The sequence below is a fragment of the Podarcis gaigeae genome, assembly GCF_964106915.1.
Source record: "Podarcis gaigeae genome assembly, chromosome: 9".
NCBI classification, from domain to species: Eukaryota; Metazoa; Chordata; class Lepidosauria; order Squamata; family Lacertidae; genus Podarcis; species Podarcis gaigeae.
The window spans coordinates 64,732,646-64,793,593 of record NC_139685.1 but is presented as its reverse complement, the minus strand read 5'-3'; the positions used below and the strand labels follow the sequence as shown (position 1 = coordinate 64,793,593).

Genomic DNA, 60,948 nt, shown 5'->3' with positions numbered 1-60,948 from the left:
ATCATTGGTCCACCTAGTCAATTCTGTCTACACTGACCAGGATTTCTCAATGAACACGTGGAGGTCATTTGTGGGCCCAGTGGACACAGCCTTGTTTCCTCTTCCATGTGTTTACTCTACACACATTTACTGTGTGAATAGGACCGTGAAAATAACACCTGTCATGTATAAATGCCTGGTTTCCCAACCTAGAAGTGTATTTTCTTTTTTTATTTTCAGAAATCAGAAAAAATGAAGGCAGCCCTAATCTTCCTCTGCATTTTGGGAATAGCTTGCGCCTTCTCGGTGAGTAAAATCAGCAATTATTTACGTAGCACGGGATTCATTGTGAACATCTACTTCAATGACATTTATTGCAACTGTTTCTGAAGGGTACTGACCCTTCCATTCTGTGTTTTTGCATCTAGCAATGGAATTCCCTGCCAGCTGGCCCTGCCTGCTGGTGGACCGTTGAAATGCTACAAGAAAACTCTGTGTATATTGGCAATGTGCCTGTCTCTTGCTCAGGTCACACAGCCATATGCAAACAGAACGGGTGTGTATGTGGATAAGTTGGCAGGAGGTCCCCAGTGGGGACTGGTCATGGATTGATGTCCGAGTTGCCTAGCCACAGCCACAACCACAAAAGTCATGGTTGAGGAGAAAGACATACCAATATCATTCATGAGACAAAATCAAAGAGCTGCCGCTTAGCATCCAAGGAAGATGTGTACAAGGAGCCTTCCCATCCTGTTCCAGCTCCATCTCTTCTCCTTGACTTCTGAAATATACTCAGAGTCAAGAGTGGATTTCATGCTCTTTATCCAGCTCATAGTAGTGAGGAAGAATGGAAGTTCCCCCCAAATGTCTGCTTTGTATACATTATTTACACAATGGGCCCCACGTGATTGGCTAATTCTGGGATTCTCCTGTAGGCCAATCAGGTTGTGGATTCACTTCCACCTGGAGTTGGATTGGGTGGCTCCTGCGGACCAATCAGACTGCTGCATTCTGGATCCTATTGTTCTAGGACCAATCAGACTGCTGCATTTTGGATCCTATTGTTCTAGGACCAATCAGACTGCTGCATTCTGAATCCTATTGTTCTAGGACCAATCAGACTGCTGCATTCTGAATCCTATTGTTCTAGGACCAATCAGACTGCTGCATTTTGGATCCTATTCAAATCAGTACATAACTCCCTCTCTCTCTCCCTCTCCCTCTCCCCCTCTCTCTCTCTCTCTCTCTCTCTCTGAGAGAATAAATGGGTGATGGATGAATAGGATGCACTTGTGTTCCAATTTGAATAGATGGATGGGAGCTGCTGTTTGCACCCCTGTGACAAATAACCCCCAAGGGAATGTGGCCCTTGGGTGGGTGGATGAATTTGTATCCCACCTAGAGCTTTGATTATTTGCAGCTAACTCACAGAAATGAAAATACCGCCTCCTTTAGGAATGCAAGATAATTCCATCAGAAATGGAAATGTCACCAGAAATGGCTGCAATTCACATGTTCATCTGAGGTTAGGAACAGAAATCATGAAACAGAATATAAGTGAAATTCGCCCTGTCTTTTTCAGTCTGCAAATGTTTCTGATGTTTCCCTTCCAGTGAAATGCATTGAAATTAATTACATAATTGATTTGATTGCTTTTGGCCACAGCAAATAGCAAGGTGAATAATAATGTAGGTTGTAGAAGAAGCTGAACTGCAGCAAAATGGAAGCAACGCTGGTGGCAACAACAACAACAACAACACAGCATGGGGTGGAAATCTCTGGCTTCTTATATCCCTGCACATAGTACATTGTACAGTTTAGAATGATATATTTCTTTCTCTTATCACACTGCTGCTCTTTTCTATATCCCATCCAACTCCATCCTACAGATATAAAGAGAGGTCCATCACACTACAGATAAAGGAAGGAAGGAAGGAAGGAAGGAAGGAAGGAAGGAAGGAAGGAAGGAAGGAAGGAAGGATAACAGTTTTGGTTCTTTGCTCAGCAGAAATAGCTTTGATCTATGAAGGCCAGTCCTGCATACATCACTAGGTGTCACTCTAGCGTTGTTGTTTGGTGTGTAAGTGGTGGTGGTGGGGGGGTGAAGCTAATGTAGAAGCAAACAGCACTTTAGTGCAACGTATGGACAAAATACAATTACTACAACACAACCCTAGATCAGAAGCCTGAAAATGGGGAAGGAATAAAGAACACTTTCATTTCTCTTGTGGAAATGTGTTTCACCTAGGAAACTCCCAAACCCAGCTAAGCAAGCAGGAAAAAAAGGAAAATCACCACTGACTTAAATAATCTCTTCTTTTCTTGTAGGTAAAAAACTTCAGAAGAAGATTCAAAGCAGAGGATTCTGAAGAAAATGCAGTATGTTGTCAACTAAATCAAATTCTCGGTTCAAAATGAAATGTGTTGATGCTTTCCTTAAATTCGACAGCTGAAATTCTTTTATCTTTTTTTCTGACAGGTATTCAAGAACAGATATAGGTATTTTCTTTATAGGTACCCCTACCTCTACCCACCTGTAAAGAGATATCAGGTAAATGCAATTCCTTTTTAAAATGCCAAACCCGAATCCTTAAAAATGTAAGAACCGTTACTGAGACACAAAATAAAGGCAAATACAGACGCTGAGTTAGAGGCCCTTTTGAGCCTAATTAATTAGTATATGATGGCTCTAGTGTTTTGCCTCTGCGTAGTAGCGACTGGTGTCCATTGGGATTGGTGTGGCAGAATGCTAGGAGGCCATCAGTAGGAGAAGTCAGAGCCAATAAGAAGGACAGACAAGAAATTATCATTTTGCTGTCGTTCTCCTCCCTTCTGAGTTCTATAACGGCAATCCTGAAATTAAGGAGGCGGAAGCCACAGCTACTGCCACCTTCTGGTAGGTAAGCAGGCAGACAAGTAGGCAGAATGAGGTTGCTTCAACAGTGCACCATTCCATACCATTCAACATTTGTAATAATAATAATAATAATAATAATAATAATAATAATAATAATAATAATAATAATAATAATTTTATTATACATACCCCACCCATCTGATTGGATTGCCCCAATGATTCTGGGCTGCTTCCAACACATATGAAAACATAATAAAACATTAAATGTTAAAATCTTCCCTATAAAGGGCTAACTTCAGATGTCTTCTAAAGGTTGTATAGTTGCTTATCTCATTGGTTCAGGGGTCACATAACTCCAATGCTTTTTTTTCTAAAAAAATTTTTAGGGGTACAGTCATAACTCGGGTTACGAACGCTGCGGATTGTGCTTTTTCGGGTTGTGGACCGCACTGAACCCGGAAGTACCAGAATGGGTTACTTCCGGGTTTTGGCGCTCATGCAGAAACACAAAATGACATCACACGCATGCGCAGAAGCGCCAAATCGCATCATGCGCGTGTGCAGATGTGGCGCTTCAGGCTGTGAACACTGCGGGTTGCGAACGTGCCTCCCGCACGGATCACGTTTGCAACCAGAGGTATGACTGTACTCTCATTTTGACTCAAGAAAATCACCATCTTACAGTTCAAATGGGGGGGGGGGGGAATACAGTAAATGGACAAAAGTACAAAGATTCACAAAATGTTTAGGGGTATGCGTACCCCCAGGGAAAAAAAGCACTGCATAGAGTTCTATGCTCTCCAACATTTCTCTGATGAAAATAAGGATGTCCTAAGGAAAAGCAGGACATTCCAGGACCAAATCAGAAACCAGGACTGTCCCTGGAAAATAGGGTCTGCCATTCACCCTAATAGACCATCTCCATCTACAGTGGTACCTCGCAAGACGAATGCCTCGTAAGACGAAAAACTTGCAAGACGAAAGGGTTTTTCGTTTTTTGAGTTGCTTCGCAAGATAAATTTCCCTATGGGCTTGCTTTGCAAGACGAAAACGTCTTGCAAGTTTGTTTCCTTTTTCTTAAAACCGTTAATACCCAGGGAATCCGTGCTTCGCAAGACGAAAAATTCGCAAGATGAAAAAACTCGCAGAACGAATTAATTTCATCTTGTGAGGTACCACTGTATATGTAGCCCTCAGAAATGGCATACAAGTCACAGAACCACGAAACCCACAACCCCTATGTGAAATCCCTTTTGTAATTTCAGGTCCTTGCCACATACACCACAAAAAAAGGTTTGTATGCGTGTGTTTAGAATTTTGGAATTTTAAGCTGGTCCCGGTGAGATCAGTGCTGATGGCCCAGGGAGGCAGTGCATGAGATAACTTGCCTCGTGCCTCTGAATAAAGTCAAAATATTTCTTATAATAACAACTTCCACTGTAAAGATAAGAAAAGGAAACAAAACCTTTGCCTGCAGCTATTCACATGGCAGTTTCATACGGAGGAGTCTTGATCATTGTCTCTTGAATAGGGATGGAAGGATCTGACAATTTTGGTTCTCTTCAGTATCTCATTTCCCCCCAATCTTATTCAGTTCTCCACATTTCTTTAGCATTTTTTTTTGGGGGGGGGAGTTGTGTGTGTAAAAAATCATCAGGAAATTTCCTTAAGAATTTTCCTAATAAACAGATTTTTGTATGTAGTTTTGACCAATGTACACATTTTTTTGCAAGCCATTTCTCGTAAGGTAAAGCATTTTTGCATGTTATTTTCACAACTGGATTTAATTTATGCATGCTTTCACCTAAGTGATATGCATTTTTGTAGACATTAATTTGTTGGAGTAGTGCATTGCAAAATTTGGATTACTGTGAATGTCAAAGGACGGCTGTGTTTCAGGTCTCATATTGTTTAAGTAAGTTCAGGTTCCCTTTGAAACGCAAACAGAATTGACATTGTCCCTCCACCCCTACTCTTGCATGTAAGAGAGAGATTCCAGCTGGGGCAGGGGGATGCTAATTACATGTTTTCAAGGATAGCTCATGCAAGAAGCCTAAAAATGGTCCTGCTTCTGGGAATGTTGTGCCGGCAGAATAGTGGTTTGGCATGTCTCTTGAGTACAGAGATATTTTTGTGCTTCACTGTGTAGAAGATGAATCCTGTTCATATCTTTCTTGTTTGCCTCCTCATAGAAAACAGGCATGGCTTTTAGGTTAAGGCCAATATAGACATACAACCCAAACATCTGTAGACTGGATGTCTAGGTACACTGTTCAGACCCCTAACGATTGTAATGGGATAACATTTCCTAACCTAAAACGCAGGATGCTTCTGCAACATTCCTGATTTTTATATGGGTGATAGGAAGAAACTGGCACCGCCCCTTGAGAGCATTGCCAAGGTGCAGATTGCTATGTGAGCCGAGAAGTGTGGTCTAGCCCATGGCACTAAAAAGGGATCTGAAGGCATAATATGCAGCTCTATGGTTGACGTTCAGTGGGCTTGTCGCCATATAAAAACCCTGCATGGAAGTCTCTCTGGGCATCAGATGTATGATTCTATGATAAGCTCCTCTGAGCTCTTTGGCTGAAGGTCAGATGCTGAGCAGCATCCATTTTTCATAATCCTTGCTTCTTTGTTTAAGTTTAGACGCATAATTTTAGATAGGTAGGTAGGTAGGTAGGTAGATGACAGACAGACAGACAGACATACAGATAGGCGTCAGCCAAAAAATCCCACTTTGGCTGATTAATATTCTACAACCTTTTAAATGTGTCTATGGGTTATTGTTTTACTGTTTTGTTTTTAATAATTACTTGTTTTTATCCTGTGTTTTATTCTGTGAACCGCCCTGAGATCTTATGATGAAGGGCTGTCTATACAGTGGTACCTCTGGTTACAAACTTAATTCATTCCAGAGGTCCGTTCTTAACCTGAAACTGTTCTTAACCTGAAGTACCACTTTAGATATCAGTTGCCGCTGGTGCACAATTTCTTTTCTCATCCTGAGGTAAAGTTCTTAACCCGAGGTACTACTTCTGGGTTAGCGGAGTCTGTAACCCAAAGTGTTTGTAACCCAAGCTGTTTGTAATCCGAGGTACCACTGTAAATCTATTTAAAAAAAAAAAAAAACTTTCACAGTATCAGTAGGACACAGAACAAACCAGAGACCTTCTGGTTTTAAACTTTGAACGTGGAGCCTCATGCATATATGCATAACAAGCATGTGAACTACCAAGCTCCTTCTGCACTATATATGTAATTCCCAGATTGGTTTAACAATCAATCCCTTTCCCCAAGGACATCTGAGAATAGTAGTTCTGTGAGGGGAATGGGGTGCATGTGTGTCTCCCAACAACTCTCATCACCCTTAACAAATTATAGTTTGCAAGATTCTTTGGGTGAAGACGTGACTATTTAAAGTGGGGTGATACTGCTTTAAATGTATAGTGCAGATGGGATTGTTGCTGTGTTTTTCTGAGAACTGAAGTTGACCATTTACATGTGTATAATTCAGCATTCTGTTTTGTGATAGAAATGCGGGAAATGCCTCACAATTGTATCTCTTTTTAGTTTAACAGTGACTCATCCGAAGAAGGCTATGGTGGTGATAGTTCAGAAGAGGAGGAGGAGGAAGAAGAAGAAGGGGTAAGAGACATGTTTGGCATTGGTCACAACAAACCAAGGAGCGTAAGAAAACAACCAGGATTGTTTTTATAGACTGTACTCTGCAAGCGTCCATGGTGACGATTACTAACTGCCCACAAGTTTCCATTCTGGTTCCTCGCAATATTTTTCAAGTCTCAAGTCATCTAAACAAGAAGTAACCCTTAAAGACACAGTGAGAGATTGTGAGAGCCAAAGGTTTAGAGACAGATGTGACTTTTGTCCATTTATACCAATGCAGCTGTTATGGTCCTCAGGTGAACCATTCAGTAATATTTTGTTCTTCAGTACTTAGGCAGATCAGCTTTAATTCACCCTCAGATATTTTTTTATAAGGATAATCACACAACTAAAGAATTATGATTTAAAGAAACACCTTGTAATATATACAATCGAGATATCATCCAAAACCAATTGGGAGTGCATTTTGTGATATCGGTTTCATAATTTTTGACCTGCCAATATATTGCGAATCATGATGTGTGTGAGGACTGGACGATATATCGTCCAAAGCAGGTTTGAAGTCCATATCGTGACATTGGTTTCATAATTTTTGACCTGGCAATGTATCGTGAATCATGGGGTGTGTGTGTGTGTGTGTGTGTGTGATATGCAAAAATCACAATGTGGGGAAAACCATGAAGCCAGCCAATGCCTCTACATAGCTCCATCCTTATTTCAAACATTGTGATATACAGTTGTACCTTGGTTGACGAATGCCTTGTAACTCGAACGTTTTGGCTCCCGAAAGCCGCAAACCCGGAAGTGAGAGTTCCGGTTTGCAAACGTTCTTTGGAACCTGAATGTCTGACACGGCTTCTGATTGACTGCAGGAAGGTCGTGCAGCCAATTGGAAGCCACGCCTTGGTTGCCAAACATTTTGGAAGTTAAATGGACTTCCTGAATGGATTCCATTCGGCTTCTGAGGTACGACTGTATTGGTATATTAGATGTTTAGTTGGTGATGTATTGCAATGTTGAAAACCAGATATCACTTCCTACATAAGAAAATAGTTATGTTAAGGAGGAAGGTTCAGCCTAGCCTTTCCCCTGCTTCTCTGCCTGCTCCCTCAACTGTACAAAGTCCATTCAATCCATAACCTGGTAGAATCCAGGAAGGGCTTTCCCACTACTCCTCAGCCCCACTGTAATCAATAGGCAAACTCGGCCCTCCAGATATTTTGGGACTACAACTCCCATCATCCCTAGCCAACAGGACCAGTGGTCAAGGATGATGGGAGTTGTAGTCCCAAAACATCTGGAAGGCCAAGTTTGCCTATGCCTGCAATAGGACTTGGTCTCCTTAAGCCAGTGGACTTTAGTCTTATTGTCCCCAAAGAGCCATCCACAACAAGACCCACCTCAGTCAAACAGAAAGCAAGCCCATCGACACAAAAAGGGACAATGTGTCCACAAAGAGCAATAGTCCGTGACACAGGTCTGGGCGCTGGCATATTTGCAGTGTTGGCTGTTATGCATCTTCTCCATGTTTGTATTTACCTCAGGACCGTGTTAGCTCCCCGAGAGCCGATATAATCTCCTAAGTAAATATGTATCTTGGTATACATGTTATTTGGGGAACACATATTTTACCTGAACAGCCTGGAATAGCTTCTTCATTTCAGTACCATTATGGTCTCTTGGGTCAATATGTGCTTAGACACAAGAGTATTTATAAAAAATGATTTTTTTGGCCTGACTTGGATGTCAAAAGCTACAAGAGTGCCACTATGTTCTATTGTACTTTGGGGGCAGATGTTTTCTCCCATGTAAATGAAGTTCCTGCATGAGAATCAGAACTCTACACACATTTGTCTCAAGCCCATTCTGTTAGGGTGTTGTTTTTATGAACAGTTATTGGGGTGGGTCTAAGTTAAATGTAGACCTCACCATCTTGCCCAACCATTTATTATTTCTCTGGTTACTAGAGAAAGCCTTGTTGGCTTTCCCCCAAAAGGCTCTTTCATAGGTTCTCTGTGGCTTCAGCAATGGGGATTTACTTCTGGTAGGGTTCTCCTTGTCACCATGACAATTAGCCAGCTCTCCTGAGGTGCAGGCCCTGAGATTTAGGGGCAGAATCTGGAAACTAGAGGATGAGACTCGATGGATCACAGTGGAGCCTGGTAGGATAGGGACAGAGCAGAGCAGTCCCTGGTGACTGAGGGCAAATGATGGCACCTGGTGGATCAGAAGAAGTGCCAGATTGGGCTTCCAAGTGAAGCAACCTGGAAACAATTATTTTGGGGAGACAGACACCTTGTTTTGCATCCTAACTTCTTGCTGTGTGGACGGAAGGAGCTTCTGGTCATAGAAGGAGAGTTGGAGGGGTCCCTAATAAAAAGTTAACCTCCTGTCCTTCATTGGGCAACATCCCTTTCTCTCTCTCTCTCTCTCTCTCTCTCTCTCTCTCTCTCTCTCTGGCTGTATACACGCATACACTTAAAGCACTTGGCTTCCCCCAAAGAATTCTGGGAATTGTAGTTTCCCCCACCAGAGAGCTACAATTCCCAGCACCTTTAACTACAGTTCCCAAGTTTTCTGAGGAAAGGAGTTGTCTCTCTTGGCTGTTGGTGGTGCTAATTCACAAGCAGTCTCTACACACGTACAAGGGTTTGTGTGAAAGAGTGTACACTTGTTGATTTGGACAGGTCAGCTGTTGTGTACACAGGCACACAAACTGTACACCCAGTGAAATTTACATGTGAATGACTCCACAAGCAGGCAGCTCAACTATCTGTGTACACAGGTACAGACTGTACACTTATTGAATATATTGTGTGAACACCATAAAATGTACGTAAGTACCTTTAGAAATATGTATTTTTGGATAAAAATATGTTTATAAATGTGTACAGTGAGATAAAGGATACTGATAAATGCATCTCTTGTGAGAAAATACATTCAGAAATATATATTCAAATACAAATTTGCACACAGATTTTTTTTTTAAATGGCAGATTCATGCAAAAACAGGATGGGATGGAGATTCTGATTCTTCTCTTGAAGAAGGTGGTCAAAACACTAAAACTATATGTGTGTGTGTGTGTGTGTGTGTGTGTGTGTGTGTGTGTGTGTTTAACCCTTGCTGTAAACTGCCTTGAGTATAGTCTTTAAAATGGAAAGGTGGGGACTGTCTTTCCAAAGAAGCAAACAAACAAATAATCCTCACAGTTGGCAAACCCTAATTGCAACAGAATAGGGCTTTAGAGGTAAAGATCTATTTATTACCAGCTCTGCTAGGCTGTTATTTGCACACATGAGAGGCAATTATCCTGTGTCAATGCTTTTTTGGGGGGCGGGAGCAGGATGTCCGAACATCAGGGCCAATGTTTGCAGTGTACCCTCTGTCCATGATCTATTTTGTTGGGAAGCAATTAGTAACTAGAATGGTATGGAGAAAAGTGCTCTAAAACACAATATACTGAATGTATTTGGATTACATATATATATATTTATATATATTCAAAGAGGTGGGGGTGTAAATTGGGGGTTTTAAAAGGAACAAAGTGGGGAGGGGGAATTGAAGACATGTGGGGCTCCAAGTGAGAAATAGTAGGTAGTTAGCACAGTCATAAAATCATAGAATTGTAGAGTTGGAAGGGACAGTGAGGGTCCTCTAGATCTTTTGAATTAGGTTGCAAAATCTTACCAATCCTGGTAAGACTTATATTACAAGCAGCCCTTCAGGGGTGGATGGAAATGCACTAAATGAAAGCATTATATTTCCCAATAATTTTTTATTGCGATCTTAAGAAACTTTAAGTCATTTGAAAATATGTTCAAAAGAACAATGGAAAAATATCACATAGAAGCCTCTAGTTGACTGTAGTAGCTGACAGCTGCTACAGGGATGTGGGGTGCTTCATTACATCCCTTCCTTCAGTGCTGTTGCTCACCTATTTACCTATCCTGGCAGCACTTCCTTGTTCTTCCACTCTTCTGTCAGGTGCTGACAAGGATGTAAGTGGTAGAAATGCAATACTGCAGTTGAAAGAGGGCTCTTGGGATTCCAAGCTGCCATGACAGACAGCTGGAGGCTTCTATTCACAAGCCTCAGTATGCAGAAAAGCAGAATTGTCACTTGCGAACATTCAGAAAGCACCACTGTATTTCTCGGATCCATCTCAATGGTTTTGCTACTGGCTATGTCCAGCCTCGACAAAAGCAGAACCTCAGGAACATTTAAACAAACAAGAACACTATAATTGCTTTTTATAGAGGTTGTGATGCTCTCAGATTGCTATCCAAATAGCCAGCCACACCATGCAATTTTGCAAGTTCTCGCAACAGAGAAGAAAATAACGTAGGTTTTTACTGGCACTGCACGACATCTTATTTTAAGTGTTTTAACCGCCTGATCCTAAGAACTGCTGCCCCGGCACAGAAGTACTTAGCTTGCTCTGACCAACAGCAATGCCAGAGCAATGCTGCAAAACATGACGTTATGACAGTTTGCGGTGAGGTTATGCCAGCATTGGGGGCACTGTTGCCAGTGCAAATGTTTGATCCAGGACCTGAGGTTCACTTTCCCAGTTTGCCCTTCAAATATCAGGTAGTTGCCTTGATGACAGCTGTAGCAGAAAGTGCCCTAATCCCCCATCTCTCAGTCAAACTAATTTAAATCTTCAAATGTGTGTGCATCCGGCCCAATCGCCTTCTAAATGTGGCCCCTCGGATGGTATGGGAATCAGTGTGTTTTTACATGGGTAGAATGTGTGCTTTAATTTAAAATGTATCTCTGGGTTATTTGTGGGGCCTGTCTGGTGTTTTTACGTGAGTAGAATGTGTGCTTTATTTAAAATGCATCTCTGGGTTATTTGTGGGGCATAGGAATTCGTTCATCCCCCCCCAAAAAAATACAGTCCCCCCCACAAGTTCTGAGGGACAGTGGACCGGTCCCCTCCTGAAAAAGTTTGCTGTCCCCTGCTCTAGAATAAATACCAGATGCTAGTTGTGATTCCACAATGCAACATGTGTGCATTTGGATCATCATTCCAATATTAGCCTGGAAACATTTTTTTCAAGCTTCGTCTGTTGTTTTTTTATAAAATATGGTAAGCAGTGTTTCTATTTCAGTTGATCTGGCATGTGGATCTATCTATCAGCCGTCTTGTCGTCTGTCTGGTGGAATCTGTACACATGTTAAAAACATTGTGAAAATGCTTTTTTTAAAAAAAATCGTTTTGAAAAATGTTTTGAATTCGATATAGCTCACAACCGCCATCTTGTGTCAGAATTATATATTGCACTTTACAACACATTCAAAACGTTTTATTTGCAGCTGTATATCTGAGTCCTCTGTCTCAATCTCTCTTACACACACCATGGACTCTGTTGAGCTGGGACGATTTCAAAGTGGGAGGTAGACAGGTGCTATAATTTATTGATGACAATGAAGGCTTTTGAGCATCACAAAGGTCTTCTTCATATAGTGCATAAAGAGCTGTTTAATGTCTTCTCTATGCACCAGTCATAATCTGATGTATAATAATTTATTTATACCCTGCCCATCTGGCTGGGTTTCCCCAGCCACTCTGGGCAGCTTCCAACAAAACACTAAAATACAATAACCTATTAAACATTAAAAGCTTCCTTAAACAGGGAAGCTAAACAGATATATGGTTATTGCAGACATAAGAAATGGAAGGAGAGGGGGAGTTGCCCATTCTATAAACACAGAAGGGCAGTGTTTACTGCATCTACTGAAGTTGAAATTAATTCTGATATTCCTGGTTTTTGATACATCTCCAGGGACAGTCAAATGAAGAAAACAATGAAGGTGGAAAGGAGAATGAAGAGGCGACAGAGGCTCCTACTGCAGCAGTGACTGCAGATAAAAAGGGCACTAGCAAAGCCACACCTCCTAAGCAGGTAAGACTGGTGGACCTTTAATACCCCTGCAATAAATGGAAAGCTGTACAGGTTGCTACTACCAGCCTGTTGCCTCAAATCATCCCATATAATGGGGTGCTTTCTTCTTAATAGCATTAAGGCAAGTTCCCCTCCCATTGCAAATAGTGGGGTGGAGGGGAGATGATTCAGATCAGGACTGCTGTGGGGGGCAAAGGGTTGAGGTTTCCTACCCTCTCCCATGCCATGGTCCTCATCCAACTCAGACAGGGGCATATCTGTCATGGCAGCAGCAAATCTGGTCCTCTATGGGCACAGCCGGACTTTCACCACATTGTATGGCCCTTCAGCAGGTGGAATGTGGACATGGGTTTTCACCCTAAAACGGCTAACATAACATAAATAGATAGTAAGAAATATTGCAAAAAAGAGAGTAAGAGGAAAAGGAGTTGGGAAAGGCAATATCATGTTTAGAAATGCCTCAATAAATAGAAATTTTACGAAAGATTGACAGAGAAACTGAGGGAAGTAAAAAATTGAAGAATGAGTGCAAAATAATTTGTTGATTGTATAAAATACGTTTGGAAAATGAATAAAAATTATTTTAAAACAACAGCAAACATAAATAGAGTGCAGCCCCCTAGAGCCCTCCATCTGGCCTAATGGACTTTTTCCAGGCCACACCTTCTCCTTAGCCACACCCCTCACCCCTCTTGCTTTACCTCTCTTGCTTGGGTGTTTCTTTTTCCAGGACAGGCCCTCTTTTTCAGGGGTAAAATTTCTGTCCTGGTGGGCATTTTTAAATTTTCCAAAATGTGTCTGGGCTATTCTTTCTGGATGAGACATAGATGTAACTGGTGGTTGAAGACTTGCTTCCCTCTTCTCATCTCCTTCCACCCTCAGCAATATATCACAGCTTCTTATAGCCTACATATAGTAGAAGTATTTAAAATGAGAGTCCTCTTTTTTTGCTCTGCAAGATATGGCAACCCTAGTTCTGATTGTCTGGAATGTGTCCCTTGAGCTCTAATAATGGCTCTTGCTCGTTCGCAAGGAGGATAGAGAGAGGTGTGTGTAGAAGCTAACCTCCTGTATAAAAGTAAAATTCATATTCATTTCTCCACCCACTGTAGCTTCTGGCCTCTGGAAGGCTGCCCAGAACATGTGACATTAGCCACAGTCCATATCTATCCTGTAGCTTCTTGAGGAATGCTGCTGCTTTCTGCGTTTTCCTCCAAATCACCTTCCATCCAATATGAAAATGGTAGTTGCACTCACTTGGCAGTGAAGCCAAGAGTACATTTGAGAAGGCTGTGGCACATGCACAGATGACAGTGTATGTGCACATGACAGCTTCATCAATAGATGTCTGGGAGGGGTTGCAGGTACGGGGAAACCAAACAGGTAAAGGGCACCAGGTGAAGGTATCCTCAGCCCCTCTCTAGTGTGTACAGCAATGGGGCAAATGCAACATGAAACACAGTGGTGCAAAAACAACCTTGCTGCATTTTAAGCTGCTAATCCAGGCATAGGCAAACTTGGCCCTCCAGATGTTTTGGGACTACAGGTCCCATCATCCCTAGCTAACAGGACCAGTGGTCAGGGATGAGGGAAATTGTAGTCTCAAAACATCTGGAGGGCCGAGTTTACCTATGCCTGCACTAATCAGAGTTAGAAACTCATATATATATGCTAGGCTCCAAATGGCTCCTTAAACCAGGGTTACAGTCACCAAAACGGAATGGCTAGCTACCATTTTGGGGGCAGATAGTTCGAAAGTCGTATTTTTCAGTACGACTTTTTGGTTCCTGTAATTCATTCCGATTGTACAATACAGATGGAATATAGCAGATAGAATTCTACAGGGTGTGTTGCTAGTGTGTGAAAGCAGTCAAGATGCAAGAATTCCCCAGGCATGCACCTCCATATGGAGGAGACGTTAGGCACCATCCTGGCGCCCAGGCATCTTCACTTGGTTGCAAGTGGCCAATAGTAAAAGGTAAAGGGACCCCTGACCATTAGGTCCAGTCATGACAGACTCTGGGGTTGCAGCGCTCATCTCGCTTTACTGGCTGAGGGAGCCGGCGTACAGCTTCCAGGTCATGTGGCCAACATGACTAAGCCGCTTCTGGCGAACCAGAGCAGCGCATGGAAATGCTGTTTATCTTCCCGCTGGAGTGGTACCTATTTATCTACTTGCACTTTGATGTGCTTTCGAACTGCTAGGTTGGCAGGAGTGGGGACCGTGCAACGGGAGCTCACCCCGTTGCGGGTATTCGAACCACCGACCTTCTGATCAGCAAGCCCTAGGCTCTGTGGTTTAACCCACAGCGCCACCCGCATCAATTAAGTGGCCAATAGCCAGGTGCAAAATGCGCCTGGTGAATTTCGAACGCTGCTGCTAATATATACACAGTCAAAGTTGTATCACGTAGAGGGTTAGACAACTCCTGTTCACTGCTATTTGGGGTCACATGAGGATATGGTATGTTGATTAGTGGGAGAAGTTGTTATACTATGTTCCTAGCTTTCATATTTTGGATTGATTGCCTTGGATCACCCTACCTCCTTTCTAACTCTGGGTTTTCTCCCCCTTCCTGCCTGCCCCAATATTTTTGTGTCCATGCAGGGCCCCATAAAGAAAGAGCCCCTGGAGAAACCTGGAAATGGAGGAGCAGCTAAAAAGGGTGAAAAGGACAAAGCTCCCGAAAAAGGAGGGAAGGGAGAGGAAGACAGTGACGAAGAAGAAGAAAACGAAGAGGAGGAAGAGGAAGAAGCAGAGACGGTGGACGAGAACGGAAGCGGCGTCAACGGCACAAGCACCAACAGCACCGCGGAAGAGAATGGAAACGGTGGCAATAGAGAAGAGGAAGAGGAAGAAGGGGAAGAAAACGAAGCGACCACTGCCATTCCCACCACCCTGCTCCCCACAGTCCTCCCCACCACGGAGTATCAGGACCAATACGAAACCACCACGGAGGACCAGTGGCACTATGACACGCCCTCTGAAGAGCCATGGCCGTACGATACCACCACCACCGGTTATGAGAATGGCTATGAGGTTCAAACAGAATACTACGCGAGTGAGAATGGGCAGCCCCGAGGGGATACTTTCAGAGCCTATGAGGACGAGTATAGCTACTACAAAGGCCATGGGTACGACGTCTATGGCCAAGAATACTACTACAACCAATGAAGAAAAGAAGCCGTCTCTTGGCCTGCTTAATGTTTTGCATGGCAGTTCTTTGCAAATGCCTACTCAGGAAGATGTATCACAATATAACATGGTGCCTTTTAAGTGAGAGTGGAGGTTGCTGTCTGTTTTTACTGCTAACTATGAAAATGTATTCTTTTTGTCTGGTTTTTTTTAAATAACAGTTTTTGTTGCGCTTTTGACCAGTATTCATGTACCCGTTGTGGACTTTTTGTAGGGTTTGCAGTTTTGTTTTTAGAACGGTTCAGAAGTGTGTCAAATGGAGTTATTGTCAAACTGAAGTGTGTCGTATGCTGTACATGCTCTGCCCCTGTGTTTCTGATAAAGTCAAGATGAGTTTTGAAACATTCTGCAGGCTGGATTTGCTCTAAGTAAAGATAAAGAATGATGAAATTGCCAGGCCATTTTCATTTCTTTCCACATTGCCTTTGGGAAGCACAGAGCAGTTTTCATGGGGCACCCGGAGGTCGTCCTATCCAGCCAGGCTGAAATCTGCTTAGCTTGAACAGTGTAAAACCCAGCACTCCAATTATGGGTGAAGACATAGGATGAGAGAAAGGTAACTCTGTTATGAAATATACATATCCCATCTACTGAATCCCCTAACTTTAGCCAGACTATGTCCCCAATAGCCTTCTGAAAATAAGAACTATGGGACTTATCATAAAAGGTAACAAGGCTGAGCCCCCACGACCCCTTATAATTCAAGTACTGGTGTCAACATTATGTGGCATAACCATAAAACATTCACATCCAGATCCTAACTAGGAACGAACGGATCTGTAAGGTTCAGTTCTCCCAGAGTTTCATCTTCCAACCTTAAATATAGTTCTCCACACATCTTGCAGCAATTTGCAATATTTTTGGGGGGGGGGGGATCCTGATGGAAATTAATCAGAATTTCAGTGCAAATTTCTCCTAATAAACACATTTTTATATGCACTTTTGACTAATGTACACATTTTTGCAAGCAGTTTCCCACAGCAATGCATTTTTCTTGTGTCATCTTCACTAATAGCATTGTTTTCATGCACACATTCCCCAGATATATGCATTTTTGTAAACACATTTGGTTGGAGAACAACATTGCAAAATTCAGAGAAGTGTGAATTATGAAGAACTGCTGTGTTTTGGTTCACATACAGTGTTTCAGAAGGTGCAAATTTGATAATCAGACTTTAAATGCACACCTGATTGGATTTCTCCTCCACTCCTAATCCTGACAAATATATGGGACCAGAAACCTCTCTTGACACACTTTTTCATGTTTGGACGCAGATAACACTGCAGATAAGTTTTCAAGTTGCAGCCACCAAAACAATGTAGAACTTCCACATTCTCTTGTGCATTTCTAGTCATGTATGTGTAAAAATGTAAACTAGCTTTGATGACTGCTTCCTCTTCCACATTATAACTTCCCTTCAACCGAGTAAACAGCACACAAGTCTCACCATCATGCATGCAGTGTTTTCTACCTGACTAACATTACATATGAGCTGATGCTCACACACCATAATACTTTAGCAGTAAGCAGACAGAGAAGGAATGGGAAACCGGTTGCCTACTAGATGCTATTGGACTCCCATCAGTCCCAGGCAGCATGTTCAGTGGTCAGGAATGATGGGAATTGTAGTTCAGCATCATCTGGAGGACCACAGGTTCCCCTTCTCTGAAGAGGAAAGGAAACTCTATCAACAACTACACTCTGGTTATTAGCCCATCTAGGAGAAGGAAAACTCTGAACCATGGGATATCTTCAGGAGAAGAAAAGGTTAAGGAGAAAACACCCACAAATCTGGTGTGGAGTCCCTAAGATATAATAATAATAATAATAATAATAATAATAATAATAATAATAATAATAATAATAATTTATACATACATACATACATACATACATACATACCCCGGCCTTCCCAGTTTAAAAACCAGGCTCAGGGAAGCTAATGATTAAAATATGACTTAGAAACAGCATAAAACAGCATAAAATACAACATAAAATGCAGCATCAATATCAATAAAATTCAAAAATTCAGGGGTCATTTTGAGGAAGAAGGAAAAAAACACCAGTCAGTAGACATCAAATGAACACCAGGACTAACTGGCCAAGTTGGTCCTACTAGGGCCAGCAAGGAGACCAGGGAAGAATTTAAATGTGGGGTCCCAGAAAGGGTTTCTTCATAGAAGAGGAAAGGGAAAAGGGAATAGAGGATCAGGCTAAGTCAAATTGAAGGTCAGGTGGAATAGCTCTGTCTTACAGGCCCCACAGAAGGAAATCAAGTCCTGCAGGGCCCTAGTCTCGTGGGACAGAGCATTCCACCAGCTCGGAGCCGTCACTGAAAAAGCCCTGGCCCTGGTGGAAGATAGTCTGGCTTCCTTAGGGCCCGGGACCTTTAAGCTATTATTATTCATGGACCTTAGGGTCCTCTGCAGGACATACCAGGAGAGGCGGTCCCATAAGTACGAGGGTCCTAGGCCGCATAGGGCTTTAAAGATGGTTGGATGGCACCTCCTTCCAGCAACTCCTGCCGCCAAGTTGGTGCCAAACATATCGCTCTGCTTTCCTTTGGACCCACATGAGGGAGGTCCTGTTGTCCAGCCAGCCCAGCTCCATAAACCTGTTGTCCTGTTGTCCAGCCAGCCCAGGACCTCCATACACCTGCTGGGGTTTTCTAACATAGATTAATCCAGAGGAGGTTACTTGAAATTTGCTCATCAATCACAACCACAGTATTTCACTCCATAGCTGTTGCCATAGCAATGATTTACACCAATAAAACAACTGTCCATTATGGTCGTTATTATAATAAAAGCAGCAGACTGGAAAACCAGAACCTATTAATAAATCTAAATGGGGATTATGAGCAATTAGCTCCCTATTTTATCTACCATTTGCCCATGCTCTGCATTTATTTTATTACCACAGCAAATATTTAAGCTTTCACGGGTACTGACTTGGCACGGTAATGGTCTGGCAATCAAGTTGTGTTTGCTATTTTATTCCCTGCCTCCTCTTTCCTCACCCTGTGAGCTGCCTTACCCTTTAACTTACCTCAGCCCACCGGTATATTTCCTTACCATGCTTCAAATTTGTTTGATGCATCTGGCTAAGGAGACTTGCTGCCTACAGATACTCAAGCAAAATAGACCAATTACTCCCTAAACTTTCCACAGCAACTATTTTTTTTTGTATACTTAATAGAAGCTGCAATTACAACCAATTAGGCAAAAATGCATTCCCGGTACTCAAAAAAGCAGAACATAATTGCTCTGACTCACTCGATGTAGCCCTCCTTTTTAACTTTATCACTTTCAGTTCAACACCCATGGTGGTAAATAAGATGGAAAGGAACCTACAAAACCACACTGAGTTTGGAACTGTGCCATACAACAGGGATGTACACATCCCTCCAGATACTGCTGTACTTTTAACTCCCATCAGCCCCAGCCAGCAGTGGATGATGGGAGTTGAGGTCCAGCAACATCATCTACAAGGCTGCAGATCTCCCATTCTGGCGTCACATAGAACAGCTTCCAATAAAAATGGTGGCTCAGTGCCAGGTTCCTCCATCCCCTCTGTAATATCAACTTCTCACATGTGCTGACATTGTGACAATGCGTCTACTCTGCCCCCGGCCAGAGGCAGATGATGTGAAGTAGGAGTGCAGATATGGCAGATTACATCATAAAGATGGAGGGAAAGTTGAACTAGCTGTTATGCAGGGCAGCGGCATAGCTAGCCATCGGATGCCAGGTGTGGCATGCGTGTCCTGCAGCCGGGGGCGGGGCGAGCCACCCATGGGGGCACACTGCATTGTATACCGGCCAGTGCAGTGTAGTGGTTAAGAGTGGTAGACTCGTAATCTGGTGAACCAGGTTCGATTTCCTGCTCCTCCACATGCAGCTGCTGGGTGACCTTGGGCCAGTCACAATTCTCTGAAGTCTCTCAGGCCACTCACCTCACAGAGTGTTTGTTGTGGGGGAGGAAGGGAAAGGAGAATGTTAGCCGCTTTGAGACTCCTTCGGGTAGTGATAAAGTGGGATATCAAATCCAAACTCCTCTTCTTCTTCTCAGCCTCCCCCTCAGCTGTAGGGCGACTGAGGGAGAGGTGGAGTGCAGACACAAGTCCCACGCTGCCGTTTCAGGCAGCACGAAGCCTGCAGTCGCCCAAGCCACCACGCCACTCCCAGGAGAGACACGTGGCTTGGGCATGCTGCAGGCCCCACGGTAAGTGCTGGGCCCCATAGTGTGGCGCCCAGTGCCAGCCGTGTTTCGTTCCATTTGTTGACTGAACTAAAAAGTTTTGTGAGCCCAATTTTATGATTATTATTATTTAAAACTCATATTTTTGTCATTTTGTCATCCTCCTCAGTGATGACACCTGCAACCCCTTCCTCCTCCACTGATACAGGGGAGAGTGGAATTGCCCCACAGGATGTTCTTTTAAAATAGGGTTGGCTTGGGATGGGGGAAGAATTCCATTCAGTTCACACTTTAAGACAAACCTGTTTAATTCATACTTTCTCCAAACCAGAGGGCAGCCATCCTTCGAACTCTGGGTATCTCCAATTTTGAAATGCAGTTCTTCAGCCAAGCAACAAGTACAAGAATGCATATGATAAGGTAAAGTGTGCCTATAAATGCATATATTGGTGTAAATGGCATACCAAAAAAAATTATATATGGGGAAATTGCTTTGAGAAATGTGTATATTCAGAGAAATGGCATTCAAAGGTGTGTATATGAGAACACATTTGCAATAAAATGTTCATGAAAACTCTTTTCTGATGTGAAAATATGGAGAAGTACAGTAAATTTAAGATTGAAGAAAAAAATAAGAAAATGAGAGAAATCAAACCATAATGTTCACCCATAGAAGTGGCTAATCTTTTGGGTCTCAAGGGCCAACCATTGGCCAACCCTCCAGGGGTCTCATGCCAGTAATGGTCTCAAGTGGCTGTGGTCACCCCACACTCACTCATGAGCATGCACACAGAACGCAGGTGGCACTGTGGTCTGAATCTTGGGCTTGCCAGTCAGAGGGTTGGAGGTTTGAATCTCCATGACAGGGTGAGCTCCTGCTGCTCTGTCCCAACTCCTGCCAACCTAGCAGTTCGAAAGCATACCAGTGCAAATAGATAAATAGGCACTGCTGTGACGGGAAGGTAAAAGGCGTTTCTGTGCCCTCTGGTTTCTGTCACAGTGTTCTGTTGCGCCAGAAGTGGTTTAGTCCTGCTGGCCACATGACCCAGAAAGCTGTCTGTGGACAAACGCCGGCTCCCTCGGCCTGAAAGCGAGATGATCGCTGCACCCCATAGTCGCCTTTGACTGGACCTAATCATTGAGGGGTCCTTTACCTTTACCTGCACACAGGATGCTCACATACAAAGGATGCACAGAAGCATATGCACAGGAACATAGGCCTCACCTCCTCAGCTAATCTGTGGAGTGGGGCTATTGCTCCTCTCTGTTCATAAAATGAGCCACCTGTCTCCCTTAAGTTTTAGTTTCTTCTTTTTTGCTGCTGCTGTCAAAATCAGTGGGGTCTCGAAGGGTGGCTGGATCAGGCCTCTTGAGACCACTCCTGTTTCAAAAGTATAGTTCTACCCATATTATTAACTGAAGAAGTTAGAAGCCCCCATCATGGAATGTCAGTCACTATCAGGCACCTTCAGCCGCACAATAGATATTTATAACCTGCATTTTGTTTATCCACCTCAATGGAACATGAGATGGCTGGCTTCCACCACAAAGACTTTTTTAGATTAAAACCGACCCTCCTCCAGTTATCTGTGGGCAAGTGCTAAAAGCAGCCAGAGCTGATTGGCCATTACTATTATAATAAACTTTAAACATCAGCAAGGTGGGCAAAAGGCTGCCAACATCGGCTGAAGGTACCCTGTCTTCTTCAGGAAACGTGAGCTATTTCCTTACTATTCTATAACAATCTCCTGCTTCCTCTTGGATCAGCTAAACCTAACACTCTGCCTTCCATTCTCTAAGGCTGCAAAGCTTGAATGCTGACACATGGAAATTGGACCTCCATCAAAGTCTAATCCCATTTCCTTGAGCCGATATATGTTAGTTAGTTTCAGATGGAAGGTTTCAACCTTTGTATTAAAGAATACTTAGTTTTGTGCATAGTGCATGCCAGGTAAAGATAAGATCTGTACAAATATGGGTAGGGGAGTATTATGTTACTATTTAGATGGCAAGCAAAATTCGCCCCATTTGCTCACATCTGTCAGCCATATATACAATATTTCTTCACAGTGGTCAAATGCTCAATCTAGATTAATATTCAGCTGCTCCTTCCTCTGCTGGGCAATATTTTTCCAGTCTTCGACCTCCAGTTCCTTCGTTTCTTTTGATGCAAGAAACCCAAGGGGGATTCTCCAATTATTGTTGTATATTATAATCAACAATATTTTTCCTCCAGTACAACATTGCAGCATTATCTTCAATATTATGAAGCGTTCAATTCTTATTCTTTATTTCACACCCAAGTCCGTATCCTGTCAACCATGCATGTCAGTTTAAATGATTGCATTTTTTATCACCTCTTTTTCCAATCTTTTCCCAGAAAAGTTACATTTGCTCAGATATTTGGTAGGTAAACTGATTTGATTTTCTGAATGTGGTCTTTTCTTTTTGTCTAGGGCTGGATCTGCTTGCCACAGGTTTTCTAATTGCTTCCCTTGTTGTTGCTGTTGTTTCTGTACAATGGCATGTATTTTTCTGCACTTTTATATTTTTACTATCCTGATACTTCAAGTAGAAGTGGCCAAATGGACAAATAGACAGGGCTCCTGTACTTTTAATAGCAGTGTAGAAATTTCCTCTTCTACGCCACTATTAAAAGTACAGAAGGCCTCTTCCCACTGGCCACCTTACCTTCAAAACCTACAATGACAGAGAGGCTGCAGCAAACACATTTTTAACAAATAAAGCAAAAGTAAATTAATGTGTTATGCATAATGTGGTTTAACATGTGGAGGTTTAAGAAGGTGCATTAAACAGCATTGGGGTCCTCCCTCGTAGCTACACAGTTTTATGGATTTGAATAGTTTGGAGCAATACTTCTACATAATTGAGCTCAGGTATGTTGCATTTCAACATTTGCCAACCTGCTGCCCCTCACAGGTTTTGGACTACAAAACACCAAGTTGGCAAAGGCTGTTGTATATCTTCACTGAAGAATTGGAGGATTGGAGGTGCAATGTGCTCAATTTAAGGCAGATGCTTCTAGGCAAACTCTGCTTGTTTGAGGGTAGGGGGAGAAGAGGCACATCAGCATAGTGATAACCTTTGCCATTGCTGTCAGGTGCAAATAGCTCTTGTTTTATTTAATATACAGTGGTACCTCGGGTTACATACCCTTCAGGGTACATACGCTTCAGGTTACAGACTCCACTAACCCAGAAATAGTACCTCGGGTTAAGAACTTTGCTTCAGGATGAGAACAGAAATCGTTCTCTGCACGTCCCTGCTGCACAGCGGCAGCAGGAGGCCCCGTTAGCTAAAGTGGTGCCTCAGGTTAAGAACAGTTTCAGGTTAAGAACGGACCTCTGGAACGAATTAAGTACGTAACCAGAGGTACCACTGTAATCAGTTATCCACAACTGCCCTAATCCAATGGCTTGGATGTGCATGCAAAGGCTTTGAAATTTACATTAGGTTAGATCCAAACAACCAAGTTTTACTCAGAGTAGACACATTGAAGTTAATGGACCTAACTTAGTCATATTTCAATTAATTTCAGTGGGCTTGAGTAAACCTTAGTTGAGTACCGTCTTCAGTTTAGTTGGATCCCACTGAAATCCATAGGAAAATTTAATTATGACTTAAGACTCACTGAGTAAAATTAACTAAGGGCCTAACTAGATGTCACATTAGTTCTGTATCTGTGCCCTTAAGTGCACAGTTGCTGTTGTTGTTCAACACAAATTGCCAGTGCAGGGTCCCAATTCCCATCAGGACCTTAGCTTGGGGAACGTGGGGGAGGGGGGCTGTAATTTTTTGGGTCTCTGTTAATGGCCCCAATTTGTACCATCATTATCTAGTGCCTGCAATAGACATGGTAAGAGGAGGGGACAGTTCCCATTGAAGCAAACTACAATCAGAACAAGGGATTGGAAGGATCTGTCAGTTTTGCCTGTTTTTCTCATTTTTCCTATATCAAATTCAGTTCTCCACTATTTCTGCTTTTTTAAAAAAAAATCCTCGTGGAAACTCATTAGCATTTTAGTGCAACTTTGCCCTGATAAACACGGTTTTATATGCAGTTTTGCCTAATGCAAACTTTTTTTTTTTTTGCAAAGCAATTCCCCCTAATATAATGTATGTTTGTACATCATTTCCACCAACAACTTCATTCTTATGCACAATTTCCCCCAATATATGCTCTACCGGCTGAGTTGACTATGTATCTAGCTTTAAATCCCTACTCAAGCCTGATAAGCTGCGTGTCCTTGGGCCAGACATCAGCATAGCCTACCTCACAAGACTGTTGTAAGAGTAAAAGCTGGAGGGGGGTCAATGTATACCACACTGAAGGAACAATGGGCTATAAATGTCATGAATGAATAAACAAACAAGGATGGGATTGGCCTCCACATTTTGCAAATCAATGCTCCATTCATTCTGATTCAGAAATATGATCGTACTCTTTAATTGTTGATTCTCAGAACAATTAATGATTTGCTTTCAGGAGCAAGGAGGGGGTATTCTGGATTGTGATCATAGGCATTAAAGGTGAAATAAAAACATTTCTCAGTTATATTGCTCTGTCCTTAGGAAGCTCTGAAGATGAAGGCTGCTCTTTTGTACTTGACTCTCTGTGGCTTAACCTGGGCTCAGTCGGTGAGTATTCCAAACTTCAGGCTGAAATGATATACAGATTCTCCTGAGAGTAACTTTTGGGGGAAGAGCGACATCTGGAGGACAGATGTTTTTAGAAAGTTTCAATAGAGGAACGCATACCTATGAAAAGACACGGCGAAAACATACTGTGCAACTTTCAGAGAAGTGCGACATCTGGTGAAAAACTATGGCTAGGACTCCACATTTTGGAATTCAGTGTTGATTCTAATGTTCGGGCAGATTCACATGACAGGGTGTAGTTCATAATGTTCCTCTTTCCCCATGTGCCTTTGTATGAAATGCCTCTACATGAATTCAAGTCAAGGAGTGACATTTATTTGCATGGAGAGGCACCATTTCTGCTTTGAGTTAGTAGGAATGGAGCAAAGAGAGCAACGAGATAACAGAATTGTATAGAGACAACTGAAACCACGAGGCATTCCTTCCAACTGCTTCCTTCTTGTAATTTCCTGCCCTTTAGCAGGTTTCTGGAGCCCCACCTCGGTTTCCTGTGCATCAATGAAGCTATTATCCCCAGTAGCAAGTGCTCTTCTGTCATCTGTAATGTTGTCTCCCTCCCCCTCAAGTTCTAGTTTAAAGCTCTCCTGATCAGGCTCACGAGATTCTTAGCAAACACATCCTTGCCAACCGCTGTGAGGAGCAGCCTATCTCTCTGCCAGATATCCTTCCTCAAGGAAGCGGAAAATATGATCCAAGAAGCCAAACTCTTCCTGTGCAGCCAGTGGTTTACCTCCAGTATTTTCCTCTCTCCTCCTGGGTCATGACCTTCAACAGGAAGGAGTGATGAAAAGACCACCTGTGTCCCAAGGCTCTTCAGCTTCCTGCCCATAAGTCTCATAGTCCCTTGCTATACAGTACGTTGAAGGCTGTGTGTTCCAGTGCTGTCACACTGAAGGGATTATTCCTTACAAACACAGAACCAACATTATAGATATGCAGGATGAAGTGATAGGATAGAGAGGGATGGGGTAAAATGATCCCTCAAGGAATCATGAATGCTCAGGGTTCCCAGTTGTGTGGAGGGTCCCAACATGCAAAGATGCCTCCTTTACACCTTCCCACACACCTGCTCAAAGACCTGAGGCTGCAGTCAGTGGAGATGGAGAACATGGAGGTGGGGCCAGCTTATGTGGCCTCCCTCACCTTTTCTGAGGTGAGTGTCAGAAAAAGACCAGGAGTTTGCTGCTATAGAGCTAAAACAAAGTTAGATTCTTACCCAGCCTCCCTCTGAAAACCTGTAGACAACCCTTTAGCAGAACACACCAACAATTCAGAAGAGATTTACCTGACATTGTTTATTCCCCCCCCCATCTTTCTCCAGGAGCTTCAACCCCATTACAGGAAAGCGAAGCAGAAGTGCCGAGGAGATCACCAGGTAAATGAAATTAAATTTATTATGGTCCCAGACCAGATTCACATACCATACTAAGTGAACGTAAAACACAATAGAATTAAGTTTGAATTAACAATCAAATATGACAATAAACAGTACAAATATGACAGCCATTAGAAATGTGGTTTAGGTCTTAGTCTCTAAAATATTTTCTACAGTTTGCATCTGAGGCCTTGGCCTTTGTGATAGCACAGCTTGTTGCCTGAATTTCATGGCAGCCGCAAAAAATATGGCCACCCTTAGCATGATATCTGGATCCTTATCCTCTATCAGGGATTTTAAGCATTGAGGTTCAGACCCACTTGGAATTTTCTGTATAACAGGGGTGATAAAGACCGAGCGTATATACACCAGGTAAATGAATCAGGTATTTTGATGACAACGTGGCTTCCTTCAGCTTCTGTTAGCAGAAGAAGACAGGAAAGTGTCGTTTGTTCCACAGAAACATGAGATGAATAGTGTGCTTCAATATACGGATGCTGCACGGAGGCATAATCAATAGGATACTCTTCTGTTTTAATGCACTTTGCTTTCTAATGCTAATTTCCATTGCTGGAACAGGAATGGGAACTTTCTTTTCTCACCCTGAGGCCTTGTGTCTTTAGAACCAGCTCTGTAGCATGGCCAAGGGTGGCACAAAATATTATGCCGCCTGAGGCAAGACAGGCCAACCACTGCCTCCTCCACTGCCACTGCTGCCAACTCTCTTCCCAGAGGTTCCTTAAGGCCCTTCTTAGGATCTACAACTTGCTCTGAGGAACATAGGGGCCTTCCTCAGAGTGAGGCACTGAGTATTACCGGTAATCTCCTCAGAGTATTGTGAAAGAACTGTCAATCAACATTTGATTATCTCCTTCTACCGGTCCACAATAGAAAGTGTCCTTTCATACCGCATCACAGTATGGTACGCTGGTTTGACATCAACTGATAGGAAGTGCCTACAGAGGGTGGTGAAAACAGCACAAGATATTATGGGCTGTCCCGTGAATCCACTGGATGAAATAGCGGAAGAACGTTGCCTCAGGAGAGTGAGGAAAATTCTCAGGGATCATTTACACCCTGGCTGGCACTTTCTTGATCTCCTGCCCTCAGGCAGGAGATATAGAAGCATGATTAGTCACACCAAGAGGGTAAAGAACAGCTTCTATCTTCTGCTGAATGAAAAGATAACAACAGGGCAACTGACTTTTGGGTTTGGTGGGTGTGGGTGTCAGTAAATGAGTGGAATTAAGACTAAGAGAGCTGAGTGGGAGGGGTGCTCGTGTAATCTCACTGTATACAATTTATACAAGTGACAATAAAGTATTTCATTTGAGGATGAGGTGTCCCTGAAGAGTATCTGCATTTTCATATGCAGTGGTCAGAGTGACAGGGCCACTGATTCACCGTGTCTCTACCTCCTAGAGGCAAAGGGCCCATCTTGGTTAAAGGGTGGAACCAACCCTAGGCATGATCCAGATTACCACATCATTGGTAGGAAGCAATGTCAGCTCATCCTTTTCTGCCAAGCCTTTGCTGATGTGGAGAAGGGCTGCTGGGAGGGGTATTACTCAGAAGGGTGGTGGGAATGGGTGATTGGCAGATAGCTGTGATGAGCCTGTTGACGACTCTTAACGACTGCAATAGGTCTTACAGGAAAAAGCAAGGGGTGAGAAGGTTTCTTATCTCATTATACATGACAAAGCCATTTTTCACCTTCTCACCCCTTGCTTTTTCCTGTAAGACCTATTGCAGTCATTAAGAGTCGTCAACAGGCTCATCACAGCTATCTGCCAATCACCCATTCCCACCACCCTTCTGAGTAATACCCCTCCCCACCTTCTCACTATATAGAAGGGTCTGGCAACTTCTGTTTCAGTGTATCTGAAGAAGTGTGCATGCACACGAAAGCTCATACCAAGAACTAACTTAGTTGGTCTTTAAGGTGCTACTGGAAGGAAATTTTTTTGTTTTGACTATGGCAGACTAACACGGCTACCTATCTGTTAATAATTGTTATAAGTGGTTAATAAATGTTGATTATACATCGATATTTCTTGACTTTATTTCATTTATATTCTTAAGAATCTGGGTTGGGGCTAACAACAGCTTTATAAGGGTCTGGTAACTTCTGTTTCAGTGTATCTGAAGAAGTGTGCATGCACACGAAAGCTCATACCAAGAACTAACTTAGTTGGTCTTTAAGGTGCTACTGGAAGGAATTTTTTTTGTTTTAACAATTATTAAGAACCACAACATAAAAAAAAAATAGAAATACTGTTGAAATACGAAATCATCTTATTACATACAGTCTCCTCATTGGCAAGTGCACTAATTATATTTCTTGTGCTATACATCTTAAACTTATTTCGCACCTCTTTGACCTCCTCCCTTTTGATCCCTACGTCTTTACCCACCCCCTGCACAGTCCCTGGGACCCCAAAATCGACTGCTTTGGAAAAGCTTGCTTGCATCTTTCTGGTTTGACTAACAGACTAAAAAGACTGTCCTTCTGGAATATAGAAGGAAGATAAAGCATGCCCTCTGGTGGAGATTGTAATAATTTCCACAGAGGTAGCTGTGTTAATCCTGCGGCTCTTTAAAGTCGAACAGATGTATTATGTGGCATAAGATTTCATGCGGTAGAAATGTGAGCAGAGAGGTCAGAGGGAAATGACTAATAACATTATTATTAATAATAATGCAGACTGTGCTAATTACAATGAAGTTTAAAAGTACTGTAAAAATAATTATACTAACCATTCACAAGGCAGTGTTGCTTATCACACAAACATCCTGGTGTCCATTGGGTGTTGTTGTTGTTGTTGTTGTTGTTGTTGTTGTTTTCCTAGTTCAAGAAGCAGGCATAGCTGAAATGAACAGTGGTGTGGTATTTCCAAGAGTACTTTTAATGCTTTATTTTCTGCCCCCAGATAATGCTCAAAGGTCGTCACTCCAAGCACGGGTTTTACATATTTAATTACGTGTACTCGTCTTCAGTGAGCAACAATCAAACACAGATTCAGGTAGAATAACGTTTTGGCTCATACACCTTTTTAGTTGTCTGCATTTGTTGCAGTATCACCACATGGTATACAAGGAGCACATCATTTCACCCACAAACTCTCTTGCAGTTGCTATTTCATTCTCATTTGCAGCACCAAAAAACAGCATCCCAGCAGCTGTTTCCATTTTAATTTATTTTGAAAAAGGCTCGTGGGGGAAGAGGAGATGCACCTTTCGACCCCTTGCCTTCAGAATGACAAGCATTTGTGCAGCCTGAAGCACAAGTGTTTGGGTTATTAAGCTTGGAAATGTCCCCTGGCCTACAAACATATCGAAATCTGCACACTCATCTTTCCTGATGCAATGCCACCAAAGTGACTTTACTTCTCAGCTTTTGCCGAGTAAGTAAACTGTCCTTGAGCAAGAAAAACATGGTGCGGTGCTCGTGTTAGAGGAGTGTTTTGCTTTTCCATAAGCAGCTGGGATGGGAAGTGGGTGGCACTGTGGGTTAAACCACAAAACCTAGGGCTTGCCAATCAGAAGGTCGGTGGTTTGAATCCCCATGACAGGGTGAGCTCCCGTTGCTTGGTCCCTGCTCCTGTCAACCTAGCAGTTTGAAAGCACGAAGTGCAAGTAGATAAATAGGTACCGCTCCAGCGGGAAGGTAAACGGCATTTCTGTGCGCTGCTCTGGTTCGCCAGAAGCGGCTTAGTCATGCTGGCCACATGACCTGGAAGCTGTACGACAGCTTCCTTGGCCAGTAAAGCGAGATGAGCGCCGCAACCCCAGAGTCGGCCACGACTGGACCTAATGGTCAAAGGTCCCTTTACCTTTAAGCAGCTGGGAGCAGAATTAAATGAAGGTCCAACACAGATAAGCAGGGCCAGCCCAAGACATTTTGGCACTTGAGGCGAACCACAAAATGGCGTCCTCGCAGCAAGGGAAGGAGTGAGTGAAGATTTGTGTCAGGAACAAGTGGGGATAATGATTGTCATAGGGAACAAGGGTGGGAAGAGACCAGCAGCACCTCTCCTGTTTGCCAAGAGGCCACTATAGAGGTGGCTTGTGGGGAGAGCTGTCAAAGAGATGGCAGATCTAGCCTCCAAGGAGTTTGCAGCAGTTTTCGCTGCTGGAGCAACAGCAGTCAATGCATTCCTTGGAGGCTGGATCTGCTGCCTTTGTAGTTCCTGCTGCCTGGGGCAAACTCCTCACTTTGCCTCATAAGTGGGCTGGCTCTGCAGGTCCTGCTGATTTATCCAGCAAATACCCCATCCCAATGGCCAATATTCTTCTGTAAGTAATTCTCATTAAAAAACAAACTACCCCACAAGTTTAATAGCCTTGCCGTTTCTGTAGAAGAAATGAGCTCCCTGCTTTCCCAGGAACAGTAACTGACATTAAAGGGTAATTAACAGGCAATCCAAGAGGCAATTAACAAGCTATTTATCAGCATTCCCACTGCCACATTCAGTAGAAAATGATAAGAAGGGCCAGAGCTACAAACAGGAAGCATTTAAATTACAAAAAACACACACGCAGTGGCCCTGAAATGTTTCATTGGTGTTTTGCCAGTTGACACTGGGCAGGGTGGTTCTAAAACTGTTTAAAATCACAATAATTCCCACAAATCAGGTCTAAGGAAAACATTGAAAAGGACAACATAGAAAACAGAGTGCAACAGTCTGCCAGTGACATGGTCTGGATTCTCTGTAAAAAATATATATATAAGTGAACAAAACATGGAAATTCCAGACTGAATTGTTACTGAAATAGCAAAGGTTGTGGCTCCCGTACTCCATGGATAAACACATTAGCCATAAAAAATTAAATGATGAATAAGTTTTACCTTGCTTGTTAAATTAAATACACTCACCATTTGTTTTCTTTTGGAATTTAGAAAGAAGAAGAAGAAAACAGAAATAACATTTCCATTATCACTCACGGGTCTGACATAAAAAATGTACCAAGGATGGCCACTGACAATTTCACTGATCCAACACAAGAGGCAAGAGAAGAGCATAAGCATTTTGATGCAACTGGAAATGGCAGAAAGACTGAGGGCAGAAGAACTACTGGAAGCAGCCAAAATTTATACAGACATTATGGAAATACCACAAATCAGGATCTCCACCAGCATCACATGGAGATAATTGTAAACAAGGAAGGAAATGAAATTGCTACAGGAGATAACACCATTGAGATAGATGGGAGTGGGGACATAGGCTTTCCAGGCCAAGTTGACACCCATCATGGCGTCATTATTGGCAATGAATATCATGACCGAGTCAAAGACCACCAAGACACAAGAGGCACTGATAAACTTCGGGGGAAAGATAAAGATGGCAAATTTGGGTTATCTAGTAATACCAAGTCATCAAAAGATCCCTACATCAAAATAGAGATGAAGGAGAATGATGCCAGTGTAGTCTGGGAAAACAATCCTTTCCATGATATTCCCAAGAAAATTAAAGACCCACCAAGCAAAGATTATTCAAAAGTCCATTTGAAAGTCATAACTGATGCCACCAATAGGAAGCCAGGAAAAGAAGAAGGTGGTCATGTTCATTTGTTAGACAAAAGCAGAAGGGATAACAGTACCACCAAACTATACACAGGTCTCAAAGTAAAAGCCAACATGTCTCAAGAAAGTCTAGGGGAAATTGAACTCATGAGAACCAGAGGCAACAACACTAACTTTGTAGATACCAGTGAAATTAAAGTGGCTAAGGAAAATGGTACTGGCAATGCTACAGTGCATGCAAAAGTCAAAGATGGGTATACAGTGGCAGTTAGGAAGCTTAATGGACAGAAGGACGGATATGGAGTTACCAAACCACGTAAAAAGGGTGATGTAAAAGATGGTGTCACTAGTGGCAGCCTTGTGGAAATAGTTGGTGTTACCAACCTACAGAAGAAAGATGAAACCAGAAAGGATGTCACTAATGGAAGGTCTAATAGTCATCTGGAAGCAGCTGGTGTTACCAACTTACGAGAAAAAGATGAAACCAGAAAGGATGTCACTAATGGGAGGTCCAATAGCCATCTGGAAGCAGCTGGTGTTACCAACTTACGAGAAAAAGATGAAACCAGAAAGGATGTCACTAATGGGAGGTCCAATAGCCATCTGGAAGCAGCTGGTGTTATCAACCTACGAGAAAAAGATGGAACCAGAGAGGATGTCACTAATGGGAGGTCCAATAGCCATCTGGACGCAGCTGGTATTACCAAACTACAGAAAAAAGATGGTGGTGAAATTGGTACCAAAGAAAGGCTTATCAGTCATGTGAGGGATCTTGGTGATACCAAGGCAGAGAAAACAAAGCAAAGCAAAGTTATATTGAGCAGGAAACTAAATGGTCATCTGGATGGATCTGGTACTACTAAGTCACATTCAAAAGGTGAATTTACTCTCCTTTCCGGTAAACAAACTTCAGATTCCGGTACAACACAGCACAGTCGAAAAAGTCCCAGTGAAGTTGGTATTATTCATAAAAGGCCTAGTATTGGTGAAGGTGGCAATTATGAAAAAAGAAACAAAAATGCTCATGAGAGCACATTGGGTGGCCCAAAGATGACTGAAAGTGGCAAAACAGGATTTGGTGTCACATTTCAAAGAGTCAACAAGGACACTCCAGAAAGAGCTATCAGTTACAAGAAAGCTACTGGAGATTCTGCAGATCTCAAGAGGAGTGATATAGATTCTTCCAACAAAAAGGAGGAGCTCAGTGGTCAAAAATCGATCCAGTTCAAAAGTGCCCTGTCTGAATCTCGTGGGTCTCACGGCAGTATCCGAGACATCCTTAATGTTCCAAAGAATGAGAAGCTTAAAAGTCAGGGGCCCTCGTTGGCCACTGTGAAGAGTAATAAGAAGGTTATGAAGCCAAGCAAAAAGGCATCTAGGGTTAATACTGGAACGTATGGCAGCAGTGCAGCTAAGCACTACCATGGGTATTTGGGTGTCCTGAGGAGAAAGAGCAGTCAACATGGTAAGAAGCGTCCATCTGTCCGTAGAAATGACAGTAGCCAATCATCGGAGAGTGAGGAAAACAGCCGCCAGTCTTATGAAGACTATCAGAATGACAGACCCGACAGTCATGAATCACCTGAGAGTACTGAAGAAGACCGATCTGATGAAAGTCATGACCACAGCCAAAGAACCAACTCACAAGAGGATTCCCAGGAGCGGAAGAGTACTGCTTGATTTGCTTGCATTTGTTCGGAAGGGAAGAAAAGAGAGCCTCAAATGCACTAGGCTAGGTGATACATAGGCCATAATTATGTGGCATTGCTCTGGTGCACAGAATAAAGCTGAAATCCTATACCCACTTACTTGGAAGCAAGATTCATTGACCTCAATGGGATTTACTTTGGAGTAGGCATATATCAGAGCATTGCACTTCAAGAGCCGTTATTAGGGCTGAGTCGAAATAACTCACAAGTGTTTTCAGCTGTACCTCCCTTGCTCAATTATTTTTTTTGGGGGGGGGGGGTAATGGCAAAATGGAGAGTTTATTTGTGTAAATTGGCTTTGCTAACTCTTATTCTTAGTGATGCCATTATATTGCACAATCTGCTTGCCACATGACATCCTGAGGTGATCCCATAACCCATCCTTCCCCCACCTGGCGCCCTCCAGCTAATTTGGACTACAACTCCCATCAGCCTTAGCAATCACAGCTGGAAGTTGCAGCTCAGGGGAGGCTGCTATAACCTGTTCACTGTGCAACGATTGCATAGTGATCATCTGTTAGGTCAATTCAGGAAGGAAGAAGCAGCACCTAGGTAAAGCACTGCAGCAGCTTGTTAGCATCTCTCTGTACAATGGAAGAGAGTGCCTTTGGGAGTAAAGTCAAACTATACTGGAGAGTTACAGTGCCCACTGTGGCTGTAGAGACTGATATGGGAGAGACATGTTTTGTTGCAGCTGGGGCAGCTAAGAAAAAGTATTTCCACAATAATGTCCAAAAATCAGCAATAGATAATGCTTAGCACAGCTCTTGTCATTATGCTTTCTAAAGTCTGAAGGCAGGGAAATCTATGACCCTCCAGATGACGCATAACTACAACTCCATTACCTGTGACCGTTGGCCATGCTGGTTGGGCCGATGGAAATTGGAGTCCATCCAACAACATTTGGAAGGCCACAGGTTCCTTATCCCTGCATTAAAAGCAACTTTGACATTTACGTCTTTCACAGTACCTTTGATGTTGTAATCTGAAATTATTAGCTAGAGGACTGAATAGTTGTTTTACTGTATTGATTTTATTTGGGTAAAAAATGCTGCAAAACAGTAAAAGGATATCTATATAACATGTAGGATTTAATAATTATAGGTGCTATGATTACGCCGCATGCCAATAAAGTATTGGAAAAGTCCAGCTTTTGTCAGCTTTATTTCGAAAAGGGAAATGTAAATTTAACTCTTAGGCAACTGATCACAAGTCTCCCATCAATTTCAATGCAATAATTAAGCATGTGCTCCACCATCCAGTTCAATGGGAATAAAAAGTCTACTGGATTGTGTAATTAGTCTCCTATACTCTGTATTCAGGCTTTTTTTAGAAGGCTGGAAAACTGATCCCATTAGGAAAATCTTAGATTCCTTTTGTGCGTTGCTCATGGGATCATCTTTGGAAAAGTTTGCACAGCAGTCAGACAACATGCAAAAGGGTATGCAGTGCACTCACGAACTTCCTGCAAGCACATTCTTTCAACCCAACTGCTAAATGTAGTTATTGAGAGACAAGTGGCTCTTATGCTCACAACTATCCATGAGTTAGATCTGGACTAAGTTATTGCATCTTCTTCTTCTTTGGCAATCACTCGTAGCCGAGTAAGATTGTCTTTCATAAACACGGTTTTAACAATGAGTCCGTAAGTGACTGTGGAGGCCAATTCTGGATCCACACGTCCTTCCACAGTGGGGACATTGGTTTCTGGGTGGGAGCTGATCATAGTGTGGATTTGCCAAGCGTGCCTTCCTCTTAGCACGTTTCTCCCTTGCGCCTTGAGTTTGAGGGTCTTCAAAGCCCATGACACCTTTTGTAAAGGCTTTTCTCCAATTGGAGCACTTGCTGGCAAGTGTTTCCCAGTTGTCGGTGTTTATACTACATTTTTAAAAATTTGCCTTGAGACAGTCTTTAAACCTCTTTTGCTGACCACCGGCATTGCACTTTCCATTTTTAAGTTCGGAATAGAGTAGTTGCTTTGGAAGACGATCATCAGGCACCCGCACAACATGACCAGTCCAATGAAGTTGATGTTGAAGAATCATTGCTTCAAAAACTGGTGATCTTTGCTTCTTCCAGTACACTGGAATTAGTTCGTCTGTCTTCCCAAGTGATGTGTAAAAAATTTCGGAGACACCGTTGATGGAATCTTCGGAGGAGTTGGAGATTGCATTTATAAGTGGTCCATGTTTCACAAGCGTAGGTCCCACTGAAACCAGCACAAAAAGTAAACTTAAGTCCCACTCATCTCCATGAGAACTGTGTGTGACTAAAGTCCTCTTCAGGTTCTCATAATGAGGCTTACATAAGAACACAAGGTGACAACAGCCTGTGTTGTCTTCTCCTCCAGCACCATGTAGCTCCACCACCCCTTCATCATCACCCTTCTCAAGTTCAAGGGCAACTGCAGCTGCTTGCACCGGGGGAAGCTTCCTGAGCTTCTGGAGGCTCCTACCCAATTTGGAATGATGAGTTTCTAGGGTTCTAGAATGCATGGGAGCCTCCACAATCACAGGAGGCTTCCCCACTGCTGATAATTCTCCCTGAACATGCAGAGGGTAACAATGGGGTTAGAGACCTTTCCCAGCCCCATCTTGAGATGCAAGGCATTGAACCTGGGACCTTCTGAGGGTCAGCCCTTGTGAGACCTTCAGTGGGAAAGACAGCTAAAGGGGACATCAGCAAAGTGAGCCAAAGGGCACAGTCTCAGGAGAACGCAGGCAGGTACCAGTATTCATGAATGCATGCATAAATAACAGTAAAGGGAGTCCGCCGCGATGGAGGAGCTCCTGGGGCAGGTGGCGCTTCGCTTCTCCCGCCTGCCCATGTTCCCTTTCTTCGACCTGGCGCATTACGCGGCCTCCGTCCTGTCGCTGAAGGAGCAGCCGGGAGCAGTTGACGTATCATACCGCAGCCCAATTGCATGCTGGTTTAGCGCAATGCTTTACTGTTTTGGTGGCTCCATTTTATCTTCACTGATGCTTGCAGAACCTCCAGTTGGATTTCTTGCCAACACCACGAATGTCTTACTTGCCTCGTCAGTCTGGTATCTTGTATTTTATTGTCCGCGTGATCTAGCCTACCGCTGTTTCTGTTTTCTACCTATACGACTGCTGCTTGCAGGGATGAAGGAAGTGACTAGAACGTGGAAAATAACTGGCGGGATTGCACATGCACATCAGCACTACAAAAATGTCTGGTTAATCATGATAGTAGTTGGCTGGGCCAGAGGAGCTGGGGGCGGCCTAATATCTAACTTTGAGCAGTTAGTGAGAGGTGTGTGGAAGCCAGAAACTAATGAACTGCTGAAGATGTCCTACCCTGTGAAAATAAGCTTGATAGGGGCCGTACTCTTCACAATGCAGCACATCTCTTTTCTTCCAGTAGCAAAGCCCAATCTCATGCTGTATTACACCTCCTTCTTGGTAATCACAAAGGTAATCATGATGCTGACGGATAATGCTTTCACTCCCTTGGCCCCGTTTGAGAAGGTGCTGGTTGGCCTCCTCTTTGGTCTTCACCCGCCTTGCCCTGAAGCTTGTAACAGCGAGGCCAAAGTCCCTTACAATGGCGCCTCCTCAGACTACGACCGCACGACAGCTGGAGAGACGAGCGACAGTGTCAAGAGAAGACATGCCAAGAAAACAGAATAAAAAGCTTAGAATGTGATGCGGGGTGGCCAAACGTTGCTTCTTTGTACATGCCCATAAAAACACGCCATGTTTTTCTTTTTCCTAATAATGTGAAAGGACAATTGTGTATAAGGAAATTCACGTAGCAAATGGCTTCCCAGAAGCATAGTGCAAAGTTTCCTGTGCAAACCCCCATTTCAGTGAACCTCGCTCAGGCTACATTGCCCACGAACTTTCTGCACTATTGACAACTACTGTTGCAACTGCCACATGGCTCTATGTAGCCTCTAAAAATGTATTTTTTTGTAAGCTAGAATTCATACTTGGACAAGATGCATCATGTTGGGTTTCTTTCTATCTAATGTGACTTGATAAAAGAAGAGATTATATTGTGATTTTACTTGTATGAAGAATTTTTATTGTGGTCTTAAAATAGTTTTTCTACTTCAGGAAACAAAATACTAACTTTTGAAAAGCTTGATGAAATATTTTCTGGCACCAGTGAAATGTGATTGTCAGAACTGACTATTTATGTTGATTGTAACTTATTCGGGAGATGATCCAGCAGACCTGAGCACCTTGAAAGCTGATGGGTGAGCTTTAAGCATGAGCATTTAGGACTTGAAAGTTTTTAATTTTTTGGCTGAATTGTGTCCTGGTGTTTTCATTCTTTAATACCTGGGGTTACTCTCCCAATATTTTAATACATGATTTTAATCTAGTTGAGAAATGTGAACATATTTGTGAAAATGTAATATATTCAGTGACTGAAAGAAGCAGTAATTTCAGTGATCAAATTTAAACCAGTTTAATATTCTACCAATTTTATATATATAACAGTGCTTGAGGGCCAATTTTGTAAGTTTTCACACTTGGCTTGAGTCACAAGCAATCTTGTAGCTTTTTTCACAAAATATCCATACAGGGTTTTCAAATCTTTGTACGTTTACTCACTGGAACCACTTAGATATTAAATTATTTGTAAGCATGAACTTCCTTCTTCCTTGATGGGTTTATGAGACAAAGAAACTCAAGTGCTGTGGATTTTCGTTTTGGATTTTTCAAACAATTCCACTTAATCAGTCAGAGACTCAATGTGGTGAGAACAGACCCCCCTTCAATACACACACTCTTTTATTTATTGAAACAGATACTGCATACTAGAAAGGTTTTCCCTATATAATTTGGTATATCAGCCTACCTAATGGTAGCTGTAGACACAAACTTGCACACTGAACCATGTTTCAGATGTTTGCCTGGTACCAAAACACCTGTGTGGTGTTGCCAATCACCTGGCAGGAAATAAAAATAGAAAGGGGCCAACTTCCGGGAGGTCTCCATCCTTTTCCCCAATCACCTGCCCGGCCAGAATACATGGTTTATGGTCTGTATTTGCCTTCATAGGTCAGAAGCTGTATCACCCTGTTGTAGGATTTAACCTCTACTGGATGATAGCCAACTAGGGGCAAATCCACAATATACCTTTAAAGCATACTCAGCGCACATTTAAAGCACTTTCCCCAAAGGCTCATGGGAACTGTAGTTCCCCCCCAATAGAGCTACCATTTCCAGCATCCTTAACAAACTGCGGTTCCCAGGATTCTTTGGGGGAAGCCATGTGCTTTAAATGTGTATTGGATGTGCTATGAAGTTATCCTGTGGATCTGCCTCAGGTCATAGAGTAGGCCTAAATAAATCAATGGACTTCAGTAACTTTAGGGAAATATTTCATGACATAAACATACGATTTTACAAGTAACTTTACATTGAAAAATAAATTCAGGAAGGCTTTTTTAAAGGTTTAATTTCCCCGCCCTTTAAAAATGTAAAGCTAAATTTCTCTCTTAAAGTGGTTTTGTTCTGGGAGAGTGTAATTCATTGGCATATAGAGAACGGGTACTGTTGTCTCAAGTACCCATCTACCATTATACTGAAATTCATTAGGGGGTAGGGCAGCTGAAAAGTACTTGAGACAAACACCAGCAGGCAAGTGCGCTTCCAACCTTTTTGTGCCAGTAAAATCTCTGAAATGTTTTGTATTACTGGGCTGAGCAAGCCTCTCTTTGCTACTAGATTTTTGTGGTGGTGCTGTTGACGACGACAATGACCTCACCCTAGTAATTTCACTGTAGTTCTTTTACACAAACAAATGTGAAAATGTATTTGAAATTACTGTTAAGATATTTACAGTTGTTAGCCAGAAAATGGTCTGCTTTGTATTTGGGTGCAGTGTGCATTTTAAATCCTTGCTATTAAATAACAGTAAAGCTTTTAGTGGGAGAAACGAACACACGGCTGCAACTCAGATTCCCACTAGAGGGCAAACCTGTCCTGATTTCAAAATCTATCGGAAGTGGATACTAGTAAACATTTTAAATCTTCCAGGGGGCAGGGGGAGAAGTCAGCTGTAGTAAATAGATCCTGGTATCACCCCCCCTTTTTTTACATTTATTGATGTATTATATCTTTCTGTAACTTAAAACCCCATTTTTCAATCCAACAGGATTCTTAAAGTAGCTTATAATAAAATAAAACCATAAAAACAAAACCTGATTACTAGATTGTAGGTGGAGTGCACACCCAGTGTGTGTATCAGGCATGGCAACTCTATGATCTGACATGTCTTCACCCCCCTCAATATCTGTTGGGAGGGGGCTGGGCCCCCACAATGTTGGGGGTGGAAGAGGCCTAGCATGGAACTGAGCACTGTGTGGCTTCAATGGCCAGCTCCTCCGGAATGCGAGAGAGGAGGAGCCACTGGTTATTGAAGCTGCGCCATGCTGGGCTCCACAATTGGCTTCCTTCCAATGCTGCGCCATCATGCTCATGACACGTGTCATGTGCATGACGTTACACATGCATGTTGGGTGCATGACGTGTGCACACGATGTGCGATGTGCGCATGATGACACACACACACACACACACACACACAGCATGCTGGGGCCCCTCAATCTTGGGCACAAGTCGGCACCTCTGGTGTATATGCACATGTAGGCACCAAGCATCAAGGGCAAATTGCATGCACTCTGCCTTAATTTGAGCACTTTTCAAAGGCAGGAAGCTGGAAACAGAGATACAGAGTGATGATTGAGTTCTGTTTGAATCCACAGCTGCAGCCATGGGAGAAGCGAGACCCTCTTGGGGTGAACCACCGTTGTTGTATATGTGTGTAAATAAAGGCACCACAGCACCTGGAACCCCTGGAATCTCACACTGCTCAGAAATTGGGGTGGCACAAAACAATATTTTACAAACACAAATGAATTCAGCAAAGGAAATTTGAAGATTGAAGGCTAATGCATGTGCAACATAAAATTTACTTCACAGCACTCATCCTTCCCATTAAACTGCCTAGATCCGGCTCCCTCAACCTCAGCCCTCCAGATGTTTTGAGACTACAATTCCCATCATCCCTGACCACTGGTCCTGCTAGCTAGGGGTCATGGGAGTTGTAGGCCAAACACATCTGGAGGGCCAAGGTTGAAGAAGCCTGGCCTAGATGCATCTTTTGGTGTGGATGGGGGCTTTGTTTACACTACCTGCCTCTGCAAATGCTTTGCTTCAGACAGACAGACAGACAGACCTGAAATAACCAACGATAACCTTGTTACAAAAACCAAACTGTCTGTGACAGGTTTTGTAGACTTGGCTGTTTCCTAGAACTTAACTGAAAACAACCTCTTGAAGACCACCTGTTGTTAAAATAACCACTTCTTCAGGTCCTTGGAATTGATTATATTTTTGTAGACTTGTAAAAACTAAATATACATACTGTATATCCTCAGGTTGAATAATGACATCCGGTCTGAATTGCTTTTGGGGGAAGTTTATTAGGTTAAGGAAGGGCTGATGGCGCTGAAGAATTTTTGTCTGCAGAAGAACACTGACAGACCTTCTGTGGGTGAGGTGGGAGTTAGCATTTGTCAGTTTGACAGCAGGGCGTAGAGTTCAAGATTGAGCCCAATTAAAAGGACAAGAACTACAACAACAACACGGTGACTAATATGTCTAAACAAATATTGCCAGCATGGACTTGGCCAGGGTCCCACCCAAACAAGCCTAGTGTGCTTGTGATTATCTCACTTTCATTTTTTATTGATTGGTTTACTGACATGCCACTTTTCCACAATGAGCTGTGCCCAAAATGTTGGACAGCAAACATTCAAAACACCAAAATAAAAATATACAATTCAGAGCATGTCAGTAAATTCAAAGATGGCAAAAACCTAACAATTTAACAAACCGAGTGAATGCAATTGTCATAGCTGGAAGGGACCACAAGGGCCATCGAGTCCAGGCCCTTGCAATGCATGAATTGTGGCTAAATCAGAGTTTTGGGTGCTGCTATCTGGAAAAATGAATGAGGTACAGTAAATAGAATGGCTTTCCTAGTGGAACAAGCAAGACAGGAATCCTGTGATTATGTAAGCCCACACTGAATCCTCAGGACAGAATTAGGTGGAAGTTCTTCAATCAGATCAACAAGCTAGTACCAGTTATTTTACTGGGGCTGGAGAGACCTGGCTGGACCCAACGCCAGGCCTGAAGTTGGGCAGCAGAAACAGACCCCAACCCCAGAGCACTTCCAACTCAATATTACAAAAACAAAACAAAATGCCAATCTAGGTTTAAGTACATAAATGCAAAGCAAAACAAGAGTTAACTGATGATAAAGTTTCTGGTACAGTGGTACCTCGGGTTAAGAACTTAATTGATTCTGGAGGTCCGTTCTTAAACTGAAACTGTTCTTAACCTGAGGTACCACTTTAGCTAATGGGGCTTCCCACTGCCGCCCCATCCTTAACAAACTACACTTCCCAGCATCCTTTGGGGGGTGCTTTAAATACAGTGGTACCTCGGGTTAAGTACTTAATTTGTTCCGGAGGTCTGTTCTTAACCTGAAACTGTTCTTAACCTGAAGCACCACTTTAGCTAATGGGGCCTCCTGCTGCTGCCACGCTGCTGGAGCACGATTTCTGTACTGATCCTGAAGCAAAGTTCTTAATCCGAGGTACTATTTCTGGGTTAGCGGAGTCTGTAACCTGAAGCGTCTGTAACCTGAAGCATATTTAACCCGAGGTTTCACTGTATTAGTCTTCATGCATTCCAAGGAGCCTGGTTTAAATACAGTTCAGAGGTGAGGAGTCCTCTCACCAGTGTCCCGAGAATGGTATAGAAGCAAGTCATGCACAACCTGCCAGATAAACTTCTAGGACAGGAGATTCCCAATTTCAGATACAATGTACGGGGTCTGCCAAAAGCACAAACAACCTTTATGAGCCTCCCTGACTATGGTTAAGAAAGTGAAAGCAATTTGGAGGCCAACATCCTGTCTTTGTTTGAATTCATGGGAAAGAATGTGAAAAATAAAGGAGCATGTTTGTTTCCATAAACAGCCGGCAAGCAGGATTTAAATAAACCTGGCTGTGAAACCTATTTGCAATGCCAGGACTCAGGCCTGGAACCAGATAAAGACAAAAGTACCTTGAATACGAACACACTGTGGTCCATTGTGCTCTGAGGAACCACATCTACCCACCCACCCCTCACATTTAGGGTTGCCAGACCCCAGGGGCTGAATTGAAGTCTCCAGGTTTGCCTGCCCTCTCCCCCAGATGGCAGGTGAATCTCCAGGTGAGAGACAGCGCCTTCACTACAAAAGCTCCCTAAGCAGGGAGAAGGAATGATCCACTCATTTCAGCAAGACCTGGGAACACCTTATTTAGCAAAGGTTTCTATCTCAGTGTCAAACCAGTGTTATATTTGCTTGTTTGTTAGACTTTGTGAGTGGGGGGGTTATCTGAATGACATACTTTCAGCAACTAAGTTTAATGTTTTAATGTGTCATGCAAAATGACATCTCTGGGGCTTGCCCCTTTGACATCCCCAGAGGTCACCCCTAGGCCTCAGGTATGGGTCCTGATGGTCTGATAAATCTCCTGACCTGACAATTTAAGGGCAAATTCATAAGTGACAGGGGGGAAACCCCCAAATCTCTGTCTTTTTGCTGTCTGGAAATCACAGCTATACTGAAAGGAGAGGTGCAGTTTTCAAACATGCAAAAAATGCACTGTGACTAATTAAGGCTCCTGGGTGCAGAATTATTGCATGTTCGCACACAAGAAGAGCCATACCTCAGTTGAGCATCTACTTTACGTGAAGAAAGTACAATTCCTGGAATCTCCTGGTGGGATTGGGAGAATCCTGGAAAGCAGTTGGCCATCAGTGTAAATAATGCTGAATTAGATGGGCCAATGGATTGATTTAGTTTAGGACAGTTTTCTAGCTTCCACCTCTCACTTTCAACTGTTGCATAAGTGTGGTACTTACTGTGGAAATGCTAACACCGTGCCTTTTTCTGCAGCTTTCTGCAGCCTTCGAGTTAGGAGGGACTCTTACCCCAAACAAAACAAAAACAAAACAGATACATGGTTTTCACACAAGCAAGGCTTTCTGAATTCTGAGTTTGCCTGCTATTTTGGAAGATGGCTAATGCACAATCAGCTGACAGGCTTCACTTAGGGTAAGGTCAGTGGTTCCCAACCTTTTTTTGGTCATGCCCCACCTAGGTAAAGGTAAAGGGACCCCTGACCATTAGGTCCAGTCATGACCGACTCTGGGGTTGCGGCGCTCATTTCGCTTTATTGGCTGAGGGAGCTGGCGTACAGCTTCTGGGCCATGTGGTCAGCATGACTAACCAGAGCAGCGCACGGAAACGCTATTTACCTTCCCGCCGGAGCGGTACCTATTTATCTACTTGCACTTTGACGTGCTTTTGAACTGCTGGGTTGGCAGGAGCAGGGACCGAACAACGGGAGCCAATGGAGGTCTTTCAGGACCAGTGTTATGTGGTCTTGGCAGCCATTCCCAGTCACCATTCTAGCATGACTAAGCCACTTCTGGCAAACCAGAGCAGCGCACAGAAACGCCGTTTACCTTCTTGCCAGAGCAATACCTATTTATCTACTTGCACTCTGACGTGCTTTCGAACTGCTAGGTGGCAGGAGCAGGGACCAAGCAATGGGAGCTCACCCCGTCGCGGGGATTCAAACCGCTGACCTTCTGATTGGCAAGTCCTAGGCTCTGTGGTTTAACCCACAGTGCCACCTGTGTCCCTCTGCGTCCCCATGTCCCACCTAAGCATCTCTAAATCTTGATTATCCCTCCCCCCCCCGGTGACATATAATTCTTATTATTCAAAAAGTGAACTCCTATTCATGTGGAGGAAGCCCCAAAGGCCATTCACTGTTAATAACTCATTCTCAAATTGCCCCCCTTAAAAATCAAATTGCCTCCCTGTGGGACATGTGCCCCATATTAGGAACCACTGCCCATTCAAATAGCTGGTCATCTATGTTTTCCAACAAAATAATTGACTGGCTTCTCAATGTTTAGTGGGTTAGTTCCCTTTAGTTGCCCATGAAACCAATGGAACTTAAGCTAAATCATGACTGCCTTTGGACCTGGGGGCAAATGGATCCAACCCAAATGGATCCAACCCAGTTATTTCTCAGCACAGTCCCCCATTCACAGCTCTGATTCGTCTTGCAATGGTGCTTGTCATGATACTATTGGAGAGACTTTATCCATCTCCCCTAAATAAATATATTGCATAAGAAGTATTCCACCACCACCTTGGGACTGGTGATAACTTTTAAGAAACCTGTTACTTTGTTCATTTATTTATTTCATAAAATCTATGTGCCACTTGATTAATTAAAAATAACAACCTCAAAGTGTTTTACAAAAAGATAAGACAATAAAATCAAGAAAAGTTTAAGACATACAAAAAGTTAAAATACTAAAAGAGATTAAAATTCACACATGACATGACATATTTAGGACACACAGCCCACAGTTTCAACTATGTAACTTTTATTCACCATAAAAGGGATGGAAAAGAAATTCATTATAGTTTGCATTTAAAGATGAACCTCCTAATTTGCAATTTCTGGAAAAATGTGTGAAGCAAAATAACCATCCTTCAAAATTCATACTTCTCTGAATTTTGCAATGCAGTTCTCCAGTCAAGCAATGTGTACGTAAAGGCATATGCACTAAGCAAAATATGCGCAAAATGCATATTTTAGTGAAACAGCATAAAACTGCATTATATTGAGGGAAAGTGCTTTGCAAAATGGGAATATTCAACAAAACTGCAAACAATTTTTTAGGAGAAACTCATACTAAAATGCTGGTGATTTTTTAAAATAAAGCATTACAAACTGACCTGGAAATGTGGAAAACTAAACTTGAGGTTGCACCCAAACAAGTTCTGTTCAAAGTAGACCATTTGAAATTATAAGCCTAAATTAGTCATGTCCATTAATGTCAATGGGTCTACACTGAATAGCACTAGCATTGGATACAACCCTTAAGATTGGGGAAATTGCCAATTCCCAAGCTACAACAAAAACAATGGATATTTATGGATTGTTTAATTAGCCCAACCATGACCCCTCTCTTTATAAACCAGGAAATTCCCTCTGGGTTCTTGAACGACATCCTGTCTCCTCTTAGCTAGATTACTCAGAAACCCAATGAGAGCCACCTTGACAGCCAAACACCTACTCACATCATGGTCAGTAATTATAACTAAGGAATATTATAACTGGATGCCATGAAAATCTTGCTGACATGATTATCTTAAGAAGGACAAATAGGCTCTCACCTAATGTTCTAAAAATAAGACACCATTGTAATTATTTTTCACCATTCAACATTGCCTTGAGGTCTTCCTAAGGTGCAGCTTGTTTAACGAAAAACACACAGATCAAGTAGGATGGCAACACCTTTTGTCTGACCATAAAGTCTTGGTTTCAAAAATGCTAGAAAGGCAATGCTAGAAGCCAAAGGTCCGCGTTATAAAGAATTCTTCTTCAGGTTCAAAACGTGCTCAAAGCAGCTTTCAATATGTGTTTCTTTATGCAATACCCAAATCACTTCCAGCGTTCACAATCACCAGTTATAGTAAGGCATGCAAGCTTAGATAGCATTTAAAAAGGGACTGGACAAAATTTTTGGAGTACACGTGCTACCAATTACTTTCTGGGCTCAATTCAAAGTGCTGGTTTTAACCTACAAAGCCATATGTGGTTCAGGATAAGCAATGCCTCAAGGACCATGTCTCCCCACATGAACCATCCCTGAGCCTGTGGCCTTCACCAGAAGCCCCTTCCTGTGAAGAGGGACTGGTTGTTAAACCACTCTGTAAACTGTAGATCTATGAGGTGAATAAGGGCCTCCTAACTACTTTCAGAGGAGTACGACAAGGCTGTATATTGTCTCCCTGCTTATTTAACTTATATGCAGAATTCATTATGCGAAAGGCTGGACTCGATGAATCCCAAGCTGGAATTAAGATTGCCGGAAGAAATATCAACGACCTCAGATATGCAGATGACACAACTTTGATGGCAGAAAGTGAGGAGGAATTAAAGAACCTTTTAATGAGGGTGAAAGAGGAGAGCGCAAAATATGGTCTGAAGCTCAACATCCAAAAAACGAAGGTCATGGCCACTGGTCCCATCACCTCCTGGCAAATAGAAGTGGAAGAAATGGAGGCAGTGAGAGATTTTACTTTCTTGGGCTCCATGATCACTGCAGATGGTGACAGCAGTCACGAAATTAAAAGATGCCTGCTTCTTGGGAGAAAAGCAATGACAAACCTAGACAGCATCTTAAAAAGCAGAGACATCACCTTGCTAACAAAGGTCCATATAGTAAAAGCTATGCTTTTCCCAGTAGTGATGTATGGAAGTGAGAGCTGGACCATAAAGAAGGCTGACCGCTGAAGAATTGATGTTTTTGAATTATGGTGCTGGAGGAGATTCTTGAGAGTCCCATGGACTGCAAGAAGATCAAACCTCTCCATTCTTCAGGAAATCTGCCCTGAGTGCTCACTAGAAGGACAGATCCTGAAGTTGAGGCTCCAATACTTTGGCCACCTCATGAGAAGAGAAGACTCCCTGGAAAAGACCCTGATGTTGGGAAAGATGGAGGGCACAAGGAGAAGGGGACAACAGAGGACGAGATGGTTGGACAGTGTTCTCGAAGCTACCAGCATGAGTTTGACCAAACTACGGGAGGCAGTGGAAGACAGGAGTGCCTGGCGTGCTCTGGTCCATGGGGTCACGAAGAGTTGGACATGACTAAATGACTAAACAACAACTACTACTACTTTCAGAACCCTTAACAGCTCTCAGATTCCACAGGGGAGAGCCATGACTGTTTAAATTGGCGTTGTGGTGCTTGGGTACAGTGAATGTCCCTCGAAACAGCCAAGCAGGGTTGACAGTCAGCTTGGTCCACCATTTGTTTCTAATTCCTTCTTTTTTCTTCAGAAATCCTGGCCCGCATCCTCCCCCTATCCGCTGACCCTCTCCACAGGCTTCTTGTCTTAAGGGGCCAGTCCCAGGATGAAGTCTAAAGACTGGAGTGACCAAGGCCCCACGTCACAGGCTTATTCCGGTCCTGGTCCCATTCCAAGCCATCTTGCCCATGTTACTCCCCACATGTTGTTGTTACTTGTGGGCATTTCAAACCAGAAGTCTGTAGGCTTGTTTTCATACCAGAGGCTCAGCTTTGCTATACCGTCCAGCCTTGTGTATGTCCAGTGTTTAGGCAAGGCCCACGACGAGCCAGACTGTATGAAAACACAAGTTTACAGACTTGTTTGAAAAAACCCAACTGTAGGCAGTAATTTACTGGAAGAGAAGGCTCTCTTTAAACTTACTGAAAAGAGACACTATATAAAAGCCCCAGCAAAAGCCTGTAATGAGCTTTGGCAAAGACAAGGGGATGCTGCCCAGGACAGTGGCTGTGTGGCAATGACCGGATCAAATTTCTCTCAGAGTTTGTCTTGGGTCAGATCTCCAGACCACATCCTCCCTAGGGGGTTTCGCTTCCTCTTTCTTTCTTCTCCATCCCAAATTGTTGGCAAATAAAAGAGTTCCATGACGCTGCTGCTGTACATTTCTGTTTCCCTCCCCTTTCCATTTTTTTTAATCATTAAAAGGACTTGAGTGGGGGGGAGGCAGGGTCCCAATAATGGTAATCATTTTGAGGGGAAACAAAACAGTATTTAAGAACCTGCTAGATTCGGCCAAAAAAGGGACGCGGGTGGCGCTTTGGGTTAAACCACAGAGCCTAGGACTTGCCGATCAGAAGGTTGGCGGTTCAAATCCCCGCAACGGGGTGAGCTCCCGTTGCTCGGTCCCTGCTCCTGCCAAGCTAGCAGTTCAAAAGCATGTCAAAGTGCAAGTAGATAAATAGGTACCACTCCGGCAGGAAGGTAAACGGCGTTTCCGTGTGCTGCTCTGGTTCACCAGAAGCAGCTCAGTCATGCTGGCCACATGACCCAGAAGCTGTAGGCTGGCTCCCTTGGCCAATAAAGCGAGATGAGTGCCGCAACCCCAGAGTCGGCCACGACTGGACCTAATGGTCAGGGGTCCCTTGACCTTGACCTTAGATTAGGCCAATGGCCCATCTAGTCTAGCATCCTGTTCTCATAGTGGCCAGCCTTTGGGAAACCCGCAAGCAAGACCTGAGCTCAACAGCACTCTCTCCTTCTGTGCTATCCAACAACTGGTATCCAGAAGCATTAGAACCTCAGGTAAAGCATAGGTTTCACGGCTAGTACCCACTGATAGCCTCCATGAATTCAACCAATCCTCTTTTAAAGCTGCCCAAGTTTGATATTCAGGCCCCTCCCTTCCCCCAATCAAAAGGAAGGAAGTTGTGTATAATTAGAAAAAATAAGAATTAAAGGGTGGGAGCATACTCCTAATGAGGCATACCATCAAATAGCCTAATCGCCTAGGTCAGGGGTTGTGAATTTTTGGCCCTCCAGATGTTGCTGAACTCTGAGTCTCATCACCACCAGCCAGCTTGGCCATTGGTCAGGAATAACAGGAGGCAGGCACTGTAACCTTCCAACCGTTTGACTTCACTCCCAAAGGTACACTCCTCCATTGTCTCTCAAGACAGGTGGATGCCAAGCAAGCAAGTCCAGAAATACATACAGATGGTCAGGTTCCCTATGGGTTTCAAAGGATGCTCTGTGTTTCAGTTTGTGAAGTGTTAAGGAAAGTGAATTAAATGCAAACTGAATCAGGTATCTTGCCCATTCCTACCTTTGTCTGGGCTGAACCACTTCATATTGCATGTGGACGCACACTTGATTGGCCTAGAAAAGTGCCTTCTTCTACATCAAACTATTTGTCTGTCTTGCTGAGGAATGTCTACTCCAATGTTTTTCAACCTTGGGTCCTTAGAGATTGTGGACTGCAACTTGCAACATCCTTAGCCTGCTTAGCCAACCATTGGGAACGGTCGGAGTCAAAGTCAAACATCTGGAGGGGGGGACCCAAGTTTGAGGAACATTGGCCTGTCTGTTCTAGGCAGCAGGCACTCTCTAGCATTTCAGACAAGTATTTCCTAGCCATACCTGGAGATGCCACTTGGAACTGGAATAATGGAAAGCGGAGAGACCAACAGTAAGTGGAGTCAGAGCCAATGACAGGCAAAGCCAGGACATTCTAGGGGTTCCCCTCCCAATTATTTATTAAAAAACTAAATAAACCAAAGAAATAGAAGTATCCCTCCACTGATGCAGGGGTTGACATGCCATGCTGGACTGGATTTAAGTAAATAAGAAGGCAGGCAGGTGAGAGCTGACTTAGTGCCAACTGAGGTTGGTGGGACCATTTTCTGGGCCATGCCAAGGACTGAACATTGGCTGTTCTGCATGCAAATAGCAGAGCTGGTTCATGGGCAGCTGTCTGAGGCGATCGAGAGCCGGCAACCATGAGCCATTCTTCTTTTTTCCAAGGTTGGGCAAATGTCAGCAATGTCCCCTGCTCTAAATTTAGGGCAAAGAAAACAACGGGTTTTCCATTTAAGTCATGGTCCCTACTGTTCCAATTCTGGCCCTGAGTAAGAGATGCCCATGTGCTCAGTTCTGAGGCAGACTTGTGCTATTCTGACAGTTTCCATAGAAAAGGCTTAGCGAACCCAATTTATGATGTATTGTCTATTTTTTAAAAAGAAGAAGTTAAAAGTAGTTTCTTAAGACTCGGCTGAACTATTTTTGCTTCGTCTAAACAAAAATAGAACGGGAGGCGAGCGCATTAATAAGGTTAGTGTGAGTGAGAGTTTTGGTGATGCGCTGTGCCATGGTGCATGGCATCGCAGGAAACAGCATATAATAAAGTGGGCACACCTGGAAATGTTGTCTCATTTGTGGTGTCGCAACAGTCATGCCACTCTTAGTTCTTGGGAGGAAGCAGGATTGTGCCAGGTAGGTACACAGATGTGAGACAACGTGGAAAGCAAACACGGAAGGTTGCTCAGGAAGTGGTACTGGGAATTCTGGAGGTGTTAACTTCCCCCGAGACAGAAAGTCAATCCAGCTCAGCTCATCACAGCTCAGATCTGTTGCGCAGGCGGAAAACAACTTAGAGCCCGCAGCCCAAAAATGGTGGAGAGAGCTCTCTTCCCTTGTGAGTTGGCTGAGAATGTAACCTGGAATTGTGAGTGGACCTAGGAGGACAGCTTATCCCAACCTAGGCTGGATCTCTAGACCAGTGTTTCCCAACCTTGTGCCTCCAGATGTTTTTGGCCTACAACTCCCATCATCCCTGACCACTGGTCTTGCTAGCTAGGGATGATGGGAGTTGTAGGCCAAAAACATCTGGAGGCACAAGGTTGGGAAACACTGCTCTAGACACATCAAAGAAGGGTTTCAGTTGAACGTGTTGCAAACTTTGTATGAAAAGTCGGGTAAGCAAAAACAGAACTCCACAGCGCCATCTGGTGTCACAGTGTTAGAATGCATAAACAATGCATATAAAGTGCTTTTTCTTTGCCAATGTAGCCAAGTCCCTAGAGTTTCCCCAAAGGTTTTGGACCACATCTCCCTTAACTGGGACTGGTTCTCTAGTCCTGGTATTGACATTATTAAGCCAAATGAGCCAGTGATCTGGCTAAGTATAAGACAGTTTCCTATGTAGCATTTATTATCTAAATTTAGCATAAGAAAGAAAGAAAGAAAGGGAAGGGGTACATGATGTAAACTTATAAAACTATGAGCATTGTAGATTTTTTCTCTCCCACTCTCATAACATTAGAATTCAGGGTCAAAGAAACCAATTGTCAGTAAATTCAGGGTAGTCAAAAGAAAGTTTGTTATTTATTTTATCTATTTTTTAATTAAATTTGTATGCCGCCTTTCACCAGTAGATCTCAGGGTGGTTCACAGCTTAAAGATACAAGATAAAAACACAAACTACATAATAAAAACAAAAAAACACCTGAAGGTGTATAAAGAAGACGCCAATCATTATGGAGGGTATGCCTATCGACAGTGAATAGCTGGGAGCTAAATAGGACCCCCAAGTTTAGAGGCACTATACCAGGGGCCCTCAAACTTTTTCAGCAGGGGGCCCTTCCAATGTTCCTCAGACCTTGGTGGGGGGCAGACTATATTTGGGGGGGGGATGAACGAGGGACGATGAGCGGTGCGTGAAAGGGCTCAGGAGAGGTGCTGGCACCAACAAAGCCCAGTCCCCTTCCCTCTCTAGGCAGGGCGGGGAGAAGCCAGGAGGGGGGGGGAGGAGGTGCCGCCACCGTCTGAGGGAGAGGGAAAGAACATGCATGCTGGTGATCCACGCGCTGGTGATTCCCGGACCGTCCACAGGCAGGATTTAGAAGGCAATTGGGCCTGATTCGTCCAACAAACCTTAGTTTGCCAACCCATGCACTATACCTCTGATTACCAATTGCTTTGTGGAGGGGGTCACAGTTTGTGGGAAGGCAGTTGTCATAATGCCTTGCTTGTGTCTTTATTGGAAGTCTCTGATTCATTGGGAAAGTTACTGGGCAAGACAAACCTTTGGTCTAATCCAGGAGAGAGCTCGCCTTACATTTTCACGTTCCACCTGAAAGCAATGGATTCTGCGTGTGCCCATCCAGCCATAGCCTTTCCCTCCAAGCTATTGTTGCCTCACTGCCTCCTAGTCACCCATTTTAACCCGGAGCGTGTTTAACGGACAGCTTCCTGTCAATGAACAGCTCTCCTTTGTTTTGCACGTTCACCTCCACCTCCTGCTCCCACACATACCAAGCAGGAGTGAACGGATGCTATTTTGTGTGCCTGGGTAATCATTAAATCCTACCCACGCCCAGATGGTGAAAGTGTTGGGGGGGACGGGACACAAGGACTCATTATGAGCCATGCAACACGAAGCATTAAATATCTAGGCAGGAATTGGGTATAGCAGTATTACTAATTTGGGCAAGAGCAAAGTAAAGGTAATATTTTACTTTTAGGTTCAGGCGGAAATGTTTGGCTGTGAGTTTGATGGTGTAAGAGCAGAGACTGCAAACAGTTTGCCTAGTTCTTAATCGTTCTACCAAAATAATAATAATAATAATAATAATAATAATAATAATAATAATAATCCCCTACAAGGTACAGTGGTACCTCGGGTTAAGTACTTAATTCGTTCCGGAGGTCCGTTCTTAACCTGAAACTGTTCTTAACCTGAAGCACCACTTTAGCTAATGGGGCCTCCTGCTGCCGCTGCGCCACCGGAGCACAATTTCTGTTCTCATCCTGAAGCAAAGTTCTTAATCCGAGCTACTATTTCTGGGTTAGCAGAGTGTGTAACCTGAAGCGTATGTAATCCGAGGTACCACTGTATAGTAAACAATTTTCTTGCAATTTCACTCATCGGGGAAAGAAAAGACAAATCAAAATACACATTCCCTACTTTTAGTGTTGTGTCTTTGCTCTTGATTTTGTATGTAGAAAAACAAACATAGCCATCTAAAGTGGAGCAAACCAGAAGGGGCAGAAGGTGGCAGATTGGCAGATTTGGTTTATTAAATTTATTAAGTATTTCCCACAACTGAAGCAATTTACAGAAGAAAAAAATAATGCTACCAAAAATACTATAAATCAAATATTAACTGAAAACGAAGCGATTCATTGGAATAATGCAATATGGCATCCAAACAAAAATAATCTAAAAACATAAAATATCCATCCCCAGTGAATATCAGACATCTACCAAAGGATAGACCACTAGCATTGACCAAATACGTCTCTGGGAAGAGCATTTCATTGGTACAACAGAAAAGGCTAGTTCAATATTTACCACCTTCTTCCTTGTTTCCTGTTCTGCATTGCTGCTGTTTTAATCAATGGTAAGGATGTAAAGTGAATGATATCAGCTCTGGGGAGACACAATATCTGTCTCTCTGTGCTGAATCCAAAGCTATGGCTCTGGGAACCCCCTTAGAATCCTAATTTGGGAGCAAGATCTGTTTGAGCGTCACTGCTCTCAGCCTTTATGCTCAGCCTATATGTTTGTGGAAATAAATCCATCTTTCACAAAGGCACCACACTCTCTAGTGAAAGCTAAGGAAGTCAACTTTGGGGTATGTTCCAACACCCCTGAAATATTTCACCGAGGTTTTGTTTTACTGGAAAGAGTAAAACCACCATGAAACTGGATTCAGAACTCAGACAGAAACAAATCACTCGTCTCTCCCCTACACAGAGACATACAATGTTCCCATTGTTATAAATCCCTCCCTTACCACACCGTTCCATCCCTTTGAAGCATTTATGCTCCTTGTCTTTATATTCTTTAATTGCACTGATGATACGTTCAAATGGTGCTCCCCAGACAGGGCTTAATACTGCTTGCAGGTATTGAGATATATCTCAAGTGAGTCGTTGGCCGCAGGGTTCTTTTAACTTGTCAGGTTTCCCACAGAAAGAGTAAATAGGGATTAAATTGGGACTGGAATGGGAGGGGGCGCTGGCATTTTTTAATGCCAATGGAATTCTGTACAGCCTTCATATGTGCACAAATGAGGGTGTCCATCCCACAATAAACACTCATCTGCCAACACACACATCCATTTAACAGAGTAAGAATAGCACTGCTGGATCAAGCCAGGGACCCATCTAGTCCAGTGTCCTCTTCTCACAGTAGCCACCCAGATGGGAACTCTACAAGCAGGACTGAAGCCCAACAGCATTCTCCCCTCCTGCTGTTTCCAGCAACTGGTACATTTAGGGACGTGGGTGGCGCTGTGGTCTAAACCACTGGGCCTCTTGGGCTTGCTGATCAGAAGGTTGGTGGTTCGAATCCCCTTGACTGAGTGAGCTCCCATTGCTCTTTCCCAGCTCCTACCAACTGTGCTGCCAAATACATTGGTACCTCAGGTTACATACGCTTCAGGTTACCCACTCCACTAACCCAGAAATAGTGCTTCAGGTTAAGAACAGAAATCGGGCTCCGGTGACGCGGCGGCAGCAGGAGGCCCCATTAGCTAAAGTGGTGCTTCAGGTTAAGAACAGTTTCAGGTTAAGAATGGACCTCCAGAACAAATTAAATACGTAACCAGAGGTACCACTGTACAGCAGTTCTTTCCAAGGATATCAGGAGAAAAGGAATGAGGAGGTAGAAGGGGAACCAAAACGGTTTTATTAACAAATAAACGGCAGGCATGCAAAGCATAAAATAAAACATACCTGACAGGGGCTACCCAATCGCCCCTTCAGCTGCCTGGAGCCCAGGTAGAGCAGCAGGAGAAAGACCCCGACCATCGGTCTCCCAGCATCAGGTCCTTTGATCTGGGTAAAAGCTTTCCCAGGCCCCTCTCACCTATGGCTTTTATAGCCTGCCTTGATGTAATCAAGTGCACCTGGCATTACTCATAATTAGCCCAGGACCCTGAGATGGAATTAATACAGAGTGGCTGAGAGTCTCCCACTACCTGCAGCCGGGCATCTAGCCACCACTTGCAACACAGAAGAACCCAAGAAACTCCCGACAGGTGTGTGAAACACAAGAATCCAGCAGACTTCCAACTGGGGTTGTTAAAGGGAAAGGGACATGCCACCTAACTCCTCGAAATACAATTGTCTTCCGCATTTCCACTACACCATCCTAGCAGTTCGAAAGCATGCCAGTGCAAGTAGATAAATAGGTACCGCTGCGGTGGGAAGGTAAACGGCGTTTCCGTGTGCTCTGGCACTCGTAATGGTCCTCCGTGCACCAGTAGCGGTTTTGTCATGCTGGCCACATGACCCGGAAAACTGTGTGTGGACAAACGCCGGCTCTCTCGGCCTGAAAACGAGATGAGCACCACAACCCTATAGTCTGGATTTTGACTGGACTTAATCCGTCCAGGGGTCCTTTACTTTTTACATTTAGTTCTTTTTTAAAACATGCATAGAATTCTGTGAGGGCAAGGCCAGCCTAGCCAGAGATCCACTCCGTATCACTCAAAGTCTTTATCTTTATTGAGTACATCTCTCTGTGTTCCTTGTGCAGCACAAGCCCCTCTGATTTCATCAGGACTTGCTCCTTAGGCAGCACCTTCAGAGAGGCTGTCTCTACAGCACCAGCAATTTGCTTCTCAGCTAGGCCTGTTGCCTTTGATTGGTTTAATTGGCAGATTAATCAACTGAAGCCTTAGCGGATTAATTGTAGGGACTGATTTCCGCAATCCTTTATTTTTTGCAGACCATATTAGGTGTTGGCATGTCAGGGAATTAAACGTAAAATACTAAAGATGGCCTTTGTATATTGAATTACAGTGCATCACTGACACACATTAGCCAACTTCATTGATTTCTCTCTCTTTCTTTCTGTCTCTCTCTCTCTCTCTCTCTCTCTCTCTCTCACACACACACACACACACACACACGATTCCTTTCATTTCCTTCAATCCAGTTTAATGAAAATATTCACATCTCTAAATAGACATGGGAAGAATGATAATCTAGTGATATATTTGAAGCTGTTGCAGTGAAGAATGAACCAATCTGTCAATTTAAGGTTCTCTCAATTTCTCATCTTAATTTCTATTCTCCCCATTTTAGCATTAGTGGGTGATTACAGTGGTACCTCGGTTTTCGAATGTCTCCGTTGTCGAACATTTTGGAACTCAAATACTGTAAACCCAGAAATAAGTGCCTCAGTTTCTAAATGCGCCTCTGAAGCTGAACCGGAAACGTGGCTTCCGTTTCGAGTTTTCTGTTTTGAGGCTTCCATTTTGAGTTTTCGGTTTTTGAACGTTTCGGAACTCAAATGGTGTTCCAGAAGGGATTACTGTATTTTTCGCTCTATAAGACACACTTTTTCCCCTCCAAAAATTAAGGGGGAATGTGTGTGCGTCTTATGGAGCGAATGCAGGCTCCATGGCTTCCGCGATAGCAACACGAAGCCTGGGGAGCGAGAGGGGTCGGTACATTCGAAAACTGAGGTACCACTTTACTTTAAAGCTCACCTTAAAATTGGTATGCATTTTTGCACACTTTTATAGATATTTTTGCATGAGACTGCCCCACCATAATGGTATTTTTGTACACTACTTTAATAAATATATGCATTTTTTGTCCTCATTTTCCTCTAACATATGCATGTTTGTATACAATTCTGGGTTGGAGAATTGCATTGCAAAATCTGAAGAAGTACAGATTTCGAAGGACAGCAGTGTTTTGGTTCTCATATTGGTTTGAGAAATGCAACTTTGCTAGATTGGCTGACATTTTAACGCCAAACACATATCTTACAGAAGGGTTACATTTGGCAAAAATGTGGGGCAATGCAATCCTTGTAAGCCATTTAAGCTTGACAAACTGCTAGTTTATTTGATGGCTGTGGCTTGTGGATTGCAGAGCAAGAATGGAATGTATTAATAAATCAGCTATGAACTAAGTAGAGGAAAGAGGATGACATACTTAATCAACCCCACCTGATGGGAAAGAGTCCCAGCGGGAGAACTTCACAGTTTTGTGCAACACCAGCTGATGGTTAGTCACTGTGGTCTAGTTTCCTTTGTTCAGCCTATAGAAGACGGAAAAAATAACAGCTGGGAACAAAGGGGGGTAAAGGCATTAAAGCAAAATTCAGCAACTTGAGTCAAAAGAGAAGAGAACAATGGAGAGGGCAAGATCCAAATATATGCTCGGCCAAGTGAAATCAAAAGTGAAAGAAATCTGTAGGTGAACAACACAAAAGAATCCCAAAGATTGGAAGCTATACAACCTCTGGGCAGCACTACCACAAGGACGCAGGTGGTGCTGTGGTCTAAACCACTGAGCCTCTTGGGCTTGATGATCAGAAGGTTGGTGGTTCGAATCCCTGCGACGGGGTGAGCTCCTGTTGCTCTGTCCCAGCTCCTGCCAACCTAGCAGTTGAAAAGCACGCCGGTGGAAGTAGATAAATAGGTACCACTGTGGCGGGAAGGTAAACGGCATTTCCGTGCGCTCTGGTTTCCGTCACGGTGTCCCGTTGCACCAGAAGCGGTTTAGTCATGCTGGCCACATGACCTGGAAAGCTGTCTGTGGACAAACGCCGGCTCTCTCAGCCTGAAAGCGAAATGAGCGCCACAACCCCATAACCATCCAGGGGTCCTTTACCTTTACCTTTTTACCACAACGCTTAGGAAGGTCAGGTGCTCTGGTCTACATATGTGACAAAAGGGACCTGCACTTAGGCCTAGTTTGGAAGCTGCAGCAGTTACTACAGAATGTGGCAGCCAGACTACTGATGGAGACACATGTGGCACTATAGTTAAAACGTCTGCATGGCTTCCCATCTACTACCAAGCCAGGTTCAAGGTCCTTGTATTAATTTACCCAGCCCTGAACAATCCCTTAGGAATCACCTCAACCTTTATGGTCCAGCTCGATCAGTGCAATCATCTGCCTCAGTGTTGTTGGTCGTCCCCCGAGGTGGTGTGGCTTATCTGAAAATGAGAAACTATACCTTTAATATCATCAGCCCAGTCTTGTGGAATGCTCTGCCAATAAAGATTCAGCAAGCACCTTCTGTTTTAACCTTCACCTGTTGGTGCTGACCTTTAAAGCCCTAAACGGCCTTGGTTTAGGGCTTTAAAGGTAAAATTCTACAAAGGTAAAATTCTACATTTAAAGGTAAAATTCTACTCGGTTTAGGGCTTTAAAGGTAAAATTCTACATTCAGGTAAAATTCTACAAAGTGGTCTTCATTTTCTAAGGGGATTTTTTTTTAATATCTTCTGGAAAATTTCAACTTAGCTCTAAAATAAATGGCTGCAACGAGGCAGTAGAACTGTTTATATTTCATTTCCCCCCTAAGGAGCTCGAGTTGTTGTGTGGAATGTTTCCCCTCACACACTTCATTTTATCATCTGCCTTGTGAGGTGGGTTAGACTCAGAGACAGTAACTAGCCTGAAGTCACTCAGTGAAGTTCAAGGCTGTGTGGGAAGTTGAACGTGGGTCTCTCTCATCCTGGTCCAAACCTCTGTCTAACCACTATACCACCCTCGCTTTAAGAGTGCGTGAGACATGTTTGCCCAAGGCAACAGCTAGTTGAAAACATGCAGTACACTTCAACCTTTCTGTGCTTCAATTTGAGGCTTTATATTTATGACTTATCCTTTATATTTAATGACTTACCCATACTGCTCCCTTCTTTCTTTCTGTTTCTGTTTGGAAAATGGCAGCCAAAATGATCAAAGAGATGGAGCAAGTCCTCTGTGAGGAACGGTGGTCGCATTTGACACTTAGAACCATAGAATTGTAGAGTTGGAAGGGACCCCAAAATTCATCCACTCCAACCCCCTGCAGTGCAGGTATTGCTGTTAGAATTCCTGCTCCATGACTGCAGTCATGGGATTATTTTCTTGACTCCACAGAGTGGGAAGTGACGGAGACAGGATGTTTGTGTTACTGTGTTCCGAGAAGTGGGACTATTGTCCTTTGTTCTTTCTCTTTGCTGTCTGATGCTAGAGAGAGAGGGACAGTGGCGTAGCGTGGGTTGTCAGCACCCGGGGCAAGGCAAGTAATTTGTGCCCCCTAACCCGTGGATTTGTGCCCCCTAACCCATGGATTTGCGCTCCCTAACCCTAACCCCCAGATGTTGCGCCCGGTGCGGCCGGCCCCCCTGCACCCCCACGCTACGCCACTGGAGAGGGAGCCATGTTGCAGTGCTCCGTGTGTGTTTATATGTAAATAAAGTAGATTAGCAAAAATGCTGAGTTGCTGAGGTCTGTTACGCAAGCTGCGCAAACTCTGCAGATCCCTAAGTGTGCTGATGTCTGTTGGCATCGGTCGCTGTGATGTTCGGGCAGAAGAAAGCTTTTGAAGCTCCCGAACGATCGACCAGGAGGGAGGGAACATGCCAGTCGAGAGTAGGACGAGCTCCTGACAATTGCAACATCCGTAACAGATGGCTATCCAACCTCTGCTTAAAAACCTCCAAGGTTTACTTGCGCACTGATGCAAGGGGGGGAAGTAGCTTAAGCTATAACAGAGAGCTATTAGGGCAGCATTTCACACCTGCAATAACAGGTGTCAACTTTGGTAATCTTTTGTAGTATGGCACCCCTTGCAAGGCCAACATTTATCGTTGTCCCCCCATGGATCTTCTCAATTTGGCTCCTCCATAGGAACATAGGAAGCTTCCCCATTGAATGCGTCCGTGTAGCTCAATATTTTCTAGACTGACTGGGGTTTCAGATGGGAACATTCCCAGTCCACTTGAACCTGGGACATTCTGCATGCAAAGCGGATGCTCTGCAATTGAGCTACAGCCCTTCTTCTAATGTGCTTTCCTGATTTGGATGTTTCAGAGCAGCATGCACAGTATACGCCTTCTATCTTAGAGAGATCTGCCCTTAGACTAGAAGGACATGTAATTTCATCTGCTTGTATCCATTTCTGGCTGACCTCTCTTCTGTTCCTCTTCCTCTCTGTACTGGTTGTCCTTGCTTCTCCCAACTTTTTGTTGTCTGCAAAAATTTAGTCTGCAGTTATTCTGCCACTGATTTCCTAAGGTTCAATACATCTCTCTTTCTCTCTCTCTCTCTCTCTCTCTCTCTCTCTCTCTCACACACACACACACACACACACACACACACATACAAAGCAAGCTCTGCTTTTGGAGTTCCTTTTCAATATAGAAAATTAAATAAGCTGGGTATATTGTGTAACAAAGAGCTAGAGGACATCTTCAGAAGAAGCATGCTTCTTGACTTAAGTATTTCAAAATACAGATGAGAGAATCTCAGGTTTGGTTGTGTACACATTACCACCTCTACAAACGCCTCACAAACACGTACAGTGGTACCTCAGGTTACAAACGCTTCAAGTTACAGACTCCACTAACCCAGAAATAGTACCTCAGGCTAAGAACTTTGCTTCAGGATGAGAACAGAAATTGCGCGGTGGCAGCAGGAGGCCCCATTAGCTAAAGTGGTACCTCAGGTTAAGAACAGTTTCAGGTTAAGAATGGACCTCCAGAACGAATTAAGTTCTTAACCCGAGGTACCACTATACTTCCGGAAGTCGCATGGGAGGAATAGGAGAGCGCGGCACCAAAAAATGTGTAGCTTTTGGTTCCGCACTCTTTTGGTTCCCTGGTGAGTGCCCCACTGGCTTCTGGAACATCCGGGATTGGCATCAGAAGCTGGAATGACTTCTGTCAATCCAGGATGTCCCAGTCAAAATAGAGCAGTTGCACTGTTTGCAACACTAGTCACCCATCCCCACAGCTGCTTTATAGAAACAGACACATAGTCCATTCAACCCTGCATTTAACATAATCAATGTGCCATTTGGACATCAGTGAGGTGAAGGCCTGCCCCAGAGTAAGCAGTGGCACCTTAAGCAGTGGAATGAAGCTCCCTTTTAAAATGGCATAATATTAGTGCCAGGTATATACTGTACTTTTCCGTCCATAAGACGACCGCATGTATAAGATGACCCCTATTTTGGGGGGCTCAAATTTGAGGAAATGGGGGGAGATGACACACAGTTGTTGAGCTTTTTAAAGGGGGAATTACCCCGGGTTGTTGAGCTTTTTGGGAGGGGGGTTTGCCGAAATCACTCTCCCACGCGTGTCGCTAAATCCGCCTCCCATCTGTCCCATCACCCGCCCAACTGCCAGAGCATCATCCAATCAACACCACCCATTGACGCAGCAACCAATAACATGCACAATAGCCACGGACAGGCTCAGCAGCAACCAATCAAACGTCCACCCTATGCACTACCCATGTATAAGACGATGCCCACTTTTTAGCATGGTTTTTAAAGAGAAAAACCTCGTCTTATACACGGAAAAGTACAGTATATATAAAAAAAATTCTAAAGAGCCTCTGTGTGCAGTTAGTTGAGCGTATTATAACTGTTAACAGGCCCTGGGGTTTCCTGAGCAGAACATCTTGCATGATGGACATCTTTA

General features: G+C 43.4%; 3 protein-coding genes across 3 annotated transcripts; all 3 read left to right on the top strand.

Moving 5' to 3' along the window:
- Window positions 1-219: 219 nt before the first annotated feature.
- IBSP (integrin binding sialoprotein) lies at window positions 220-15,965 on the top strand. Its single transcript, XM_083757261.1, has 6 exons — window positions 220-285; window positions 2,308-2,358; window positions 2,459-2,530; window positions 6,410-6,484; window positions 12,254-12,373; window positions 14,982-15,965. The coding sequence occupies exons 1-6, from the start codon at window positions 232-234 to the stop codon at window positions 15,546-15,548; spliced, it is 939 nt and encodes a 312-aa protein (XP_083613387.1). The 5' UTR covers window positions 220-231; the 3' UTR covers window positions 15,549-15,965.
- A 4,211-nt stretch (window positions 15,966-20,176) lies between these two features.
- MEPE (matrix extracellular phosphoglycoprotein) lies at window positions 20,177-34,205 on the top strand. Its single transcript, XM_083756468.1, has 5 exons — window positions 20,177-20,190; window positions 24,364-24,429; window positions 25,772-25,825; window positions 28,756-28,848; window positions 30,726-34,205. The coding sequence occupies exons 2-5, from the start codon at window positions 24,376-24,378 to the stop codon at window positions 33,027-33,029; spliced, it is 2,505 nt and encodes an 834-aa protein (XP_083612594.1). The 5' UTR covers window positions 20,177-20,190; window positions 24,364-24,375; the 3' UTR covers window positions 33,030-34,205.
- A 1,622-nt stretch (window positions 34,206-35,827) lies between these two features.
- LOC310853058 (trimeric intracellular cation channel type B-B-like) lies at window positions 35,828-38,947 on the top strand. Its single transcript, XM_083757226.1, has one exon. The coding sequence runs from the start codon at window positions 35,836-35,838 to the stop codon at window positions 36,709-36,711; it is 876 nt and encodes a 291-aa protein (XP_083613352.1). The 5' UTR covers window positions 35,828-35,835; the 3' UTR covers window positions 36,712-38,947.
- The last annotated feature ends 22,001 nt before the right edge of the window (window positions 38,948-60,948 follow it).

Bases quoted from the DNA above. Each gene is read 5' to 3' on its own strand.
- IBSP (XM_083757261.1), top strand. From the start codon at position 232: ATGAAGGCAGCCCTAATCTTCCTCTGCATTTTGGGAATAGCTTGCGCC. The intron at 2,359-2,458 runs GTATGTTGTCAA...TTTTTCTGACAG, and splicing joins AGGATTCTGAAGAAAATGCA to GTATTCAAGAACAGATATAG. The intron at 12,374-14,981 runs GTAAGACTGGTG...GTGTCCATGCAG, and splicing joins AAGCCACACCTCCTAAGCAG to GGCCCCATAAAGAAAGAGCC.
- MEPE (XM_083756468.1), top strand. From the start codon at position 24,376: ATGAAGGCTGCTCTTTTGTACTTGACTCTCTGTGGCTTAACCTGGGCT. The intron at 25,826-28,755 runs GTAAATGAAATT...TTCTGCCCCCAG, and splicing joins AGTGCCGAGGAGATCACCAG to ATAATGCTCAAAGGTCGTCA. The intron at 28,849-30,725 runs GTAGAATAACGT...TTTGGAATTTAG, and splicing joins ACAATCAAACACAGATTCAG to AAAGAAGAAGAAGAAAACAG.
- LOC310853058 (XM_083757226.1), top strand. From the start codon at position 35,836: ATGGAGGAGCTCCTGGGGCAGGTGGCGCTTCGCTTCTCCCGCCTGCCC.